This window comes from Chaetodon trifascialis, chromosome 15 (genome assembly GCF_039877785.1).
Source record: "Chaetodon trifascialis isolate fChaTrf1 chromosome 15, fChaTrf1.hap1, whole genome shotgun sequence".
Lineage (NCBI taxonomy): Eukaryota > Metazoa > Chordata > Actinopteri > Chaetodontiformes > Chaetodontidae > Chaetodon > Chaetodon trifascialis.
In genome coordinates this window covers 15,111,618-15,183,706 of record NC_092070.1, presented here as the reverse complement: position 1 = coordinate 15,183,706, position 72,089 = coordinate 15,111,618, and the positions used below count along the sequence as shown (strand labels likewise).

General features: G+C 41.4%; 2 protein-coding genes and 1 long non-coding RNA gene across 3 annotated transcripts; all 3 read right to left on the bottom strand.

Annotated features, from left to right (window-relative positions):
• Positions 1–35,706: 35,706 nt before the first annotated feature.
• LOC139343665 (immunoglobulin lambda-1 light chain-like) lies at positions 35,707–41,296 on the bottom strand. Its single transcript, XM_070981419.1, has 4 exons — positions 41,257–41,296; positions 40,847–41,171; positions 36,513–36,547; positions 35,707–36,094 (listed from the first exon to the last, which is right to left on the bottom strand). The coding sequence occupies exons 1-4, from the start codon at positions 41,294–41,296 to the stop codon at positions 35,760–35,762; spliced, it is 735 nt and encodes a 244-aa protein (XP_070837520.1). The 3' UTR covers positions 35,707–35,759.
• A 9,439-nt stretch (positions 41,297–50,735) lies between these two features.
• Positions 50,736–60,916, bottom strand: LOC139343211 (nuclear GTPase SLIP-GC-like). Its single transcript, XM_070980704.1, has 17 exons — positions 60,877–60,916; positions 60,592–60,682; positions 57,110–57,326; positions 56,732–56,992; positions 55,320–55,526; positions 55,021–55,196; positions 54,083–54,137; positions 53,904–53,991; positions 53,629–53,750; positions 53,169–53,342; positions 52,920–53,077; positions 52,610–52,727; positions 52,386–52,494; positions 52,164–52,297; positions 51,724–51,805; positions 51,514–51,591; positions 50,736–51,403 (listed from the first exon to the last, which is right to left on the bottom strand). Exons 1-16 carry the CDS (start codon positions 60,914–60,916, stop codon positions 51,518–51,520), a joined length of 2,106 nt encoding a protein of 701 aa, XP_070836805.1. The 3' UTR covers positions 50,736–51,403; positions 51,514–51,517.
• A 2,814-nt stretch (positions 60,917–63,730) lies between these two features.
• Positions 63,731–65,538, bottom strand: LOC139343963 (uncharacterized). The gene is made up of 3 exons (XR_011603124.1): positions 65,487–65,538; positions 64,430–64,511; positions 63,731–63,835 (listed from the first exon to the last, which is right to left on the bottom strand). It is a non-coding gene; the product is annotated as an uncharacterized lncRNA (long non-coding RNA).
• Positions 65,539–72,089: the final 6,551 nt, after the last annotated feature.

Genomic DNA, 72,089 nt, shown 5'->3' with positions numbered 1-72,089 from the left:
AAAGATGAGGCCTGCGGTAGAGCCAACATGCTGACCTGCTCTGAACAAAACTGTAAGACACAGGAGGAAAACAGACGCACTGAGGAATGTCATTACCGTGCAGAAACCTGCTAACGTATCCTAATCGGCTCCAAGATATTAGTCAACACCTATCAATTGCAAGTGCACAGATACTGTACAGATGGGCCTGCACACACAGACGAATACACTGGGTTGGAGAGGACATTTCAATAAATTACTCATTAGAAAAGTATGGGGAGGAAATATTAATTGTGTCTGATTTACTGATTGAATTCAGATGGTAGACATGTGCAGACATGTTGTTGGTTAAGCTCTCTGCTAACAGACATAAACATTGCACATCGCCTGCTGAGGGCTTAGCTAATAGAAGAAAGGTGTTGTCCCTCATGTGTCTCTTTGGAAGAATATTGAAAAAAAAAAAAAAAAACAACATCAAAAAACACATAATTAGCAGAAAAATGAGTTTTGTGACTGTCATGACTCACTTGAAAAATGTATTTCTTTTGGAAAAAGGAAATCCTCCAAGAAACACAAGACATGACCAAACCTTAGGGTCTATTTTGATGGATAGGCTTGGCAGAGCTTCCTCAGCGCATTCCCGTTTTGGATGCAGCCAGCCATGAGACCGCCATGCATGTGCTTTAGTGTATGACAAGGTTTTGACAGTTTCCAATGCACCTATTAGCCCTGCAATCAAAATAAACAGACACATAAAGCAAACACATACCTGCTTAGGCTGAGTCTCAGGGCTGCAGAATTATTCAGTTCATTCAAAATTAAAACACTATTCAGGTCTTTGCTGACACTTGGGAATGGATGAGATGTGGCAAAAGCTGGTCTGGTTTTTCACCAGAGAGATTGCAGGGGCAGAGGTATGATGGGAGTGCGTGTGATGGAGTAGCAGTGAGCTGTGACGAACACAGAAAGACGGCCTGAAAAGGGAGAAAGACGAGAAGAAGAGGGAATGTGATGTGTGCGATAACATCCACGGCGGAGACAAGATCCATAAGTGTGTAACAAATCGAACGAAGGGGAGAAGGATGGAGACAAGGAAGGATGCAAGAGAGTGAGAGGATGGAGGGAAGGTGGAAAAAAGTTTAAAGAAAAATTTAAAGCATGAGCATTTAAGGAGAGAGATCATGTGCGTCTCCCAGGTTGTTTTTAGGGTTGTGGTACGCTTTAGTTTATGATCAGCATGTCCCAGTGTCTCAGCCGGTCTGTTCTGAGTAAGAATTGTTTACAGCTGTCCTGATAACATCAGCAAAACACATCTCTGGACTCACGCTACAGCCTTGAGCCACCTCTCCACTCATGGTTAACGTCTCTCTCCCCCTCTCTCTCTCTCTGTGTCATCACACAAGTACAAAAGTGCTGCCGTAGACATTACATAAGCCTGTCGTCGATGAGTGCTGGTAGTGCATCATACTGCAAAAATGGGATTGATGTTGTTTTGTGATGACAGCACATGGGGAGGCTGAAAGGTCTCCTTGTTCTTGATGTGAGTGGACTCGAAAATATACTGAAAAATTATCAAGAATTTCAGCATTATACTTAAGTACCTGTACTGAGGTACTTACAGTTGAGTATTTCAACTCCACTATCATCCAAAGGGGAAATATTGCACTTTTTTACACCAAAACATTAATCTGAGTTACCATTTACTTAACAGATCGAGATATTACATATAAAATACACGATAAGCTTATAAAATATAATGCACATTATACATAATACAGTGTTATTATTATATTTTTACACTTAAAGAAAGTAGCTGAATAATATTTCAGAAGCATTTGAGAGGGATCATGTTTAAGGGTTCATGAGTTATATTCTGCATTAATAGGATTATATATTTTAGGTTGGAGTGTGGCACAGTGCAGGGATTGGTTATGTATTTAAGAGCATGTAAAGAAACTTTAGGCGTGCCCTCGTTTCCAGTGCCTTGTCATTCCTTCTTCACATTCAAACCATTTGTTTTCTTCTGTATCAGGACAGATTGATGTGCTCATTAATCTCCAACAAACCCTGGGCTTTCCTTACCCAATATGTTCTGCTGTCATGGCTCCTTGGCTACACTTTTTTTCATCTTCTTCTCATCCTGTCTCCACTCGCTTTCCATCCAGGTATGACATCTTCGCAGGCTCTATATCTGTCTGCACGCTGTCTGCGGGCTGAGGATGACTTGGGGAACTACCCCTCCACGCTTTTATTACCTGAACAATTTTCATGTGTGCTGGCTGTGTCTTCTGAGCTGCAGATGAAAGAGACGCACTAGGTGTGTGGGATCAGCATGCAGCTTAAGTGTGTGTTTTTCATTTGACTTGGACGTGATCCAGGTCTGTCTTCTGTCATCATGTCCTTCTTTTTTCTGTATTTGATATGTTAGCCTGTATTTCTATTTCATATCTCGTCTGCTGTCTCTCATATACTTTTATTGGTCCCTCTCTTTCTCATCTCTGCGCCTGTCTCTCTTCATCCTCCTAACTCTTCTCTTTTTTCTGGTCATAATCAGTTGTGGGTGTTCCTCCTTTCTCTTCTCTAAACTACACTTCCACAACTATCTGAGCTTTTATATGCTGCGATTTCTCCTTAACTTGTCAACCTGTTTCCATTTTCACACTCCCACCCTGCATCATATTTTCTGCCCACAGTTCCTTGTTTCTGTCCTCCCACCTTAAGCTCAGTGCGGTATCACTTCTCTCTCTCTCCCCCTCTTTGTCTTCCTCCCTCTACATTTTCCTCTTTTCCTCCATGTCTTTATGAGCTGTAATGATTATCTGTTGGTAGGCTGAGCCATAGGCCTGGGCAGAAAGAAAGGCAGGCCAGAGGCAGTAAAGCCTGTTATTCTTTCCTCCCCTCTGTCTGGCATGTGTGGAGAATGGAGAGAGATTTGGGGCCTGCACTGCTGTAATTTCAACCCTTCCATCTGAGTCAGTCGGTGGAGGTGGGAAGGTGAGCCTGTTTCTATGATAAGGGGAAGGATAGGGGTGAGAAGGGGCATTCACTACCTTTTGTTCATCTGACGGACCACCTTGCTAATCCTTAATTTCACCCCACCCTGCCGACATGCACAGGATGTGGTTTGCCCTGAGGAAGGTATGAAAAATGGGCAGCGTGCAGAGTGCATCAGGTGTGGATCCATGCACATTCATTACACAATACTTACAAATTCTACAATATTTCTTTGGCGAGGATTTGTCACGTGGCTGCTCATTAATGTGTCCAGTCTGAGCACCTGAACCTGAACCTGTAAATTAGAAATCTTCAATTAGAGTAGGAATCTTCAAGGTCCTTCCCCAGAAAAAGGGGAAACTTTTGTAGCTCAGAAATCTCCCACTTTATATTAGGGGAAATACTGTATGTTTTTTTAGAGATTTGATTTTATGTTATGGTTATAGTTATGGTTGAATATTGTCTGCTTCACCCAAGGTGCATACATTCACACAAAAACACTAAATCCACAGTGCACATTAATTTAGAGATCATAACGATGAAAGCAACCTACCAACATCGTAATAGCTGTATTTTCAAACATAATACATAGCAAGCAGCATGACTACAGATGGGACTGTGCTGGCATTAGAGTTCAGACTGAGCAGCAGCAATGTATTTTCCAAACGGCTCAGCCTCCTTGAGGATCCATCATCATTACTACTCCAAGTATGTATAACCTTTAACCACACCTACACACTCTTATATGACTAAAGAGAGAGGTGGAGAACAATAATAGCCAAGTGTAGGATTTTCATGCCCACCTCAACGTCTGTCTGCAACACACCAGAAGAAATCCCTAACTCCAAAAATTCACTTCCTGGGTCATGTCCATTCCCACATGAATGGACATGATGCCTCTGCTCTTGTCCAACATTTCTTCTTGTAGTCAAACTTCCTGCCTATCCCGGCGTTTTCTCGCATCACTGATAAAGGTTTTAACCAGTGGTCAAGCATTCTTGATTTCCCCTTGCACGCATTGCAATTTGTGAAGGTTTTACACTGACATTTTGATTTATAGCACTATAGCATCAAAGAGCTGTGAAAGGATTCGCTGTCTTGCATCCATGCTTTTCAAAAGATGGCGTCAGGTGCGTGTGACCAAAATCAAGTCCTGTACTTTACAGTTACAATATGGTTATTGATAAGAGGCAAAAGGTGTGTTAATCACTCAGTGGAGCACAGAAAACAAGTTAAAGACAATTCCTCATTCTGAAAATCAGGATGCTTTTTAACAAGTGTTCTTTTTGAAAGAACCTGGTACCTGGTGACACACACAAAGAACTCTTTGGTGGATCTGTGGTGATCCAGCTGCCCACCATCCATCCACTAGATGCTTTAGCATGCATGGTCAAAATAAAGTACTTCAAAACTAAATACATTTATGTTTTATTCATGCAGTTTTGTCTGTTATGGTTTCTAAATCAAGCTCAACTTCAGTGTTTTGCCAACCTTAGTATCGCTCACAGAATCAAGCTGCCATCTGTGATGTCAGCGAGTTCACAACATGAATGCACAGTATGTTTATGAATATAGATGTATGTGCATGTGTGCATTTGTGTTTAACCATTAGTAAATGTGTGTGTGTTTTGTGTGCTGCACCTGAACGTGAGAGAAAACCTCAGATTTTGTTGGATCAAACAGCAGAACAACTCTGGGGTTCCTGGGGTTCAGACTGGCAGCCGAGAGAGAGGCCCAGACCCAGGCACAGGTGTGTGTACTCTGAGGAGAGGGGCTGTGTGTGAGACGGGTGGTGGTGGTAGCGGTGAGGTGGGTGGAGGGGGTTAGGCTTTGGATAGTTGCCAGGTTCACCCGCCAACCCCCCATCTGGACCTGGATTCCTCCAGTCAGCAGCAGGGTTTGCATGCCTGCTGCAGAAAGCAGAGAGAGGACGCATGTTGCAGAATAGACCGGATTTACTGTCGAAATGACCGCAAGGACCTTTATGCGGGTGAACAGGATTGACTGAATGACCATCAAAGATAGCTGTAATGTTAAGTTGAGGGTGAGGGATTGACAAAGTTTTGTGCTGTTGAAGATATGCTTCATAAATCAGGGACTCATTTGGTATGGTTGGGCAAAATTTGACTGAAAATATATACCTTATAGTGTTGATACTGTATACTGATTAAACTGTGTTTTATAGGAACTGATTTACATTTCCCAGGGCTGTAAAAAGTCCCACTCAAAGAGGGGCACTGCATCTGCAGGACCTGGAATGTGTGTTTGGCAGGATGCCTGAATTCAGGAAAACATCAAATAGCTGCTTCAAGGTGATCAGCCTCTCCACCTTCTCATCACACTAGCTGAGCTGTCGAGGATTTTCATCATTAGGAAATCAAACAAAGGACGAGAAATGCCCAGCAGTCATTTTAAGCCCTGCCTGGACAAGTACAGTTCTGCTCTCTGCAACACCTCACTGATCCCTCCTGCGTTTACTTTTCCAGGTTTAAAAGAGTGGTACAAAGTTACAAATGCATACACCGAGGGGTATTGTAAGGCAATACCTTGCTGGGTTTTCCCCTTTTCACAAGTTCTGCAGTGGAACATAAAAAAAAAACAAAAAAAAAAAAACACAGACAACACACCCTTGGCGAAAAAAAAAAAAAAGTTTAAAAAAAGTGTCTGAAAGCTGCATTGTGTAAGGTATTCTTCAGGGAGTTCAGTCTAATAATCATGGGGCTGGGTGGGTTTATTTTCTAAATAAAACATCAAGGAGCCGTGTATTAATCACCTATGTAACCCTGTCGGACTTCCCCCCAGTGGAAAAACATCACTGTGGTCAGAAAGAGTTTTATCCCACCACGTCCGGCTCTCATGCCTCAGGAACCCCAGCTCGCCCCCCTTATACCCATGTACAGTACACGTACATGCATGAGCACATAAACACATGCTTATATATTTAGGGCATACTCGAGGAGCAGCGGAGTACAGTAGACACAGGTAGGGCTGTTCTGAGAGGGCCGAGGACTCAAGTGTTACCTAATGGCTGGATATGTGCTGCTGTGAAAGGAGCTTTGTGAGGATCCTCTTTAGCCTTCATAGCGCTTTGGTACTTAACTCGTTGCACATGCCGTCATCTCTTAGTCCGGGGGATTTCTAGGTGGTGCACCCAGTGTGGAACTACACTGGTTTCCTATCAGTGCAACGATTCTGCAGAGGGAGCTTATAAACGGCTGAATTTCTCAGAATTTCAACAAATGAATGAAGCAATAACGGGTTTTCTTTTGTGTGGTTCCACTCCGCTGCCACCAAAGCATGACGCTGTATCACGCTGCATTGAGGCCTCTTGACTTTGTTTATTGTTAAGCCATGACGTTTCCTCAGTGCTGCAGCCAGACATCTCAGCTTGGCCAGGGCCTGGCTTGCCACAGGCTCCACTGCTGGACAAGAGGCCTGCAATTATAGCTCACTTCAAAGATGCCAGTCAGTCAAAGACGGCATTCATGCATTTATTTTGGCAAACCCCAGTCCACTCCCCCTTTCTTGCCTCCTCACCTTCCCACCTCCCGCCCCCTTTGCCCTTCTTCCTCCTTTCCCACCAACCCTCAAGCTTGTTTAGATGAGCGATTAAGGAGAGAAACAAGTGCAAATGGAGTTTGGTTTGGCACAGATCACTATTGACACACAGTTTACTGAAATATCTCGCTGCATAGTTTTCCCCTCACCTAAATTTGGACGAGGTGGATGTCGGCAAAGATGAGGGGAGGAGTGGGTCTCATGCGCCCAAACAGGGAGGCTTTAGTCCTGGGCACAGAGACCATCCTCTGGCTCCTTCTCACCCCTCCTCCTGCAGCTGATCCAGAAATAAAACCCAAAGAGTGGGGGCCGGAGGACATGTTTCACCTTAGGCCATCTGCTCTACGCCAGCTATTAGATGTTCAATTAACATGGTAAACTGATAGTTTGCCATGTCAACAGAGCACTGTATTACCAAGCATCAAGTTCTACCCCCCTAAATCTGAATCCCCCCTTTAAACCGCAAAGTAGGCCAGCTTTAACTGTCAATGACAAATTTAGAGAAGTGTTTATTCACTGGCCATTTCATTTTCTGCCAAGGTTTATTTGATCATGAGAATGCTGTGTATGTAAGGGACTAATAATACTACTTCCTAAAGCTTGTTATTGCATGGGGGCTTTAAAGTGGCCAAGTCAGAGATTTGAATTGAGAGGAACAGCTGGTATATCTCTCCATATATTTCACTTTATTAGAAGGGCATTATCTGGCATATAAGTGATCATATTTCACACAAATCCGGTTGTCTACCATCTGCTGGGTGAGACCTCGTCTTGTAAACCTCCTGATCCAGTCTGAGACCCAGGTTTGGCCGTGATTGGCCCTGTAACTTCATCACAGTTGCAGTTACAAGACACAGGAGCCTTGGGTGTGAGGTGCATGTGTTGTGTGCATGTTTTCATGTGTGAAAGCATGTGTTATTTTGCTCATCTGTCTGATTTTGGGGTTGTGTGTGAGTATTGTCCAACACTGAGTGGTATGTGCAGGAGTGTCTGTAAATGTTTGTTGTTAAAGCAAACCAGACACCTCAGCCCCACTGGGCCATGAGCTCCACCATCACACCCCCTGGAATTTGAAACCTGATGCTGGAAGTTGGGCAGCCAGAGTGATTAGGGGGACCCACCACGCTGGCGGTGTTACAGTTTGGCTCAGGTGTCCCATTCGTCACACCATTGATCGGCTCCAGCCTGCACCAGCCTGGACCGACACCCCGGTCGCAGCACCGTCTCTAGGGAGGAGTCAGGGGGCCGGGGGACCTCTCTATAGGAGCCTGTATGGCTCCCATGGGTCCAACTTATCCATCCGTCTGCGCAGGCTCCTCTAACTCGTTAAAAAGCACAGACCTGCGGTGCTAAATCATCAGGCTGTCACACACATCGCACACACCTGGTGGGACTTGTATCCCTGTAGAACAATAACTGTCACATACTGGATATTGTGTGGACACTGAGAAGTGGACTGAACATTTTAGGCTGCTGAACTAAGAGAGATCAAATCAGATATACTGCACCATATGGCAGATACACACACAAACACACACTCCATCTTGGTATGACAGCAGAGGTAGTTACGGGTCAAAACCACAGTGAGTGGGTCCACATAATGGCAGCTTTGTTAAGATGCACCGTGCTCCAAATACCATCCAGCTCAGCCACAAAACGTTACAGGAGACATGGCGAGGAGGGAGAGGACTGAGGTATGATCATAGATATAGAGGTGGGATTTGCTGCTGCTTACCTAGAAGGGAAGTTTTTAACAGGTATATATGTATTCAAAGAGCTGCACACTTTACACAATCTGTGTACGCACACACATAAACACACACATACTCAAACAGTCCCTCAGGGCCTTTGGTGCTTGGCAAGCCCCCTCATTCTCATCAAAGTGCGATCATGAAGTTCCCTTTCATATCTGCCCCTTCGCCAATGCCATACCTGACAACTTGCAGAAAGGTGCAGATCATAACTCACACAGTCAAATACAATCACTCACAGTCTTGTCATTGTCTTCTCCCCACAGTTTTGGCTGGCATCCACGCAGGGCTCAACATGAAAAAGGTCTACAATTTATAGTTTGCTGTCCTTGACTCCACACTGTTTATATAAGGCAGGATAATTTTTTGTCACTGTGGGACTTGTTTTTGCTCTCCTATTGTCTCCAGGGTCAGGTTATGAGTGTTTTTTTTGTTTGTTTGTTTGTTTTTTTTGGGGGGGGGGGGGGTGTCGATGATTGAAAATGTGTTGACACTAACACATTTTCAAAGCCCTGGTTCTCTGCAATTATGAAGAGTACATTAGTAGTTGTGCTACTTATTCAGTGTAATCAATTAATACCATATAAACAACTTCAAATACTATAATATGGCATGATATCAATAATTAGCTGCTATTTGTAGCTCCAAATAGCCAACAGCCATGCACAAATTATGAGACAACAGCCTGCTGCAGACAGATATTTAAGAGGTGCCCCACCCCTCCTATGTGGAAGCAAGGAACCCAGACTGAGAGTGACGTAAAATGACGCAGAAGCGTTGTTTGTTGTTGTTTTGTGGTTCTTTTAGGTCTCTTGTTCTTCATCTCTCTGTTGACATTTGGATGTTATTGTGGTTCAATTGATTTTCCATCAAGAAATGTTAATAGTCACGATATACAGGGGTTCTGCTCCAAGGACTCGTCGACCCATACCTGGTGGGCCCATTCAGTTAACAAGCCAACCACCAATCACCTTCAGACTCTGGTAGGAGGGCACCAGCGTTGGCCAATCAGGCGCTGCTCCTGAGTGCCTTAAGAAGTGTGAGGGGAAAATATTGATAGCTAGCTGTGCTTACATTGCTTGAAGAGACATCAGAGTGGAGGGGAAAAGGGAAAGATAGATCCTTTTTAAGCAAAAATAACAATAATAATAATCAGAAACTTTTCTGTCAAGAAGTAAACAAATGACTTTGCCTCTGCAGCAGGTGACCTTCAACCCCCTCACACCGTCCCGTCACAGTCGTGCCTTGAGGCGGCGTTGTTAATGGCTCTCTCTGCTGGTATGCAGAGAGCGTGAGCAGAACAGAGAGGATTCTGCCAACCCAGCATGAAAAAACACCCCAGCCCCTGTGTGCATTAAGCCCTGCAAACACCTAGGTGGTCCTGGAAAAGATGGGAAGAGCGGGAGATGGAGAGACACGGGAGTACATGGGAGGGCAGGAGTTATGTGGGAGGGAGACTGTCAGGTTGTCTGTGTCAACAATAAGGAAATAATTGGCCTCTGTAGCCTGTGGGCCTTGCTGCGGCAGCCTAGGGGCCCGCTGGGGTTGGGTGGGGCATGGCCCTGGCATTACACACAATTAGGCCAACAAGGGGGTCAAATGGGGAGGCAGGGGAGGTCCCAGCCCTGTCATTCATGAGAAGGATGCCTTTGTGCCCCAGGGTAAGCCGAGGCAAAGCCTGGGTCACAGGAAAATGCACTGAACTAGGCCTCTGTCTGGAGATGAAAGCTTCAAGTGAGTGTCCTCCTGATCTGAGACCTGACGATGTATAATTACAGAGAAAGAGTTGAACATCAGTAGGTTAATGGTGGACTGAGGATGTTAACAGTTAGGTGTAAATAGGTGTTTGGTCTATGAGTGAGCATAAAACCTTAAGCACTTGGTATTGGAAATTTAAGAGGCTGCTTGTTCTTTCAAAACCCTCCACCTTTCTTCAGGCTGAGTTAATCACACACATGTTCCCCCTCCATGCTTTTAGAATCCACTAAATCCTACTCAACAGGTTTTCGTGTTTGTGGTCAGGCTCTGGACAGTATCATCAGCCAGACTGCTGGGTGGCAGCCCACTAGCCCCTCTCTGACTTGACTCCCTCCTTGACCTCTCCCTAATGTGATAAACATTCCCAATCAATAGAGGAAACAGGGTGGAAGTGGCCGGGGCCGTGAACATGACCTCCTGGTTGGCTTCAAACGACCAGCGATTCTCTGTTTACACCTAATCCTCACCTTGCTCTTCAGATTGGGGAAGCTCAGCCAGAGTTGGAGGGAGGTCAGCTAGTTCAAATCTGACAAGGCTGAAAAAACACACCCATCTTGTTGAATCTGTCTCTCAAAACTGCCAGAAACATCTGCTGGTCGGCTGAGATAATTCATCTCCTACTGTAAATCAACGTATTCTCTGGTGAATCTAATATCGCTTTTTATATTCGTTGCCAGGAAACTTTCACATACATATAAACACGTAAAGGTAGTAAAGTACCTGTACAAACATCGAAGCACACTGACATCTAAGCATATTTATTCAACTCTATAGTATATATATAGTTTTCTTATGTTATGTGTTTTATATGTTATGTTAAAAATTACACCTAACATATTTTTTCCCTTTAAGGCTGAAAATAACGATTATTTTCATTAAAGACCCAATTGATGCCATCAAATTGCTCATTTGTCCCAACCAACTACCCAAAGCCAAAAAATATTCTGAATAATAGTGAGTACTGAATAACCTTTATTTAAACAGGGAAAGCCTGTTTTTACAAGGACACCTGGATTACAGTACCATAAAAGCGCACAAAAGTTACAGCAAATCATCAATAATCAATTATCAGCAAATTAAACAACAAATAGTCCAATGGCATCAACATAAAGGATAACATCAATTCAGTTAAAACACACATTCACACTGCTCTATGTCAGTCAAAAGGGCTTTACACTGATCAAAAACAATGGCTTGTTTGATATTACAAACTTTTCCAGCTTCCCTATCTCAGAATTAACATGATAGTGGACCAAACAGTCTTGGGACCGAGTGCAATGTGAAATTGATCTCTAGTTAAAAAGACACGTACAATACACAGGAAGTTTGCCAAGAGGTGCCTTGTATATAAATATGATGCAGTGCTGTTCTGTTCTGTCACACCACTTTCTCTTGTAGTAAACAATGATGTGTTCAAAAGCCGTCTCCACTTATCAGCCTGAGGGCAGAATGAGCGAAAGAAAAGCTGCAAATCATCATCAGTGAGGAGCTTGAACTTGGAAAAGTTAAGCATTGTTGCTTCGAAAATTGCAGAAATTAATAAAATTGATTATAATTGTTATAATTCTAAATGCCGACGTGTTTGAGCCCCGTCTTTCACATTCTGCACCACATGTCTCATGTCCCATGTCCCTTTTGTGATGTTCCTATTGTTTCTGTTGACTTTTCATTTTTTCACATTAATACTATTCACAGTCTATATTTCAGTGTGCACTGTGCTGTATGATTATTATATTAATACAGTTCCTTTAAATAGTGACTCTTGCTGTCGTCTGCCTGATGGCATAATTTTTTCAATTTAGTATAATATTCCCGAATTAGCATTAGTTCACCTATACAAAAATAAACAAGAATCATATATGTTATAAATTTACTATGATATGCTTAGTATGAGCTGCAATGTTCACACATTTTATCCTATAACATTGCAGCCGCTTTCATGCAGATTGAATCCAACAGTGTACCCATTCTTGGATACAAAACATCCATCCATCCATCCATTATCTATACCGCCTATCCCTTTCGGGGTTGCGGGGGGCTGGAGCCTATCCCAGCTACAATGGGCGAGAGGCGGGGTACACCCTGAACCGGTCGCCAGCCGATTGCAGGGCCACATGCAAGGACAAACAACCATTCACACTCACACTCACACCTACGGACAATTTTAGAGTCATCAATTAACCTAATGAGCATGTTTTTGGTCTGTGGGAGGAAGCCGGAGTACCCGGAGAGAACCCACGCATGCACGGGAAGAACATGCAAACTTCACACAGAAAGGCCCCGCCTGACCCGGGGATCGAACCGGCAACCTTCTTGCTGTGAGGCACGCGCACTACCTGCTGCACCACCGTGCAGCCGGATACAAAACATATTTCTATATTTAATACAAAATAGAGTGCTAAATTAACTAACTCAATAAAGCATATATGATAACCACACTGACAGCAGATATGATTCATGAAGCAAACAGGTGTGGACTGATCTGTTAATAGAACGTAATGAGAAAAATGTTTGTTGACAGATTTTGTTGCTAAATCATGACAGTGATTAATGTGTATGAGAAAATCAAGAAACTGAGGTAAATTCTTTGGTCCAGACAGCTGATTATCAGTTTGTCTAAACAGAGTGTATGTGTTGCATAATACAGGCTTCCTTTACGGCTGCATCGTCAGACCTTCATTGGCTGCCAGTCAGGTCTTCACCTTGGCATGAAGGTGAAGACACAGGCTCTGCCAGGTGAGCTGCGTAGACACCCTAAAATTTGAAAACTTTATACATATCTGCAGTCAGCGTATAACCAGCATTTCACATTCTCTCCACAGAGGGCAGAGGGCTGGAGAGCGCTCTCACGTTCCACCAGAATGACTTCATGTAACAAGAGACGAGAGAGAGTAAAGGATCTGCACTCACAGGTCCATGTAACATGTTCTGTTCTCCTTGTTGACTCTCTTCTACAAGAGGAAGTGCCACAGCAATCTGACATCACAACAAACAGTAAAGCACACCTGTCGATTGTCTTTGTGTTCACCATCCACTCTGCCTTTGTTGAGCCGGTCGTCTTTATCACAATATCTGTGAAAGGTCATTTGTGAGTTTAACAGCCTGTTTTGCTCGGAGGAGTTGGTCCCCCATGAAACTCCATCTGTGACAGTTCATGCTGCATTACTTTACGGCTGCAGTACCTCCACCCACTAGACTCACTCCATCTTACCCTCTCCCAGTAACACCATGCCCTCCTCTGGCTGATGGACACACAGACAGTAATGCCGCATGCACCCCCGCAGGAATTCACGGCTGGATGTAACAAAATATATGTCAGAGCTCTCCATTTACTGAGGCCTTTCACTGCTTCCTCTTACAGTTTAGGACATGATCAAACAAGACGACACAGGAAAGTGGGATAGCATTTAAGTGTATGTGAGCTGGGGCAGTCAAAGAGTGTGTCTCTGGGGATGAGGAGGGGATGGGGGATTGTATCTGTATCTCTGATCCCCCCTGGCCCCCGGGGAGCAGGCAGGGCTGCTGCTGAGACTGAGTAGGGCTCAAGTTTTGTCAACCAGCATCAATCTCTCTTGTCTGTCAGCCCTATAACTCCCGACCTCTGACCCTGCCCCACCCTCTCATGGCCTGGGTTACAAAGCGTCCTGGATGGGGATTGGTTGTCAGGGAGGTCCAGCTGAGAGACAGTGGAGACAGTAATCTGGCCCGTGATGCCGCTGCGTCTCAGGAGGATGCAGCTCCTATTGCTTAACTTAATCCAAATTTCTGCTAGGTCTTTTCTGGTCCCCTCTCCTCTCTCCTCTGTCTTCTCTGATGTTGTCCCTTATCACTGTTTTACCCCTACACTATTAATAACATATCCTCCTCTATTATCTGCTATCTCTTGGTCATATCAGTCCGTTTCCCCTCCCTATCTCTTTAAGGTACAAAGTGTCTTCATCCATCTCTCTTCTAGTGACTGAACAGTCTGTCAGTGAGGTACCCCCGGAGTGAAGGATGGTGGTGTCGTCGAACAAAGAGGCTCACTTGTTCTCTACACATGCACTGACTCTGATCTAAGAGCTCAGAGTCGGGGATCCTCCAGTCAGGACTGTGGTGTGTGTGTGTGTGTGTGTGTGTGTGTGTGTGTGTGTGTGTGTGTGTGTGTGTGTGTGCGTGTAGGATAAAGATATGGTGGGAGCACTGAGAGAAACTGTAGAGAGAACATGACAAACCACTTGTGGCATGGTTGCCTCATTGCATCTCCCAGAACCATTAATTCTTGCACAGCCCTGCTTGGCTGCTGTCCTCTCTCAAAGCCTCTCTGTCAGTGAGCAGCCGAGGTCAACAATTCACGGAGCTCCCCCCTGCACGGCTGCATTCATCTTTTTCTTTCCGCGAGTACATTCTGGGGTGTTGGCCAGTAGACAGTGACATTTTTTTTCTTTTTTTCTGGGGGTGGGGTAAGAGGGCAAACAGAAGGCAAGCAAGGGTTATTGGGGTGATGGCTGGGGGTTTTGAGGTACTCCAGCTGTAGCGTGCTCTCCTTCATCTTTGTCACTCCTTGCCTCCCCTCTCACCATCACCCTCCATCACTCACTGTCCCTTGTCCATCAGCGTCCTGCAGGTTCTTGATTAAAGAGAATGTCTCTTTAATGCCCCTTCCAACTAGAACCCCCCCCCACACACACACGCTCTTCCCCTCTTACTCCATCTTCTTCTGTCCTCTCTTTCATATCTCCTCCCCTCCCGTGTGAGGCGACCTGGCTCACTTCCATCAACTTGCCTTTGGAATCTGTGAGCTGAGCCCCGGTATGCGCCCGGCGTGCTCAAACTAAATGCTTTTCCATTCTTCTTTATTTCTTTTCTCTCTTTATCCCCCTCGGATTTGGGAACTCTTGTCTTGAACATTGCTTTCCCACGAAACAGGTGGCAAGCTACGGTAGTCATGTGGGTCGTGCCTGGATTGAGTATTTAGCTCACTGACTGAAAGAAAAAAAAAGAAAGGAAAGCAGCTTTATTTTCTTTCTGCTTTTATCTACAGCTCCTCTGTTCTTCAGTAACATTTCAACCAAAATACCCAGTCAGCTCTTGCCTGTGTTTGCCATTAAAATCAGGACAATACACCTGCTTAACCCAACCTTTTGTCCCTGTAGCCCAATGATCAGTGAGATGCAGCTGACATCAGCGCCACCATGACACTTAATGAAAGACTCAAATCAAAGGCGGGGTGAACCTGTATGATGGTGCTTCTCACTCACACACAGCTCTCTGAAGCAGGAGGCCCTACCCTTATGCAGGGACCCTCAATCATCATCAAATCATCACTGGTGGCTTTGATGCTCCATTCAGTTGATGGCCCATTGTTGCTGCTCCCTATTCACCAGCACCTGGGCAGGCTGGCACAGTTAAACCCTTCTGCTGTGTTATCAAAACAAATGCATGACCTTACTTAGAAGACTGCAGATCGGGGGCGACTGTTTAAGAGAGCAGTGACGTGAACGTAGATGCCCTCTCTCTCAACAAGATGGGGGCAAGTGCAGAATACGAGGGAGTTTAGACAGAACCAGATCCTCAAACCATTACCAGCAGGCCATTTTTGCAATGCTCTCTCAATGTGCAATCATACACATCACAAACTGGATAACATTTTAATTTTAACCTTTTACTAAACATCATCTTAACCACATAGTGTGTGGCATCAAGCTTTAATCACATTTCCTATAGAAATAGAATAACCTTGAGTCCTGATTAGCAGAGACATCAATCCTGACATGAAGAGATAAAGATGGGAAATGCTGACCTGGCTAATCTGCAGTGGTTGTGGAGTCCTTCACAGCTGAGCAGGGTAGCTGTGGGCAGCAGCGGGCAAGACAGCCTGGCACCATCACCTTGAGAGCAGCCAACCCTGGTCTTGTCAGCTGTGTGAATGTGGCCTCAGACGCCAGCCAGCGTGTCCCCTGGGTGCCTCCTCACCTCTGTGGACATGAGTGGGGGTGCGGGGGACAGAGTCCTCCTTCATCACCTCAATGCGGGGATGGGACCAGCGCCCAGAGTGGCCATGCCCAGCCAAGTCCATCCTTAGCTGAGCCACAGCACTGGGCAGAGCAGCCAGGGGGCTCATGGACCCACTGGCTACAGTAAAACTGACAGAATATGACTCCCCGTGAACCAAACCAGCCTGGGTAAACACTTGGAGATCTATGAAAAGGTACATGCTGCTTGACAAAACACACATGCAAGTACCTGTGCATGTCTATGCGTGCACATCATATAGCAGAGCCTTTAAGGTTGTTTTGGCTTGGAAAATTGCTGTTTGGAAATGATAACAACAATAAAGGAGAGTTTGCTGTTTGCCCTCATGTTGGTCTTTCTGAAAATAGGGTATGAGTGTGAGAGGTGGAGAGAAGCAGAGACAAGGCTGGTGGTTCAACGTGGTGTCTTTGATGCACCGTTGTTCCGCTGGCCGCCCTCTCCTCTCTGTGTAGCCCCGTGGTTTGGCCTTGGCTCCACGACCCTCTTCACAGCCCTCTGGTCCAACTCTACCACCGCAGGCGCACTTCTTTAGCATGTGTCAATATTATTTTAGGATTATTTCTAGAAGTCCAGAAGGGTAAAATCCTTTTAGAGATTACAGAGCTGACACAACATAATGAGGAAGAATCTGAGGAACTGTGGAAGAACCATTAATGAATATTTATTATTTGCATAACACACACAGATGATTTAACTCAGGCATACTGTGGGCAGCTAAATTTGGATGAAGCCACATGGTGTCCTGGGTAACCTCAGCCCAGAATAGCCTGCGATGAAGACAGGAGTCACAGTGGTGTGTTAGGCTCCTCTGCTTACAGATGAGGATGGGAGGGATGAAAACAGAGTGAATAGAAGTAAGTCCTTCCACCCAAGGTTGATCCTCAGTATAAGGCTTCATGTCTGGGTCAGCGGTAACAGCCAGCTGGCATTTGGCATCTCTTTTCTGGACACAATGAACTGGGAAACCTGGGATCTGACTGGGTGGTCAGGTCACTCTCAGATGCGTCAAAGCCAAAAGATTTTACTCATTCTCTTTTTGCTATTTAATAGCAGACGACAGATGTAAGGGGGTGATGTAAAAAAATATGCTGTGTTTAAAAGGATGAGCTGTGTTTCCATGATCTCTGAATGATTCCCAGGTGGGATGTCCTCCTGGCAGGCCACAGGCTTGAGCAAGAGTTTCTGATTGTTTGAAGCAGTCAGCGATTAGTCACGCAGTTCTTAAAAATGGCTGATGGATAACAGCCATGTCGTCTTCGGGGGCCTGAACTATATCTTCTTCTTTTTTTTTAGTCGACTAGATGAGGCTATTCACCCTTTTCTCGGCCAGGCTGGATTGGATTAGATTAGACTGGGGCCTACCAAAGTAATTAAGGTTGAAATAAGCCCGTTTAGCCAAAGAACTACTTCAGCTCAAAGCTATGTGATCCCTTTAGAGCGTTATAGTTCCCTGTAGTTTCTAAAGAAATACTGTTTTACCTGCAGTGAAGGGGATTTCCCTTCATTTTACAACTCTGCGTGTGTGTGTGCGTGCATGTCTGCATGCACGCGTGTCAGCAGTGACCATAAACTAATGCTCTAGAGTGCTGCCTCTCCGCTTCAGCTTTGTTGAAGTTGAGTGCAAATTACTTTTAGCTATTTCAATGGTTTATCCACTACTGTTTAGAGTTTTTCATCATTTATGCATTACTCCTTACTATCATGATTTTTACTATCACTAATATCAACTCTTTTCACAGTTTATCCATTACTTTAAGCTGTATTTTAACCATTTATACTCTTCTTTTAGCTGACTATTTCAACCACTTATCCACTGATTTTAGCAATCTATTTTAATGCTTTATCTATTATTTTCAGTCTTTCAAACATTTATCCATTACTTTTAGATAAATAAAATTGCAATTTCTATTATTTCTATTAGCTGAGCCTCTTCGCATGCACCCCAAGTAGCCCTGAATGGGAATCACTGTTGCAGAGGAAATACCCTCCCACCACACATACACATAGCTGCCAGGATTTAGCACAGGCAGAAGAGGCGGCTGTCATTTTTCACAGACAAATGCTGCTTGTCCAGTGTTAACTTCTGCAACATGGGAGTCATTGATATCACATTAACACTGTGTTAAGTTTATCCATTCCCTGTATACCACACACAATATCACAGTTCACACTTTATCTTCATGTTTGTCTTGGAAATATATAACTCAGATTATTTGTAAATGTCTGATCCCTTGAAGTCTTGGCTGAGGATATCAAAGGGTTGAAATAGCTTCTGAGGCACTCTGTTTGTCAAGCTAATAAATGAATGAAGCAATCCAAGTGAGCTCGTCCAGGTAAGACGTTGCAGGTAAGGAATCTATCACTCCAGGGCTCTGCAAGTTCAAAAGTTCAGGTCCCACTTGACACCTGAACTGGGTGACCTGCAGAGCGACAGCTTTGTGTGGTGATTCAGCCGCAAATGTCTTCTTATCGCCATATGTTGGTCTGTTCAGATACACAGTGAAGTTATGTAACTTTTACAAAAGAATGGCATGTGCTTGTCTTGTTTTTGTCTGTACCACAGGGTGTGTAACATGATGACGCGCTGCTCGGAGCGCATTTATCTTTCATTAGGTGAATAATGTAAGTGACCATCATGTCTGAGTCGGACAACAGGAGAAGGTGGGAGTGAGTCACATGGAGAACCTGACTGAGTCATTTTTATGTGGAGTGTGTGTTTGAGTTTGTGTGTATTTGCGTGTGTGTGTATGTGCGTGTGTAAACAGTGTCATTAAAGAAGTCTGTTCGCACCACTCTCCCTTTACTCTCCTCCTCTGCTGTTCAAGAGAAGAGTGGAAAGTCCATAAGCAGAAGTTGGAAACTACAACCACAACCAGCCAATGCACAGGACACTTATTCATAGACTCACACACACACTTGGGGTGGGGAACAAGAGCAGCAGCAGTGGCAGTAGCAGTAAATTGGTACAGACATCCGTCAGAAGCCCCATGAGTCACCCACTGGAAAACGTACAGCTCTCCAAAGCCAGAGTAGATATCCATCAAAAGTGATTGCGGCTGGTGCGAGCTCCTGCAAAAACACATTTAGATATGCACACAGTTACGTCCATACACACACGAGCACGTGCTTATTCGCACACAACAACACACACGAAGTGCATACCCATGCATGCACCCACACATGCACAGAGTGGAGATTTTTGTGGTGTTAATGGTAAGGCGGTGGAGGGATAAAGAGCAGTATGTTGTCCAGAGGGGAGACAGCAAGCCTTGGGAAGCCATGCGTAACCACTGCAGAGCCTTCATGAGGCTTTTAATTGCAGCCAACTTTACTTGTGAGGTCACCTGACAATATTAATACTGACTTAGGAGTCAACCTCAAATCAGTCTCCTATTCTTTGATATTTTTTGTGAGTGCAAGCCACTAATTGAGAAGCCAAGCACTGCCACCTGTCAAAACCATGGGTATGGAGCATGGTGGAGAGTAACACAAATTGATACGTTTGGTCCACACACAAAAGAGCCTTAGGTAGCTGCAACCAGCTCCTGCCAGAAAACAGAGAACAGTCTGATACACAAAGGGTACTCATACCAGGCAATCAGGTGTATCATAGGTAAAGTGTGCGTTTGATGAGTCAGGAGGGCAGAGTTTGACGTTGGCGTAGGCTTTTCCTGAGTGAATCCTGTCCAACTTTCCCAGTTCCTCTGAACGGCATAACAGATCTCCCATATGGCTGGTATATGTTGCCCACATGTGCTACACACATTACACTTGCACTCGAATAATGTGGAACATGAGAGAACATAAGGAGAGGCCCTTGAAGAGCTATTCAGAGGATCTAAATAGCTCAGTATGGCACCGAACCTCTATGCTCTCCATGTTTTTTGGGAGATCTTTTTTTTTCACTTGTAATAAATCAAGCGTGTGTTGTTCCTGCCACCCAGCCTGCAGTGTGTGAGCTCTGCCCCTTCAGCCATCTTTCACAGCTTTGATATAGAGTACATCATGAAGTTATGAATATGAAAAAATGTTCCAAGTGATGCTCTAGGAAAATATATTCATTGCAATTAGATACAGGGATATGGCTATGCATCCACTTATTTGCAGGATTTATATTCAAAAGCATATCAGTATTATAGGAGTCGGAAAACAACTGAAACAGAGAACGCAGACACACAGCAGAGAGAAACGCACTGGAGAGTCAAACTTGCTATCAAAGCGGCTTATTATGAGCTGATGTTAGTGAGTCATTTCTCCCTTTTCTCCGTCTTTGCCCGATTCTTTACCCGGGCTCCTGCTCACCTTACAGAGGGCCCAACTGCTGTATTATGCTGCGTGGTCAGGCAGGGCGGTGCTACACAGATTCCTGAGACGTCGGACATTCTGGTGTTGGTGGGGCCAGTGGCTGCAGCCTGCGCCTCACACATGACCTCCTCAAGGTCAGCAGGTCAGATCCTGTGATAATCCTGTCCGCATAGCAACATGGCATGCATGCATTTATCCTCTCTTTAAACCAGAGAGGTTGAAGTTGTGTGCATGTTTACTTGCCTGTGTGTGTTTTCATGTTGAGGTTTTTGCTCTTCTGGATGGGCACTTAATTAGCCACCTGATGCTCAACAATGGTGTTTTACGTTTTGACCGAGAGGATTGAAAACACGCTCCATGCTTTATTTGGCAGATGGTTTTGTATCTCATTTCGCTGTGCACGTGCTAGAGCCCTTATGTGAATGTTTGAGCATGCACGTCTGCACAAGCATTTACACTCAGATCTTAGTGTGGACATGTGTGTGCGCAATTTGTCCCAGAGGGAGGTCAAAAAGCCCACACCTGCAGGAGATCTGCAGAGAGCATCACTGTCATCTGGAGAAGCGAGAACAGAGAGACAGAGGAGATGAAACAGAGAACAGAGGGGTCTCTCTCCGCCCCCAGACATTGTTATTTCAAGCTTTTCTCATCATATTGAGGAAGAGGGGAACAATGCACAGTACACACACGCACTTGGAGCGCTCAGTGAGAGCAGCACAGTCAGCTCTTTCAGCAAACAGAGGACAGAGAAAATCAAAGAGCAGAGAGGAGAAGGAGGGACGGGGTGAAAGATACAGACAGCAGGGGAGATAAAGTACCTTATCCACAGAGGCTTTGCTCTTCACTCCTCGTCTGCTACTTTTACACTGGTGTGATGCAATACATGCATCAACACCGCCCGAGCTAGAGGCAGCTTTAGCTCTTTGACTGTTTTTCCCTTCCACGTTTGCCAGCTATGTATCACAGAGCCTGAGAGAAGTGAGATAGGAAAATGAATGAAAAAACTGAATAATGTGGAAATCTTGTCCAGTATTGCAGAAAATTAAACAGACAGAAGAAATAGTTTTCATTCAGTCGGTCGGTTATTCCCAGTCTCACCCAAAATATATCCCTTTTCAAATGTATTAGACCTGAGACTTGACATTTTTGCCCTCATGTCTCAATCTCCCCCCTCCTCCTCCCCAAATACACACACACACACACACACACACACACACACACACACACACACACACACACACACACACACACACACACACACTACCCCCTTCTCCAGCTGTTAGGAAGGAATGCCTCTCCTGTAGATCTAATGGCAGTTGGGATGATTGATCAGGTGGGAGAGACAAGAGTCATGATAGAGTCTACAGTCTGTGCGAGCATGCATACATTTGTGCATGCATGTGCAGTATGCATGTCACATACGTGTGTGTGTGCCGCTGGCATTTCTGTATGTGCGTGTGTAAATTCCTTGAACATACATGTGTGTGCTGCTGTGGCTTTACAGCAATGGAGACACCAGGACACTTGGCACCACACTGACGTGACCCAACACTTGACCCTGCAGGACGCCAGTGACAGTCTGACATGAAAGATGAAGCACAGAAGAGAACATCAACAGGCGGAGAGAAAACTAAAACCCATGTCTGCTTATTGCTGCACTTGCTTCCCTGAAAACTCTATCTGCAATGTTGTTTTTACTCTGACAAACAGCCAAACTGAAATAAAGACACAGTACAGACAGAAAACATGCTCTTGTGCACAAATTCATTTTCAAAACAGCTAGACAACTTCAGGCACTTGCGTAACAAACTACAAGAAGAAACATATCTGTGTGCATTTCCCTCTTGGGAACTGTCCAATATCGAGGCATTTTGATGCTTCTGCTCTTACCGGCTGCAGAATGGTTCTGTGTGCGTGGTGCTTCTCCACTGGCCAGCCCTTGCTCCTCTGTTTTTCTCCTTTTTTCTTGTCTGTTTCTTTTCTCAAGGAAATATTTGTTGGCAGGGTTGAGTAAGAGCTTGAATAACTTTCAATAGGCTTGTGATATTGGCATGAAGCCACTGGGTTCATCTCGTGTTGGCATTTAACCCCCTCTACGGGAGAGCAAGATTTCATAGCTTTTCAAGGCTTTCATTCAAATATTTTCTGTCCAACAGGCACATGATCATGTTTGAGTAACAGGAGCTGCAGCACAGTTATGATATACTGGAACACCACTGGCCCATATAGTCATTTTTTACTTTTAATACATGGAAAATTCCCCTCTTATCATATGAGATGTGAAGTTCCCTGAGGCTATGTGGTGGTGGTACTTGGGGGTACGGTAGGCTATACTGAATAAATACTTTGATGCATGCCCTGCTGTGTCTACCCGCCCTCCCTCTTTCTCTTTCGTCTACAATTGCTCCATTCAGCCCTGTTATTTCTGATCCCTTGGGGAGTGCAGTTGGGTCAGCTAGCTGATCTAATGGCCAATCAGCTGAAGGGCTGGTAGTTACAGAGCAAAGCTTTATGACTCAGGTGCATCCCACCTACAAACACACCTGACAAGAGCCCATGGCTTTGGCTGGCCTGGGTGGGAGGCCTGTTAAGAGTTTTGCCTTCAGGACATTGTGACAGGCATGCAGTTAAATTTGGGCCGTCCCCAATTCGACTCCGGCTGATGACGTTTATTGCATGTCATCCCCCTCTTGTTCTCCAGTGTATCCTGCCAGACTGTTAGCTATCTTGAAGAGACAAAGATGCCAGAGAAGGATTTGGCCTTCAAAGCTGCAGGTCAATAAGGAAAAGAGAAGGCACATGGGGATGGGGAACATCGTATAAAATGAATCAATGTAAAATAACATGGCCAAAATATTAGATTTATATGTCTAAAATCCTGTTTTGGTATATTTATGACCTTAAGCAAATCTTTGATAATGCAGTTTTCCTTCCCAATGCACATGAAAACCTTGAAGGTAGTAAAAATGATAGAAGGGAGAAAGATTTTGGTGTGTCTCCCTGCCAAAAAATTTGACATTGTGCAGGTCAGTATTCCTGTGTGGCATGCTTACCTGTCTCCCCATGTCTCATATGCTAGCCAATTTGAGTTTTAAAGATAGCAGGGCCTGGAGTAAGCAGGCAGGCAGGCAGTCAGGCAGGCACAGGGAGGCAGCTCACCCACACAATAACAGGCAGAGAGGCCTGCACTGGTACAGCAAATATTGATACTGACCTGTGGGCGTTCTGGTGTGTTTTTCAGGACGTTGAGTGGTGAAATTTGGCTCAAGGAGGGTGATGGATTTCTACATGGGTGCAACTATTGAGGAGTCTTAAATGCTTGCCAACACCTCAACCGACTCTCCGCCCTTTAACTGTGCCATACCTTCCTCTGGCGCTGTCATGTTTAGTTTTCCAGTCAGTTCCCCGTGCACCTCCAGACTTCCCCTAACTCCCTCCAGGAAAAGGATGCGTGGAAACTGAATCAATCAGCTGCTCTTCCTCGAGGTTTCCTTCTGTTTGTGGAGGAACCGTGAGGAGGAACTCAGTGAAGCCAGTCAAGCCTCCACTAACACTGCTGCTGTATAGTCAAATAGTCAGAGAGGAGCTCCCACAGTCAGATATAGCTTGTATATGTTTGCACAGGGTAGATAAAAATCATTTGGCAGTTACTGAAGGTGTACAGACTATAGAGAGATGTGTGCAGTCTAGCCTATGGTACGATCAAAATGTATAATCATACTCAGATGGACAAAATAATGGAAACAGCACACACTGCACTTCTGTTTTCTGTTCATTACCTTTTCAGTAGAGCTGCAACTACCATCAATTATTCTATTGACTGTTTTACTTTGATTAACTGACCAATGGTTTGGTCTATATAATGCAATTTCCCAGTGCTCAGGGTGACATATTAAAATGTTTTGTCTGACCTACAGCCAACAATCTAAAAATATTCAGAAAACTCATATTCCTGATGCCAGAACCAGCATATTAGTGGCGTTCCTATTTCATAAAATGACTGAAACATTGAATCAATTATCAAAGTCGCAGGCAATGAATCGGCCGGCTATTGTAGGAAAATAGAAAGAGCGTCAATGTTTTTCTCACTGTGAGTCAACTTCCTTCACAGACACTGTAATGAGAGCAGCACACTTCCTCACACACGCATATACAAACAAATACAAGCCCAGGAATCACACATTCAGTCTCCGTAACACCTCGACAAAAAATCACATGGGTCAAAGCAGAGACATCGCTTTTAGACTGGTTATCTTGCGCCATCTGTAGGTCAAAGATGATTAGTCCCGGTTCATGTCGAGACACTTTCTTTCAGTCTCTTTAATGAAAGAATGTCAATTTATTTTCCTTCAACTCCATCTCTGTTGAAATAAGCCACTTTAGCTGAAAAAATAACTGTAGTATTGTGTGGTTTACCATTTTATGCACACTCTCACACACATACACTAAGTCGGTGCTCTATCACCAGTAGGAAGAAGCTGTGAATGGATGCAGATTTATAATAGGTGCATATACTGTACGTATCTTTCCACTTGTCTGTCAATATTATGTGTGAAAGAGAGAGACAGCATTCACGCCGGGTCCTCCTGGCCTTTGCACCACTCCCACCTCAATAGTTAGCAGCTTCACTGCAAGATTTATTTTTTCCTAAAACATTTACCAGGCAGATTGGAAAGTTTTAAACAAGCCCAAATGAATAGAAACGCAGTCTTGCCTATAAAACAAGGATTTCTCTGAGAACGCAGAAGCCAACACTTTGTCTTTTGTGCGCTCCATTCAGCAGTAAAGTTCCATATGCTTACATTTATGTTTTCCTACTCCTACTATAATTTTGGATTTGTTTTTTGTGTTAACGACAGAGGGAGGGAATGACAAGAGAGAAGCAGGAGAAAAGGTCAGGGTATGAATGGGCTCCTTACATTCTTTGCTTAGCTACACTGCTAATATTAAAAGTTGTTCTCTTACCTAAAAATATGTTTTGACTTTAGGTGATTTACCTCTTTTAATAGCCCTTAATAATGTGTCATATTCAGGCTGTTCATGAGGAAAATTGGGATCTCCCCCTCTCTTTTTGACTCCTTACCCCTCTCTCTCCATCTTGCCAATCCTTCCCTCCATCCATGTGCCAAAGTAAAAGCTTAATAAAACCATCACTCATGAGGACTCACTGAGGAGGCCAGCAGCTTGACAAATTCAGGGAACCTTTTCATTGTGAGGAGGAGGGCCTTGTGGATGAGCTGCATGGTGGGGACCATGAACCACAAACGCAAGTGAGGGCCTTGGGAAAAACTTATTGTGACCTTACTATTAGAGCTCAAACAATATGAAATTATAACCATTTTAATGATTTGCCAAGCTCTGACACTGACAGTATTTTCTCTGTTACTGAGCCTGCCATGGCGCTGGAAAACTTTGCACAATCGTCTAATGTTACTGCTAACAGAAATGGCCCAAATAAAGTTTATAACAGATACAGTGTCTGGTTCTCTCCACCTCTCTTCAACGCTATCCACAACAGAGACAAAGCCTCATCCAAGGACAGACCCAGTGGTATCTCTGAAGACTTTTTAACCAAAAGGCAACAAAGCCAATGCCAGCATGATCAGGAAGGATATGTCAAATTATTATCAGTCAGCTCTCTCTGCCTGTGACTCTTACAGTAAATTTTGGAATTTTCAGGTTACAGCATCTCTTAAGAGTTTATCACGGCCACACCTCCCATCTCCAACCGGAAAAGTATCTGATCGTGTATGATTGAATCTTTTAATTCCAATTTCCTCTCCTTTGGTCTGTAGACACAGATAGACAATTACCATATCTGTCCAGCAGAGGGAGTCCCCAAACCCTCAGCTGCCTGTGACTGCAAATTTTCGTTGAGTTTAGTAAACAGTGTAGATGTTTGCAAAGCTCTGCTTAGGTTAAAAGCATGGAAAAACACTGGTGCAGATAATTTTGACAAATTACCAACTATTGTCCAATACGAAACTCCACGTCTTTGCAAAAATCCTGGAATCATTGGTAAATTAAACTATGCTCCTTCATTGACTCACTAAACATCCTACAGCCACAGCAGTCTTGTTTTCTTCCAGGTCATAGCACAAGAACAGCGGCAGTGCCATTTGTTGATAGCATGGTCTCATCCATAGATATTGACTTCTCAAAAGCATTTGAACCATCGATTATAAAATTTAACTTCACAAACTACAGTCATTAGGTCAAGATGAAGCCATGCTTAAATGGTTCCACTCTTATCTTATAGAGGAAACTCAGACTTTTGTTGATATTTGAACTCAGTTAAGGCCTTTTACCATCAGAAATGAATTGCCACAGGGGTCTATCCTTGGCCCATTATTGTTTACAACAATATCTTCAGAACATAAAAACAAGGCAAGAAATAAAAAAACAGCAGTAAGAGGAGATAGTAGTAATAGTAGTTACATTAAAACACCTACAGGTTATGCCCATATGCACTTGGTATACCAGCCTGTGGTATTTCTATGTAAAGTCATCAAAGGTGAGAAGCAAGCAAAGAAGAAAAAACAAGAGTAACACTGCATGTTTTATAGGTGTACGCACAAGATGAAATTTACCGTAAAATATGTGTCAGATAACATGAACACAGCACAGTCAATCATGTCTATTTCCATAGCTGAGAGGAGGGAACTCTACCCCACTGCACCTGTTTCTCCCTCCCTGCTCCCGTCACACTCTCTTGAGCTCAGCTACAAATTAAAATTCCTCCTCAACAGATTTAGGGAATCAAAAACCCAAAGAGAAAAGGGATTTTGTATCCTGTCCTGACAGAGGGGAGGTAAGACAATAGTGGGTGAGGGGGAGAGGGGTCTGGCACGATTAGGCCCAGCTGTAGCATGGTTGTAGATGACTGATGTCAGGGTGAGCCACAAAAAGAGAGGAAGAGAAGGATGTGATGAAGCTATTCTCTGTTGCCTTATTAAATCAAAGCCTAATGCTCTTGTGTGAGCCTTGTCATGCATAAGTATGTGTGTACATATAAATAACAAAGAACTACATACTCAATATAAATCACAAACCTGTAATGCAGTGTGGGATGAGACATCATGCCAAATGCAGGAAGTATAGTGTCTGAACCTTATTCTCAAAATAATCCAGTGTTAATCCACTCCATTCATTCCCTCAACAACGGAGGAAGTTTGTTTTAATAGTGCGATACAGGCTTACAGTACAAACTTGACAGCCGATAACAAAATCTGAAAGCAGCAGGCGTGAGAGAACATTAAAACTTATCCTGGGATGGCCATAATTATGTGGTGTGGTACTGAGCCACATGCGTAGCCATGCTGGTGGGGTGAGAGAGGAGATCACAGGCGACAGAGGAGGATGTGGAAGTTGTCTCACCACGCCTGGCGGCAGATGAGCCTGCTGCCTGGTCTCTCACGCTGGGGAGACACGGCCGCAGACTGCGTTCAAGCCACACTGAGACACATGGCGCAGCAGCGAGAGCTTCGTACTTCCTCAGAGGACTGTCATCACCTTTTGTGCAACATGGCATCTGTAAATGTTAAATCAACAGTATCTTGTAAAAGAAATTCTCATAGCCAGGAGGCACAGACGGAGTGCAGATGTAGGTCTTTTGATTCTGGTCACACTGCAAGGCTGCAGAGACTGAATATTCTTGTAAGTAGGAGAAAGGATCAAACATGACGTACAACATATGGAAAAGCGAGGGCACTGTATATTCATGATGATGGAGAGGCAACCTGTGGTGGTGGGATGTGGGTTAGAGAGGGAGAGAAGGACTCATGTGGGAAGGAGAGAGGGAATGGAAGAAGAGCTGGAGGGAAAGGGGACGTTGTTAACTTTCCTGGAATCCCACAGTGTTGTGAGACAGCCTCGGCTCCATCAACATTTGTAAATGTGTGTGCAGATGTGTGCATGCCCTTGGCTGTGTGTTCAGCACTCGCTTTTCCAGTCGGTGACACACAGGCTGCCAACAGAGCAGCACTCAGCTCAGACAATCATGCCCAGTCAGATTTACTGGAGTGAAGAGGTGTTGATTCCTTATAGAAATGTAAAGGGAGGATGGCTCTATAAGACTGCATGTTTCCTGTTACTTGTAAAGTGCTATGTAAATACATCACACCTAACTGTACTCTGTTATATACTATGCCGTATTCCTAGCATGCTGTAACTGGAACTGAAGTGAAAAAGACAGTTTGGCTGTCGAGTAACAAATGTCTCTGAGGTAAAAGGGTTGCTATCAGAATAACTCTTGTTATGACATAGTATAAGGTAATTTAAACCTTATCTCTGTTCATTGGGGTGTTGATGGATTTTATTAGCCTAAGTACGGTTCTCTAAACGGTCTTTACTGATATAGGTGCTTTGACCGTCACATTTTCAAACTCTACATTTAATGTGCGCGGTAGTGTAGTTGCTAAACTTGATGTCTGGTTTTCATGAGAGGAAAAAGTACATAGTGTTAGTGAGTTTTATCTCTCGCATGAAGAATGGGGCTGATTTTAGATGCACTGTCAGGAACATGGGCCTCCTGGTGCCTTTGGTCTGGTTGCTAAGGAGCAGTTTGTTGAAGACCATAAAAATACAGCAGCGTTACTAGGTCTGGATCTGAGGACAGGGAGTGGGGAGGTGCGCTGGCAGGCAGGATGTGGTGTTTTTGCTCAGCAGGAGATGTGGTTCCCCCTGTGCTGTCATCTGTGAATGGAGTTGAATGGAGAAACTGCAGGAGCTCTGCAGCGTGGCACCACTGCTCCCCGTTCAGTCAGAGGCTCCGCTGCCATCCATCACACAACATCCCTGCCTTTTATGGGCTGAAACAGAGGGTGGGTGAGACGGAGAGAGGGAAAGAAAGAACGAAAGAAGGCCAATGGAGACTCATCTTTCCTCTGTTTGTCCTCTTTCTCAAATGTATCCCTTGCGTGTGACTGGCTGTGTTTGGTTACCAGGTAACAACCTGTGTTACTCTGACAGATGGGAATGTTCTGAACCTCCCACATAATCAAGATCTAATTTGGAGCTTCCTAAATCAGACTGATCCCCTCACTTTGTGGAAGCATCATTCCACACATGCCTCAGTCACACACTGCTGTCCTCTGCAGTGCTTCTTTAGAAGAGATCCCAGGTCCTCTGAGATGGTGCCAGTCATCTTGGCTCCTTGGAGTTATACACACCAAGTTAATCCAGCCACTTTACATTGGGCAGAGGCCTGTCCTTCCTCCAATTACCATGCACACTATCACTGCAACCACCGTTTTTTCCTGGCCAGTGGCAGTGTTTACCCATTGCCAGAATACTGACAAACTCCATGTGCTTGTACACAGACAAGCACACAGATAAGCATAAAGACGCACACATACATAGAGAGACTGAGGAGATATGTTTGACAACAAAGATGGTGGAGAGGGGCCAGGGTTTTATGGAAGAAGAGAGTGATGATAACGAAGCAGAAGAATATGAAAAAAGGAAGGGAGGGGGAACATATTGACTTTGTTCCTGATAAAAAAATATTCAGTAGCACTTATATGACAATTTGATTCCACATGGGATGTTGCTGCATATCATCCCATGCCAGCAGCCACAGCTGTATGCTAACATTTGCTGGTGAGCAACAAACACAAAGTACAGCTGAGGCCGATGGGATTGTCATTAGTGCAATTAGTGCATTAGTCAAATACCAGAACCAAAGTATATGTCATGATGATAAATGCAGTAGCATTAGTTATGGTGAGATGGTTCTTAGAACGTCTAAGGGCGTAAAAGTTGAGAATTATGAAAGGGTTCAAATAGATAAGAATCAACTGCAAAAGCCAGGTTTATTTTCTTACTGCTTACACTCTTAATGACCATGCCCTGAAAATGACCGTTTCTGGGCAGAGGACGTGGCTGTACATGCCATGAAGACACACGTAAATATCTGCACTCAGGAAAGAGCAAATGAAACTGTCCTGCAGTTTGACCATTTGCCTATTTACGGTTGAAGTCCACAAGTGCACCAACAGAAACGTTTATTTGCACCTCTCACCGCTCATGAGGTCTTAGTTTTTATTGTCTATTAATTCTCTCATCCACAGTTTTGTCCACCAATCTGTTTTTCTGGATTTCCTGATGTTCGAGAATTAACCTGTCAACAGGAAAATCCCCCACCTGCTCAGCATCACTACAAATATAGACGAGGGAAATGAGGGGAAATGAGGTAAACTGAGGTAAACAAGTGGTAAATAGAAGAGCAGTTGTGCCAGGGTGAGCAGGGCACACCTGGGTGGCTGGTTCTGAGTCAGGTCCTGCTCAAGACCTGGTCTGACTGCCTGTTTGTTTTAAGGGACTTGTCTTGAAGGAACCGTTGTTTGGCCCCTTCTGGTATGGTGTGTTGTTCAGTGCGGACTGGGTGCAGCTGTCACCGCTGAGCAGGGTCATGGAAAGGTCTGGTCAGCTGGGTTTGGCACTGGAGGCAGCTGAACAGGGGCGCTCATTTGCAGAGTCACCTAAACACACACTGAGTTGCCAGTATATTTCTTACAGCTACATCCGCTGGAGTCTAATACAGTAACTTTGAAGTAAATCCTACCTTTATGATCCTTATTATTGACAAGGTGTCTAAGAGTTGTCGATTATTATAGAAGATTATTAATTGTGATGCACTGAAGCTGCAATTTAATGTTGGAGCTGGTCCAGGAGGATGCTAACTTTATACTTAAACTGTCGTTATAAATGACAAAACGTATAAATGATAAACTGTTGGGATAGTTCAATCTGTAAAAATGCTTCATTTTATAAATTAATCATTACTTTTTTATGTAAAATGTTAATATGCTAAGTAACATGTAACTAGAGCTGCTACATAAATGTAGAGTATAGAAAGTGTAATTTATGCCGTTGAAATGTTGTGGAATAAAAACAAAGTACCAGAAAATAGAGAAGTACCTCAAAACTGTGCTGACTGTAAAAACATATTCGGATCTTTTACTGAAAATACTTCATTATTAAAGTAAATGTGCGAGCTACCTTTAAATCTTACTGAGCTAAAAGCAGAGAAATGTAAAAATATTTTTAAAAGCAGATGTTCTCATCATGCAGATCGGCGCCTTTCAAAGACTCCCATTTTTACACAATTATGATATTGTTGCATGATTATTAAAGCACAAATATGTAATCAGCATTTTTCTCCCCAATATTGTTTTGATAATCCATTGATTGTTGAAGTCCATTATCCTTATCTTTTTTATTTATTTATTTTGCAGTTTTCTGATACAATTTTTCTGAAACCAGTTTTTTAAAAAAAACCTGTTCAAAACTCCATAAGAAAAATGGCACATTTTAGAACTAGTTAGATAGAAGGTGAAGGTGTATGCTCTTGTAGCTCGGTTGTATTTATTTGTTTGCATATACAAATGTTAAGATAAGACTGTGTGTGTGTCAGGGTTTCAGGTGTCAACATTCAGACTCTGAATACTTCTGCTCAGGGTATGCAAAAATACATACAACCATAAGAACTCTGAATTTCATAATAACTCTGAATTTCAGTCATTATGCTTGTATGCATTTTTGCTCCACAGATGTGACGACGTTTATAGGGAGGGGAAATCCTGACACCTGGTGGACAGATGATACTATTGCAGCTTGTCTAATCACCTGTTCTTTGTGTGTTTGTGTCTCCAAAATAACGATGTCCCAGTGGTGAGGCTCTCTGACAGATTCACCCAACACATCACTGCACAATGAAACACAGACAGCTGACAGCAGACGGTGTGTTTGTTTTTGTTTACAGGGCAAGAGGAAAATATAGCGGAGGAATGCACCCACCAGGGCACATCACAGGTGTGATGCAGCCCCGTCACCTGTAGATGGTTCAGGTGCAGCTGAAACACACAAGTTCAAGTGACTATGTCTGTGTGACACAAGTCATCTGCCTCAAGTGTATCACCTGGATGGATGCTTCAGGAACACTGATCCCATAAAGCTGTACACAAATCAATAACAGTAGGGCTCGGGGCTTCACCCCATGGCCCTAATTACTATAGGCTCCACCTTGAGCTGCTGCAGAACTTAAGGAGGTTCTGGGCCAGATCTGGGCCACATGATTTTTGCTGGGGATTGCTGGGATCTGGGAGTGTTCACAAAGTGGAGTCTTTGGAGAAAACCCCTTTCATACCCAATCATGATACTATCAGCTGTTACCAAAGAACCTGTTTGCCTGTTTATGTATTGTCCATATAACACCCATCCATCCATTGTCTATACCCGACTATCCCTTTTCGGGGTTGCGGGGGGGCTGGAGCCTATCCCAGCTGTCAATGGGCGAGAGGCAGGGTACACCCCGAACCGGTCACCAGCCGATCGCAGGGCAACATATATATAGACAGACAACCATTCACGCTATCAATCACCAATTAACCTAATGAGCATGTTTTTGGTCTGTGGGAGGAAGCCGGAGCGCCCAGACAGAACCCACGCATGCACGGGAAGAACATGCAAACTTCGCACAGAAAGGCCCCGTCCGACCCAACAAAGCCTCATGGTCACTTTTAAAAGATGTGTGTGACGGTGAGGCGTTGCATCAGCTTTGCAACAGCTGTATTTGTCAAGACTTATTCAATAAAATAAATACATAAAATAAATTGTGTGAATAAAACAGTACTCGTATATATTTATTTTCTTGAAAACATAAAAAAATATGTTCAACATAATGTTTTAACCTTCACTAGATTTTGTTTTTCTTCAACTCACTGACGAGGGTAGTTAGGAGAACAACACTTCAGTGTGTCTTTCTTCAGAAAACTACATTGTTATTGGGAGTGAATTTGCAATAAAAGCACAGTAGAGAGATTAATATTACTTTGGTTTTTTTTTGGTTTTAGTTGCTCGCAGTCTTGAAGACATTTGAAAAATCAGGTATAATGAGCAGATGAAACCGAGTATTTATCCTCAATCAGTGAAGCATCACCTCTGTTCCTCCCTCTCTTCCTTCCCAGGATGCACCTGCAGGCCTCCTCTGCTTATTTATAGCTGCATGTAAATGAAGAGTTCTCCTCTATGTGAAATCAGAAGGAACTGAATTCAAGCGCCTTTATTAGAAGTCAGCAAAGAAGCAAATCAATGACAAAAAGTGCAGGAAGTCTTTTTCAAATCATCATGTTGTCATATTTTTTGCTTGGGGGGAGTCATTGTCTACAGAGACAATAATGGAGACAGAAAATACTTTTTCCATCACAGAAGATAAGAGAGCAACAAATGTCACTCTGAGTTTCAGTGTTGTCTTAAATTGCTCCTCCAGCACCTCCTCTCCTCATCCTCCAAACCCTCGAATCTGTCAGCAGGAAGCTCACTTTCCAAGTTCCAAGGCCATTCTCAGCACACACTGACAACATGCTGGGGACCCTCTGCACTCTCATCACTGCTCTAACATGTAAGGAGGCTGACTTACTGCAGCTTTGAGCTCATGTTGGATTCATCAGTCTGTGTGTTTCTCTTGACTTCATGTCATCTTGTTGTCTCCAGGTGTGAGTGGTGTGACGGTGGTGACACAGAAGCCTCCCGTTGTGACGCTGAGGACAGGAGAGACAGCCACCATGGACTGTAACCTGGGCACTGTTAATAACAGTGCTGCTTGGTGGTATAAACAGATTCTGAGTTCCTCAGTTTATTTTAGGGTTGCAGGGTTGATGAGTTGATGGGCTGCAGGTGAGCGGCTTGCAGCAGGTGTGTCAGCTGAACAGCAATCAGGAACTCAGAGGAACGCTATGGCCAAAACACATCCACAGAGAAACAAAGAGGGGAGCACAGGAGACACGAGGAATAACTAAACTTCATGTGCAATGGCTGCAGAGGCTGGGGTCCTTGATCAGACAAGATAAGATAAAACCTTACTGGTCCCAAACCGGTGAAATTACGTTGTTACACACACCAAGAAATGACCAATACCAAGAATAAAAAGGAGAATTAAAAAAGAACAAATAGACAATAAAAAAAAGATACAAAATACAAAAATGCCTTGAGGAAGATGGCTCAGTTTCTCAATGGAAAATTTTGATTTGCACATCAGAAAGACATTGATAATAATGTTTTTGTACTATTGCACAGTAGAAAAATAAATAACAGCAACAATTATATTAGCACAGAAAGAAATTTGATAGTGCACAAAATATTTGCACTGAAACAATACTGGAGTCAAACAGTCTGACAGCCGCTGGAATGAAGGACCTATGCAGTGTTCCTTCTTATACAGTGGATGCAGCGTCTGTTGCCGAAGGAGCTGTTTAAAGCTGCCACCTCCTCGATGGTGTCCAGAGAGCGTGAGTTTGTTTAGTTTTTCGATCCGTCTTGGAGCTTCCACGGCCCCTGCAGAACACCTCATAGAAAGTTGCAGATGACACCACAGTGTCATAAAATGTTTTGAACTGTGTCCTGCACACTCCAGAGGACCTCAGTCTTCTCAGCAGATGAAGAGGACTTTGGCCCTTCTTGTACAGGGCATTTGTGTTGTTAGTCCGGTCCAGTTTGTGGTTGATGTGAACACCCAGGTATTTGTACTCAACCATGATCTCGATGTCCAAACCCTGGATGTTCACCATCTCCTTTGTCTTGCTGCCGTTTATGTACATCCCACCGAAGCAACTGTCAGTTACACCATTCAAATGTACCAGTGTATGAAACTGCCTGCAGGCAGAGCCAGAGTGACACACCTGCATAAAAGTGATATGCACTTTAAATGCTACATGTAATACTTTATATAGACATCTGTACATGTCTGCCAATTCTGGTAAATGTTTTAGTGTAACCATACGATATGCCAAGCAAATTAAGCTTTTTAATGATTTTAAAGAGAGCTGACACTTAAACTCTTCATTTACATGCTGCTATATAAACAAGGAGAGGAGGCCTGCAGGTGCATCCTGGGAAAGAAGAGAGGGCGGGGTAGAGGTGATGCTTCACTGACGGAGCATGAAAACTTTGTTTTATTTACTGATTTCAACAGATATTTCTAACATACTGTGAGAAACTAAAACCAGATTAATACATATTAGCTTAGTATAGTTTGGCTCTATTGTGCTTTAGCACACTTAAAGATAATTTTCTCAATTTACATCAATACTTAATGAAATATCTTTTATGCAAATCTTTGTGCTAAAAAATATTTTGAGAGAAAGCAGTCTTGAAATGTTTCCTTTGTGTCTTCTTAACTGCCACTCTCACTGACAAAAATTACTAAAGCAATAGATGTTTTGATATAATGCGTTTTTATTGAACAGGTCTTAATACATTTGCAAAGCTGATACAACACCTCACTGTCACAACATTTATTACAAGCATGCAGACACATCTTTTCGAACATGTGAACCTTGTCATGAGCAAAGAGCACAAAGAGTAAAGAAGCAGCTTTGAAATGCTCATTCTGCTCCTCTGCTATTCTTGAGTGGGACAGTGGGACTTGTTGATGTTTTTCTCTGAAGTCTGGGAGCCCAAAGACACTTTACATGTGTAAACCTTATCCATGTCCCAGTCTGACATCTGGATGGCCAGAGAGCTGCTGATTCGGAAAGTCTGGTCTGCTTGCTGAACAGCGGTGCTGGTGGAGATCCCGCTGCTCACTGGACTCCCACCAGACAACCAGCTCACATCTGCAAAACCCTTAGACTCATGGGGCAAAATGGACAGACAGACCAGAGTGGCATCGTTGGACTGGAGCTCAGCACTGGACGGAGGGAAGACTGTGAGGACAGGAGGAGGGAGGCTGGAGCCTGAAAATACATGAAGTATCTTTATCAAATCAAATCACTGATTCAAAGCATGGCAGCACAAGTTTATTAAATTAGTTACAATTTAAAGCATTTCAGACCAACGAAAATATTTTGAAGTCATCACCCAAAATATGAGCAGTGTTCTGCTTTAAAACAAAATGTTAATGTCTCAGCTACACTTTCAAAAATGTTTTGGTTGATTCACTTTAATGTTTCCGTTGCAAACAAATTCATGAAGTCACTTTCTGTGTGTCACAGGTTGGTACTGGTATCAAAGCAGATGTACGAAATTAAATCAAAATAATTCCCTGAACAGTTAAATATTCGTAACAGCATCGTATAAAATGTTTAATTTCTCTTCATTTGTATCAGAAACAGAGAATCTGTCTTGTTTTGTGATCAGTTAAAAAGTACTTACTTGTCACAATCAGCTTGGTGCCTTGTCCGAATACCACAGCGATTCAGTTTGTACACATGGCCGTACAAAAACCTCCTGACTCTCACTGATGAGGGGAGTGGAACTGAAACATCCTGTCGAGACCAACTTTCACTGTCAACATCTCATTCACTTCATCAGTCTGCTTCTGCTCACAGACACTGCTGGACTTGAGGACTGATTCTCAGTCTTCTGCTGCATCCTTTTGTTTTCACGCTGGACATGTTCAAAGTCCAGATATCATCAGTCAATTCAGTCCAATGTTAATGAGGAAAATCTTCTCCTTCAGGAAAGCATCATTCAGACAATGCAGCTAAACTTGCATGGGTGTTATTGACTTCATGTTTAACTTGCTGCAGCCAAATGTCATCTTCGCACAATCAAAATTAATCAAAGCAGTTGTTCTAATATTGGAGACGTAATTATTCTGAAAAATAGTAAATGCTATCGTGGACTCCTCAGCCTGTATATTTTGTCTATAACAGTATTAACCCTGTGTTATGTTGACATTGTTAGAGGTCCTATTGTGCTCATTCCACTATGTGTAAATACATTAAAAAAAAATTCTTCTTTTCTTATGAGTTAATTAACCCAATATGTAGAAGAGTATTAAAGTGGTACCCCTTCACTTTGCCACAAACTGGGATTGAACATTTAAAAGTATAATGTGGAAGAACAGACACAGCACACAATATAATATATAATATTGCACAAGATATTTGCACCAATGCAATGGATATTAGCAAAAGTCAAACATTAATGGTGTTGTGCAAAAAGAAGGTTTGTGATGTTGTGATGTGAAACAACAGTTAAACAGTCTGACAGCTGCTGGAATGAAGGGCCTGTGCCAGTGTTCGTTCTTATACAGTGGATGCAGTGGTCTGAAGGCTGAAGGAGCTGCTTAAAGCCCCCACCGTCTCATGCAGGAGGTGAGTGGGGTTGTCCATGATTGATGTCAGCTTGGCTAACTTCCTCCTCTCAGCCACCTCCTCAGTGGTGTCCAGAGGACAGTTCAGGACAGAGCCAGCTCTCCTGATGAGTTTGTTTAGTTTTTTTTTGTCCATCTTGGAGCTTCCACAGCCCCAGCAGAACACTGCATAGAAAATTGCAGATGACACCACAGTGTCATAAAATGTTTTAAACTGTGTCCTGATGAAGAGGACTTTGGCCCTTCTTGTACAGGGCATCTGTGTTGTTAGTCCAGTCCAGTTTGTGGTTGAGGTGAACATCGAGGTATTTGTACTCAACCACGATCTCGATGTCCAAACCCTGGATGTTCACCATTTCCTTTGTCTTGCTGCAGCTTATGTGCAGGTGGTTCAGTTCACACCCTTTGACAAGTTGGTGATGACCTCCCTGTGTTCCACTTGGTTCTGCAGTGATCCATCTAACGATGGCTATATCATCGGAGAACTTCTGGATATGACAGCTGTCAGTGTTGTGTCTGAAGTCCGATGTGTATGGAGTGAAGAGGAAAGCAGAGAGCACTCTACCCTGCAGAGCCCCCGTGCTGCAACAGACCAACTATCTAAAGCTAAATCAGGGTGTAGAGTCTTGCTTCAGTGATCAAGATCTTGTCCAGGTATTTCCACAACATTCAAGAATCTCCTGGCAGCTTCCAACTCAATCTTAATTCTTTCTGACTGCATTTCAACAGCGGAATTAACAACCATGGCAATAAATCGTAAAAATCATTTCCTGCCCATGCAAATATTCTGATCAGCTCCATTCTGTTTCTTCTCCAGTTCCTGTCGCACTACCACCAGTCCATCATTTCTCTCTATCCCTTCAACTGCTTCAGTGTATGAAAAACCCTTTTCTGCTCTGATCTTATTCACATTTATTTCCTAACTTGTTTTTGGACAATTTGCTGTCCCACCATGATGACTCTCCTCACAGTGCCGGCACATTGGTTGCTATTGATCCTCTGGCCTGATCTTAGACATTGTATCTTTAAGGAATGACCATAAAGCTTTGTATATAATTGATGACATGTTTCCAGTAGCGGGGTTGGGGACTAGGGAGTAATTGTTGTGTATGTTGTTTCACAACATACACACAAAAATAAAGAAATGCTTCATGTTTGATGTTACATGGGATACAAATGAATCCTTGTTCCTTGTTTGCTAAAAAAAATCTTTCAAAGAAATGTATAGTATGTTATGCTGCATATTGACATTTCTTATGTTCTGAGATTAATTAAACCCCCAAACCCCCCAAAATCCAATAACATAAACTTATGCAGGCCTATGTGGTATTAGGGAGGCATGGTGCTGCATAAAACTTGCTGACAGCAACATGTAAAAATTGTATTGTATGATCCACTGCTGGGGGATGAGGGTGGTGTTGAGCGTGAGTGGCTGGAGAAATGCAGGGATAGCAGGAAGACAAGCAGATGAGGACGTGATACTGAGGCACACACAGAAAGAACAGATTAGACACACTAATATAATAATACGAGCAGCAAAAATACATATGGCATGAATATAGCTATCATTGCTGTTGTAAAAACGACCAAGCTACGAGCGAAAGTGGAGCTGGGCTTGAAATACTGCCAGGCTGACGAGCTGATGGACAGCAGGTGTGGGCAGGTTCAGCAGGTGTGCCTCATCAGCAGGGATCCAGGAGGCCAGAGAGTGAGAGAGGGATTGACACGACAACACCAGAGACAGACAGGAGCACAGGAGACAGAGGGGAGAGGAAAACATCAGGAAACACAACTTTTTTTTAACTAAAAAAAAGTTTTTTTTAACAGGAGAATCCTGGTCCAAAGTGGGGTGAACTTTCACCGTGTTTAAATTTGAGAACATTCTCAGGAGGTTCATCAGAAACCTGTTTATACCAAAAGACATGTTTATTATCATATCTCTCAATGTTGCAGCTGAGAACAACCTCTTGTCCGGTAGAAACTGTGTGGACAGCAGGCGTCTGGGTCAGCACTTTCACTGCTTCAGCATCTGTCAACAAACAGAGAAAAATCCATGAGTGAAAGGTTTGTGTGTGAAAATATGAGCTATAAAAGCAACGAGAAGAATATCTTACATGTTAGAGCAGCGATGAGAGTGCAGAGAGTCCCCAGCATGTTGTCAGTGTGTGCTGTAAACGTCCCTTACTGTCCAGCTGAGAGGTGAGCAGGGTTGGAGTGTGAGGAGAAGAGAGACTGAAGCTTATAAAGACACTTAGGAGAGGAGAGGAGGAGGAGGAGGAGGAGGAGGAGGGGGAGGGGGAGGGGGAGTTTCAGCATTAATCTGCATCATGTATGTGAGTTTCTTTTCCTAAATTTTGATTTTCTCCCAAAAAGTTACTTTTTAATAGTTTCTGTCATTCACAAACACTTTTCTTCACTTTCATTACACTTTTGCATTAAAGCAATTTTATAAAATCAAAGGATGTTGAATATTCAGCCAGTTTGTTTAAATTAATCTTTCGGAAATGTTATAAATCTCAGAATCGACATGATCCTTCGGGTCACTGTAGTAAGAGCCACTGTAATACTGACATACCTGCATAAAAGTGATATACAGTTTAAACTCTTTACTTAAAGGAATCATCTGTACATGCCTGCCAATTCTGACAAATGTTGTAGTATAACGATATGATATGCCAAGCGCAAATTAAGCTGTTTAGTGATTTTAAAGAGAGCTGACACTTAAACTCTTCATTTACATGCTGCTATAAAAACAAGGAGAGGAGGCCTGCAGGTGCATCCTGGGAAAGAAGAGAGGGCGGGGTAGAGGTGATGCTTCACTGACGGAGCATGAAAACTTTGTTTTATTTACTGATTTTAACAAATATTTCTAACATATTGCAAGCAACTAAAACCAGATTATTGGATATTAGTGTAGTTTGGCTGTGTTGTTCTTTGATGCACTTAAAAATATTTTTCTCAATTTACATCAATACTTAATGAAATATATATGTTTTGTATGCAAATCTTCATGATAACAAAAGTTTGACTGAAAGCATAGTTTTGAAATGTTTCCTCTGTGTGGTCTCAACTGCCACTCTCACTGACAAAAAATACAAAACCAATAGATGTGGACACAATGCTTTTTTTACTGAATGGAGCTTAATATATTTGCAAAGCTGATACAACACTTCCACCTGACTCCCACAACAATTATAAGAAGCTACGAGTGAAAGTGGAGCTGGGACTTTGATATTAAACTGATCTATTATGTAAGATTGAGGTAGATTGAGTAATTGTTTTGAAAGTCTCATGTAAGGTAGTTACAGAGAGCATTAGCTGATATGTCTGAGTCAAAAAGCAGAAGTAGTGAGGAGGTTTTTGTCTCCGTGTGAATCACTGTGATACCCAGTTTCCAGCATATCTGTCCCATGTAGCACAGTAATAGACAGCAGCGTCTCCTGCCTCTGCCCTCTTAATGATGAACTGGTAATCTGTGTTTGATGAGGCTTTAGAGTTGAATCTGTCTGAGGAGAATCCTGTTCCAAAGCTGAGTGAACTTTCACCGTGGTTGAATTTGAGAACATTCTCAGGAGGTTCATCAGAAACCTGTTTATACCAAAAGACATGTTTATTATCATATCTCTCAATGTTGCAGCTGAGAACAACCTCTTGTCCGGTAGAAACTGTGTGGACAGCAGGCGTCTGGGTCAGCACTTTCACTGCTTCAGCATCTGTCAACAAACAGAGAAAAATCCATGAGTGAAAGGTTTGTGTGTGAAAATATGAGCTATAAAAGCAATGAGAAGAATATCTTACATGTTAGAGCAGCGATGAGAGTGCAGAGAGTCCCCAGCATGTTGTCAGTGTGTGCTGTAAACGTCCCTTACTGTCCAGCTGAGAGGTGAGCAGGGTTGGAGTGTGAGGAGAAGAGAGACTGAAGCTTATAAAGACACTTAGGAGAGGAGAGGAGAGGAGGAGGAGGAGGAGGGGGAGGGGGAGTTTCAGCATTAATCTGCATCATGTATGTGAGTTTCTTTTCCTAAATTTTGATTTTCTCCCAAAAAGTTACTTTTTAATAGTTTCTGTCATTCACAAACACTTTTCTTCACTTTCATTACACTTTTGCATTAAAGCAATTTTATAAAATCAAAGGATGTTGAATATTCAGCCAGTTTGTTTAAATTAATCTTTCGGAAATGTTATAAATCTCAGAATCGACATGATCCTTCGGGTCACTGTAGTAAGAGCCACTGTAATACTGACATACCTGCATAAAAGTGATATACAGTTTAAACTCTTTACTTAAAGGAATCATCTGTACATGCCTGCCAATTCTGACAAATGTTGTAGTATAACGATATGATATGCCAAGCGCAAATTAAGCTGTTTAGTGATTTTAAAGAGAGCTGACACTTAAACTCTTCATTTACATGCTGCTATAAAAACAAGGAGAGGAGGCCTGCAGGTGCATCCTGGGAAAGAAGAGAGGGCGGGGTAGAGGTGATGCTTCACTGACGGAGCATGAAAACTTTGTTTTATTTACTGATTTTAACAAATATTTCTAACATATTGCAAGCAACTAAAACCAGATTATTGGATATTAGTGTAGTTTGGCTGTGTTGTTCTTTGATGCACTTAAAAATATTTTTCTCAATTTACATCAATACTTAATGAAATATATATGTTTTGTATGCAAATCTTCATGATAACAAAAGTTTGACTGAAAGCATAGTTTTGAAATGTTTCCTCTGTGTGGTCTCAACTGCCACTCTCACTGACAAAAAATACAAAACCAATAGATGTGGACACAATGCTTTTTTTACTGAATGGAGCTTAATATATTTGCAAAGCTGATACAACACTTCCACCTGACTCCCACAACAATTATAAGAAGCTACGAGTGAAAGTGGAGCTGGGACTTTGATATTAAACTGATCTATTATGTAAGATTGAGGTAGATTGAGTAATTGTTTTGAAAGTCTCATGTAAGGTAGTTACAGAGAGCATTAGCTGATATGTCTGAGTCAAAAAGCAGAAGTAGTGAGGAGGTTTTTGTCTCCGTGTGAATCACTGTGATACCCAGTTTCCAGCATATCTGTCCCATGTAGCACAGTAATAGACAGCAGCGTCTCCTGCCTCTGCCCTCTTAATGATGAACTGGTAATCTGTGTTTGATGAGGCTTTAGAGTTGAATCTGTCTGAGGAGAATCCTGGTCCAAAGCTGAGTGAACTTTCACCGTGGTTGAATTTGAGAACATTCTCAGGAGGTTCATCAGAAACCTGTTTATACCAAAAGACATGTTTATTATCATATCTCTCAATGTTGCAGCTGAGAACAACCTCTTGTCCGGTAGAAACTGTGTGGACAGCAGGCGTCTGGGTCAGCACTTTCACTGCTTCAGCATCTGTCAACAAACAGAGAAAAATCCATGAGTGAAAGGTTTGTGTGTGAAAATATGAGCTATAAAAGCAATGAGAAGAATATCTTACATGTTAGAGCAGCGATGAGAGTGCAGAGGGTCCCCAGCATGTTGTCAGTGTGTGCTGTAAACGTCCCTTACTGTCCAGCTGAGAGGTGAGCAGGGTTGGAGTGTGAGGAGAAGAGAGACTGAAGCTTATAAAGACACTTAGGAGAGGAGAGGAGGAGGAGGAGGAGGAGGAGGAGGAGGAGGAGGAGGAGGAGGAGGAGGAGGAGGAGGAGGAGGAGTTTTAACACTCAACACAGAAATCATCTACAGCATGTCTGTAGTTTCACAGTTTATGAGCCTATTATCTATTAGCATAAAAGTTAAGTGAGATTCAACATGTTTCATTTTTAATAACCTGCTCACTTTTAATGATATATCAACATGAGATATTGTGTATATCTGCAGTCACATCTCTTTTCCGAAAAGTAACTTCGAGCATGATCATGAATCATCAAAAGGAGCAGACGGGATGATCACTCGAACATCAGTTCTTGCTGCTGACAAAACAGAAATCATTTAATTGACCCAGTCAGTTATCTTTCTTTATCTATCTTTATCAATTTAATTCAGTTCAGTAATTTTAAAAACATATGCTTTAACAAATTAAATTGTAATTTTAATCATGTAAAACCATAAAACTCTAAGTGATGAGCAGTATAATCAACTGTTGCAGCTGTGTTATTGGGTGGAATATGGATGCCAACTTATGGGCACGAGTCGCAAAATGAAAACTCCTTTTATAATGTGAAAACTATCACACAACAGGATTGAAGAAGCTGAAGACAGCTGTGAACAGGGGCGAGTGTTTGTGTTAGTAAAAATATACAATTATGGAGAGGATTACCTTTACAGCTGTTGTTACGCCTGGCCTAGGGGTGCACAGGCACAACAGGAAAAGAGTCCCCCCATCTTCCCCAAGTCCCAAGTAGCCACAGATCCAGCGCAAGTGTCACCAGTGATTATAATATTTATTTATAACAGAAAATGGATTAACAGAAGGTTCCAAACAATAATGGCTTCAGGATGGACCAAGGCCAAAACAACAAACAAAACAACTCTTACTTGAGGAGGATATAACTTACCTATCAAAATAAAAGAACCAAAAGCCATGAAACTTACCTCCCTAACTACACAACACAGGAGAAAACAATCAGGTAACAAAGATGGCAGCCCACCCCTACTAGGAAAACATGTGGCCGGTTGGGAGAATAGGGAGATGCTGGATGCCTGCTACTGTCCCACCGCCGGCCGCCATCTTGGATCCTTTTATAGCTGGCACTTCCGGAAACAGCCAATCCACCAGCCAAGACCGGAAACCATTGACCAATCACATCTTCGCCATGATACACTCCAATCTGCATAAAGGGAACACAGACAAGGAAACACAAGAACTAACAGAAATTACAACTGTAGTCGTAACACTGTGCAGAATTCAGCAGAGACACACCAGAGAAATAATAATAGCCACAAATTTGCCCCTATATGACAGACATGTTGCACATTTGTCACTGAAAAGCCACAGATTTGGTTTAATTCTACTGCAGCATCAGAAAGCAGAAATGAGCAGTGAGGAGGTTTTTGTCACAGTGTAAATCACTGTGATACCCACTCACTTACAGCATTGTCAGTAATAGACTGCGGAGTCTGGAATCTGTTTATGCCAGAGAGCTTCATCGTCATCAGTCACAGTGCCCAGGTTACAGTCCATGGTGGCTGTCTCTCCTGTCCTCAGAGTCACAACAGGAGGTTCTGAGTCACCACCGTGACACAACATGAGGATTTGAAAAAGACTTCCTGCTCTTTTATTGTCATAGATTTGTTTCTTCTGCTCACTTCCTAATAAAGGGGATTGAATTCAGTTCCCTCTGATTTCACAGAGAGCTGACACTTGAACTCTTCATATACATGCAGCTATAAATAAGGAGAGGAGGCCTGCAGGTGCATCCTGGGAAGGAAGAGAGGGAGGAGCAGAGAGGTGATGCTTCACTGGTTGAGGACAAACACTCAGTTTCACTTGCTCATTTTATGATTTTTCTAATGTCTTCAAGACTGCAAGCAACTAAAACCAGACAAAGTGATGTTAAACTCTTTATTGAAAAGGAACACCTCATAACAATCTAGCTTTCTGAATTTAAAATACATATTCAAACAAAAAAAATCTGAAATATGTCCATTATCTCTGTGTCCTGGATTACCTGCAACTATCAGTGAGATGAACATCTGGAGAAAAATAAAATTTAGTGATGATTTTGTTCAACATTTTTGTTTTAAATGATGTCTTCAACAAAGCAAATAAATACAAACACTTTTGTTATCCACAGTTTTTTGTCTGTTTAGTTTTTATTGAATGAGTCTCGACAAATGCAGCAGTTGCAAAGCTGATACAACACCTCCACCTCACCGTCACAACATTTATTACACCCATGCAGACACAGTTACAGTTAGCCTGAAACACCAACTATTGAATGGATTGATATGGACTTTCAGACACTCACGTTTCCGTCGAGGTGAACTGTAATAACTTAGTGACACACAAGGTAATGAGGCTTTCCAAAAGCATATAAACGACCTTTGAGGAATTGAGATGGAGGACCACTGAGGACTTATAGATAGTGATGGTCGTACCGTGCCGTGTCGAGAAATCCCGGAAGTGTTTGGTGAAGCGCGTATCGATGCTTGTGTCGTTTAGGGCGAATGACGTCACTGATGACGTTCGAAGTCTCGCTGGTTCAGGAATTGCTTCGAGTGTCGAGGATCGAGATTTATACCGCAATGGCGATTTGTTGGTTTGTGTGTGACATAGAGGTGCATTTTGATGGAGCCCGTGAGAAAGAGAAAGTTTTCCCCCTTGTGGGAACATCTTGATCTCTCTCTGAATCTCTCCCAATAAAGTAAGAACACTTTCAGTAACATTATTACACATGTTTTGTGTTTGTTATGCAATGTACTATATTTTTCACTGTCTTTTCTTTTTAATCCGCAAAAAACACTAGTGTTTTGTGCTGAAGAATTGGGGTTCAACAACAACACCCCGTCCATGCTGAGGCAGTCTTGTGCTTTGAATGAAAATAATGAGGGGAATGTGGCATGTTTTGTTTCTGAATAAAATTAATGAAGTCCTTAAGTTGCACAATCAAATTCACTGCCCTCTTCATGTTCACAAGCACGTCCAACACCCCTTACCTGGTTAAAACACTGCAACAGTTTGAAAACAGTCATTATGAGTTATTCAAACGTTGACAAAATTATTTAGTGATAAACATTTGACAAGTAATATTAGACTCCATTGTATTGTCATGTTACATACCCATGAATTAATTTACCAAACTTTGATCGAATTTGTAACTCTGTGTCAAACATACATCGATGGTACATTGTTATTCTGGAGACATAGAGAGAACAGGCAATTAGACAAGCTGCAATTGTGTCATCTGTCCACCAGGTGTCATGATTTTCCCTCCCTCTGTGACATCTGTGGAGCAAAAACATGTGGAGAATCTGCCACATGCAGGTATACAACCATAATATCTCTGAATGTTTCTGCTGAGGGTCACAGCGGTCAAGAGCATACAGCCTCACCTTCTAATTCTAAAATGTGCCATTTTTCTTATGGAGTTTTGAACTTTTTTTTTTTTTTTTTAATTATATCTTTTTCAAGACATCAGAAAATCGCAAAAATGATAAGGACAAGTGACTTTCACAGTCAATGGATTATCAAAACAGCTACCAGTTTATTTTATGTCCAACGACTAATTGATTAAATGTCTCAGTTCTTGTAATCATCTGTGGATGTTTTCTCTCTCATCATACTTTCAGGACTGTCATATGACAGCTTCACTACACTGAGCTCTCTTGAATTATTGCTTTTGAATTATGGCTAATTGACATTTTTTAAGTTCATTGATCAGCAGAGCCTCACAGTTGTGCTGAACAGCTCATTACAGTCAAAACACGTGAAGGGACAACAAAGTATCTGTATCAATACAGGTATTGATCTACTCCTAATGGCCTCACCTATACTTAGTAGCTTACCTGTCCCTCATTATAAGTGCCTGCCTGCAGCCTGATGATAGTACAGGTGACCTGGCTGCAAGATGTTGTCTTGATAGAGTGAAGATGGAGTAGGTGGAGGGTTGGGCGTGTTGGCCAACAGATCATAGATGGCCGCCTCGAGAGTGAAAACCACGTCTCCCCACTCCATCTCCTCTACAGCACAGTCTATCTCTGCTCTGTAATCCATTTTAGATCAGTTCCACAAGAAAGATGCTGTCTGTTTCAGTAGACTCGACTCCTGTCACACACATTGATAGAAAGCTTCTTGTCAGACACTTTTACGAACAGTAACATTATATACCACATATCATATTATTCACTACATTTTCTTTCTATTCTTTCACTATATTTATGTGACAGCTGTAGTTACTTTGCAGATATGGATTTTACTACTCAGCAACATATAAAGTTGTTATAATTGGCTCCAACTGGACCAGCTCCAACATTAAAATGCTGCTTAAATGCTTCTTCCATCAGTGCACCAGGGAGCCATCAGTGTTACTGTAGCAAAACATCGCTGTGTGGAAACAACTAACAACAAGCTTTAAAGAACATATTTAGCTAATGTTAGCTGTGTGTGATCGCTGAGAATGAAGAGGATCTATAGCCCTAACTTCGAGGGATGTATCTGTTCATGCATGCATGCATGCATGTGAAAGTATGGCGGTTAGTTTTGGCTAAACAGGTGTAGGGTTTTACAACTCCATTTCTCCTGAAGGAATACAGGTCAGTTCTGCAACATTAGTCTTCTACAGAGACAATACATGATCAGGCATTAGAAATATAATGTGTTCATTAGTCAGTATTTTGTTTATATATTTAAATATTTATATATAATAGCCTAATCATATATTGTCTCTTCAAATTATTAAAATAGTTGATTTACCACCACTATCTGCTTCTCTATCATATATTAGTGTGTGTGTGTGTGTGTGTGTGTGTGTGTGTGTGTGTGTGTGTGTGTGTGTGTGTGTGTGTTTACAGTCTAGGCTACATCAGAATATTCTATTACTGTTAATCCCATATGAATATTAAAATACACCAAACCACTTCTTTGCACTTGCCAAACAGCTCTGAGTGGGGCGGGTGACCTCTCTAAGACGGCGGCCCCACTGCTCGTCAGCGCTGTCTATCTCTATGGTCTGGTCCTATAGGACCGGTCCATCACTCAGGTCGAGTCCCCCTAGTGTCCTGGCGCACTTTCCATTTTGTGGAGTGAATTTGCAGCGTTTCTCTCTTGCAGTTGTTTTGGGGTTGTGTGTGTTTTGATATTTCGCATTTTTCTTTCGCATTTGTTTTGTGTGTTTGTAAGTTTTTGCTTCTGCTTCATTTCTGTGATTGCAGCATTTTTCTCTTGCAGCGTTTTTCTGTTGCATTTGTGTTTGTGTGTTTTTGGCTTTGCATTATTCCTGTGTTTGCAGCGTTTTGCCGTTTGCGGCGCGCTTGCCCTTGTCGGCCACCGTAGTAAGATATATGGTAACAAGGGTTCAGTCAGGAAGGGATGCAAACTCTTAGCAACAATTCATTATGTCAGCATTACATTCAGTGTATTTAACGTGTTCCTTTTCATCTTTCCAAGATTCACTTGAAAGTGAACAGACAGAATCTGCTTTTGTCCCACATGAATCTGAGAATGAAGGTCGGTATTAATATCATCATATTTACCATGTTTGTATAGAACCTTTGATAAAAGAATACAACTGAATGTGCTTCACACATCTACATTTAGTTTCTTAAATCAAAACCATTTTAAACCATAAATCTGTTTATTAAGGCTGTATTGTGTAAGTGTTATGCATTCGATTCTGTGGGTGTCTTTGAACACTCTGAATTTAAGAAAACAAGAAGGCCATCCTTAAGTACAGTGCGAGTAAAGTAAACTACAGTAGGATTAACTCCGCTCGAGCAAAAGATGCGATCTCTAAACTAAATGTGTTCTTTTTCATTCTCTTCAGAGTGACACCTTCAGAAACTGAAGAGGGTCTTATTGAAGGAGTTCCAAGCCTTTGGTGATGGGCTTTGGCTATGAGCGATGTCCTCACCAACTGAAATATCTCTCTCTCTCTCTCTCTCTCTCTCTCTCTCTCTCTCTCTCTCTCTCTCTCTCTCTCTCTCTCTCTCTCACACACACACACACACACACACACACACACACAAATGTATGCAGACAGATGGGTTACAGATTTGTTGAGTAATGTGCACTGTCCGAATTCAAAAGATAAATAAAATGAAAAAATGAAATGAATAAATCAGTTATTAAGCTCTATTGAAGAGTACTGACAGTTATCTTTGTCTTTCACCTGGAGAAAAGGGCTCTATTTCCATGTGGGCCAGGAGGTTTACAAGATGACCACTTGTTTTGTTTTGTTGGCACAAAGCAGCAGCCTGAGAAGACAACTTCATCGACGTGGCTGACCATGATGTATCTGTAAGAAAGGCTGAGTTTTTTTCAGCAGTGCTCCACACAGTGATCCTGATTTGGATTTTTCAATGTAGAAATCAGTACTTACTGCAAAAAGTTGATGGTATTCTTCTGATTTGACCTCTTTCATATGGAAATACTGCATTTTGTTGCAAATCACAAATCATAAAACTTTATTGTTCTTTTTTTTATAACTTGCTCACACCCAAAACTAACAAACCCTTGAAACAGAATACTCTCTGTTGATCCTGAATCAACCCTGAAGGCAGAGGCCAGCCTGTGTTTTACTGCAACATTATGTGGTTGAGTGATGTCATGCCACTGATATTAAAGGTTTTTTCCCTGTGATCCTGCTTTCCTTTAGGATTTTTTCTATCTCATGTCTTGACTTAAATTGTATTAACTTATTTCTTGCACAGTAATAAAGGAACTGATATGAGTGATGATAAACCTCTGCACCAACAAGCAGTAATAAAACCGGTCCTATTGATACGTGTCCATACATTTGGCCCTTATTCATGTCTGCATGTCCCATTTTCTTGCATCAGTAAGAGAAGCTTTGATAACAGGAACAAACAGAATACAACTGAAGCTGTTTGGACTTAAAGTGCGAACATTATCAGGACGACAGTAGGACAAACATCATTGCCTGTATGTAAAGTCTGGAAATGAACAGCAACAGGACTGTGGAGATCTTTTTCTCTCCAACATGAGAAACAAAGACAATACTCATGAATGACAGAGTTAATGCCATAACAGTTAACAGTGTCAAATGTGGTTTTGGGTGGCAAACCAACAATACATATCACAATTAGTGCTGTAAAGCAGTTAAATAATTAATCTTGTTAATTACATTCTTTGTGAATGCATGAATGGAAATTAACCACATATCATTCTTTTATCATCATTTATTACTTTTAGGCACAAATGTATTTCTGGATAGAAGCTGATAAGTTGTGTCAGCGGACCAGCCTGCAGTACTTTGTAATTCATTCAGCAACTGAGTTGGTTCATCTGTCACAGGTAGACTTACTGTTGGAGTGCTGACACTTTAATGCTGGCACTGAAAAAAGTTCAGGTGAAAAAATGATTTCATTTTGATATTTTTTTGCATGATGATGTGTTTTTAAAACGAAGATAATCACTCATTCTTTTTCTTCATGTCAGTTCTTTTTGCACTTTCTTCATTGACAGTGGTTTTCACTTTCAGCTCTCTGCCACCATTTTGACATGAAGGGTTGGGGTTTGAAGGAGGGTAAGAAAAGCATGATTTCCATATAATCTGCATGCTGAGGAGAGAACATCAGTCTTGAACCCGAGGTCCACTCTGAAGCCTCTGGCACTGCTGAATACACGTCACACTTTCACTCAAACATGAACTTGATTGAATTTTATTTGCCAGTAAATCATATCAAATACATTTCTACATTTAGAATCAGTGAAAATGAAAACAAAACAGTTGTTGACTAAATAACTGAATGACTTATTTTCCATCTAGTTTTTTCTTTTCTAATATTTGAACACACAGAGAAAGCATCTTTTTCAATAAGCAACAGTTTTGACTTTGAACATGAAAGAGAAAGTAATTGAAGCCATTTTTTGAAAAGCCTAAAGGCTGTGTCAAATCCAACCGACAGCATGTAATCAAGGCTCAATGTTTAATGCAGACACCCATAAAATCCCTGAACCATCCCTATCAACCAATACTAAAATCATTTAAAAAAAAATCAAAACATGGAGACAAAACATGAATATATTTGAGAAAAAAGTCATTAAAAACTAAAAGTCTCAGATTTTTAATCAATAAATGGTAAAAAATTTTCCCCCAAAATCAAATCAAATCTAATCTCTCTCTGCATTGAACAGCAAGGTTGAGACATTGACAAGTAATGACAGTTGACACATGATCCATTCTGTTATCTGTGTGAAGGCTTGGTTTGCATCAGTTGCTGTCACTAAAACACGCCTGTGCACATGTCATGGATGCAGTGCAGCTCCTGGGCCAGCTGCAGATTCAGGCCTAGCATCATGAAAAGTGCTGTTAGCATTATCAAGAACATCTTATAATCAGGCATTATGCAGAAATAATGCAATTGGGCCATTATGGAGACATTTTAACAAATGTTTTACCACATTAGTCTTCCTCATCTGGACTCCCGATCAGGTCCTTGTAGTGTTTCTTCACCTCTGCAAGCTCCACTGAAACATCTTAAAAAGAAAAATGCCTTGTTTATGAGTGCGCTATAAATTACGCTGCTGGGAGTTAGTCGACATGTTCAATACAATAATCACAGTATTTTAAGTGATTATCATGTTTTCATTTTGATGCCTTCCCTTTACCTGGGAGTGAGTCACCATCTGTCTTGAGTGACAGCTCGATTGATTTCTGCAGTGTGTCCTCAAGCGTCTTCAGGATGTACTCCTGCAAAATCATCATGAGTGACTCATACAGCCAAATACTGTGTTCAAGATCAGCTGAAAGCTGCAATTAACTGCGATTAACTGCTGAAATGGAGGTTCAGAGGGCTGCTCAGACAGGGAAAAACAGTTCATAGCCACATAAACTTTTGTATGTTTCTGTTTTAGCTGAATAATGATGTTGCATGTTTGTAACAGTGCCTGCAGTGTTTTAGTAGCAAAGCAGCTTTCAGGATGATACGTTTCACTAGAATAGAGAAAAGCCCTCATGTAAATGATGACATAGAACAGTGGATAAAGATGTGCAGCAAACATCTTTTACTTTGTCATCGCTGTATGACAAACTGCAAAACATGACAAACCTTCAAGCATTTCAGCTGGCTCAACATAACATCTTTGGCCTGCTCAAACATGGTGTCCTTTGAATAATGTACGTGCTTCTCAATAGTGCTCCTCATTTTTTCCAGTGAGCCTGTTCCTTTAAATCCTGCTGCATCTACAATAAAACAGAACATTTCTGCACAATCACAATGAATGTAAACATGTATTATTATGCTGTCAGGCTGCGTGTGTCATGATCTTACTCTGATAGCATTCTTTCATGGTTTTCCCAATTTTCACCTCCAGACCTCTGTAGATTGTCTTCTTATACTCTCGGATGGTTTTGTTGAGTATCATCTTGGTTTTTTCTTCCTAAAGAAGAAACACAGATAAACACATTTTGTAAATAAATTCAAGGTGATAGATATAAGCCTTTTTAGCTTGATAATGCACTCATGGACAGGACGCTATTAGTCTCGTCTTTTACCTCTGTCTGGAGAAATATCAGTTGCAGTTCGACATCTTTGTACTTTTCAATCAGCCTCTTTGTGCCAAGTGAAAATGTACTGATGACCCCGTTGAATGGTCCACATTCACGCTGATTCCTGAAACATGTTAACAAGTTGACATGTTTCAGAATGGCGGCACTGTATGTCAATAATGTCCTTTGTCTGTATGTATGATCTTACATAATTTGCATAAGTGTATAATGTAGAATCTATTGATTCCAGACACTCTGTGAAGTTTTAATCACTGGTCAACAAAGGGTTTTATGTTCTCAGGAAGTCATTTCTTACAGGAAGGTCTTCTTGAATTCCTCATCAATGCTGTCAGTCAAGTGTGAAGCCAGCTTCGCATTGAGGTTTATTTGTTTCCTGTTTTTTGGTTTGTGGGTGCCGCCATTCGCAACCACACACTTCAGTATCTTGTGAAAAGCACTACCTTTCATCCTTTTCTGAAACAGAACAGAAAACATGTGAAAACAGTTGTTATTCAGATTAAGAACCAAATCGTTGTTTTGATGTATTTCTAATTCAGATACGTACAGGATATAAGACAGACTTTACGTCTCTTTGACATGAGCTTTTTGATTTTTCAACCCCCTCACTGAGGCATTCTTCAAAGGCCTCATAAGCCTCTTCCATGGGTTTTCTGACTTTGTCCAGTTCACGCCTCATGTTTTCTTCAAGGTCTTTGCACACATCTACTTTTTTACCAGCCTGAAATGAAACAACACATTCAGCATTAAAAACATTGGAGATATAGTGCTGCCTACTTGTTGAAGACAGAATTTATTGGTTACTTATTCATGAAATTCTGTCACTCAAGTCTGAAAAAGTCTGAGAATCTACCTCGATGGCCAACATTTCTTTAAATGTGACAACACTACAAAATGTTTTTTCTTTTTAAATGCAGCATTCAGGCAGAGTTTGCTTAACCTCACTTATTTGTGATAAATATTATTTGTGTCTGTAAATATCAATGAACGAAGTGACTTAATCTCACCACGTCTCTGCAGCTGGCCCCTTGAATCAGAGAAAGAATCCCATGAGCTCCAGACACGTAGTTTAATGTCTCTGAGTGACTGTCATTGAGACCTTGAAGAAATTCCTGAAGTTTGGGTATTTCTGTAAAAAAGTTCAGTTTGCAGCTTACATATTTGAACATAAATATCATCACATTGGTCATTCCTATTTAAATTAAAGTGTTTAACATAAACTAAAACAAAATACGTTTTGAGTGTTATTTACAAAGAGCTGACATATGAAGACTTCACCCACCATTTTCTTTTGGTGTGAGTCGTTTTTTCTCTAGAAACTCTTTGGAGCTCACTGTGAACACTTTGAAACAGTCATCACTGAAATGTTTCTGAACAACAACAACAAAAAAAAGTTTTAACGAAGCATTTCAGTTGTAGACAGTATTTGTGTTTGATTTTCTGTCGATCTATAAAACTCACCTTAACCTTGGGCCTTTTACTGAATTCTTTTTTTACTTGTTCCTTGAGTCTGTTCCTTTAAAAATTAATGCACAAGTTACAATAGTTCCTTTCAGGGAAATTATATGAATCTTGGGGCACATAAATTAGGGGATTATCAGGAGTAACCAGGTCATAGAAAGAAACATTGCTGTTGTGTTTTTCACATGTATTTTTGGTCCTTTCAACCGAGTGCCATCTAGTTCCATCATATTTGAGAGAGGGCATTCATATCTACAGCTGATATCTAAAGAACTCGCAACTCTCACTAAAATAATCTCGATGGATAAAAAGCACTACAGGTGAGAAGAAAATAATTATTCTTGATTTTGGGTGAACTGTTACAGTAAGAATTTACTAATTTACAATAGTTGCTGTAAATGACAGAAATCTTATTTTCTAGGGCTGCACGGTGGCGCAGCAGGTAGTGCGCGTGCCTCACAGCAAGAAGGTTGCCGGTTCGATCCCCGGGTCAGGCGGGGCCTTTCTGTGTGAAGTTTGCATGTTCTTCCCGTGCATGCGTGGGTTCTCTCCGGGTACTCCGGCTTCCTCCCACAGACCAAAAACATGCTCATTAGGTTAATTGATGACTCTAAATTGTCCGTAGGTGTGAGTGTGAGTGTGAATGGTTGTTTGTCCTTTCATGTGGCCCTGCAATCGGCTGGCGACCGGTTCAGGGTGTACCCCGCCTCTCGCCCATTGTAGCTGGGATAGGCTCCAGCCCCCCGCAACCCCGAAAGGGATAGGCCATTATAGATAATGGATGGATGGATCTTATTTTCTAATGTTTCATTTTCTCTTTGTGTGTGATCCCAAAACTGAGGTCTATACTGAACTATGAATTACATCTCTAATAGTATTTGTGTGTTTGTGTTCACTCATGTTGTGTCGTGTCTATTCTGGCATCTTAAATCACTCACTGATCATGTGAATCTCGAAGACGCTCACACTTGGTGCAGATAAAGTGGATTTGCTGACACTCGCCACCATTTCCCATGAGGCTGCTGGCACTCTCCAAGATGTACCAGGGTTCTTTCTCTTCTGCCATTCGATTGATGTCAGTTACAACCCACACGGTAGAACAACGTCCAACAAACTGAAGGGGTATAACAATGAGGTAATCATAAATTAATTATCAGTGCTTTGTAATAACATGATGTAACAGTTTCCAGATGGCACAGTAAAGCAGAATAAACAGCAGTGAATATGAATGAATGACCTCTTTCCACATTTTATCTCTGCTCTTGTTCTGGTCCCCATTTCCAGGAAGATCCAAAAGTGTGACATGTTGGAGAAGATCATTACGAGGCACCCTGACAGTCACACACTTCACCAGCGGCCAATACCACCTCTTTACTTCTTCACTATCACTGTCTTTTGAGTCACTTCTTGTGTATTTGGCCAGTTCTGCAGATAGCTCTTCAGCCTGCAACAAACATCAAAATAAAATCAAGGTAGAGGTGATTTTACTGATATGGACATTCAAGTCAAGTCAGTGTTCTGTAGTACATTTTTTTCTAGCAGATATGTGATGACTTGAGAAAAAGCTGTAACCAATAGTTGATTTTGCTGAAGTGTTAAGCTGAAGAAAACACATTGGAATCATGGGCACTAGGCTCATAGAGCATTCTTATCAGCACTCTTATCAGGGGCTTTCAGGGACTTTCCTATGACTCATATGCTGTGAATTTAACCCTGGTAATCTCATATGGCCTTACTGTCTCACAATAGCCTCTAAGCACGTATTCTCTTATAAGTCATGCTGATGTGTTTTACCATAACTACCATAACTAAATACCATAACATAACTGAACCAAGCTGAAATGTTGATTTTTGGTCCTTTGTGGCTTGGAACTTCCGTTTCAATACACCACAGTTCATGGTCATGTCACCCTTAACGCATACCTGTCAAAATTGTGATCTGAAAATAAGGGACTTGCTTTAAGATATCAGAGCAACAAGGACTGGGTTAACTAGTTTCAACATGAAGTGACTGCAGTTAGGTGGTCTGAATCAGATACCTGGTTGAAAGGGAAATGCTGTGAAGGCTGCGTTCTATACATGTAAACATAAAAGGGCTTATAAATTCAGCACTTTATTTATTTATTTACTTACTTACTTATGCTTCAGTTGTGATTTTGACAGATACGTCCAGCATGTGGGACAATTAGTAGGAGAGGGCGATTACAAAAACAGATGGGAAAGACAGTATAATATAACAACATTATATAAGAACATTGCTCTTCATTAAGTACGGCTAAAGCTTCTCCTCTTTGATGAGATACTTTTAAGCCTTTTTGGCAGGTGCTCCATCCCTCACACATTCAGCCGTCTTCTTGTTTTACTGGCACGTCCTGCTTGAGTGAATGACTCCTCGTCAGTAGTTACAGATAATAGTTAATGGTTAGCAAAGTTAACAGTTATGCCTACTGACAACATGAGAATCAACCCCCACCTCTCTCTACAGACAGACAGACAGACAGACAGATAGATAGATAGATAGATAGATAGATAGATAGATAGATAGATAGATAGATAGATAGATAGATAGATAGATAGATAGATAGATAGATAGATAGATAGATAGATAGATAGATAGATAGATAGATTTTCCATTTTCCTCTTACTTACTGATTCACATGTCAAAGTCTTCTTCTTGGAAGGAAGAAATTCAGGAACTTCTTTGAAATATTTGCTGTCCATGAGGTTTTCAGGAGATTTGTCTTTCCATTCTTCTCCATACACAGCTGAAAGCCTTTCAGTTGGATCAAAATTGCTGTCACCTTCCTGCTCATCTTCCTGCTCATTTTCCTGATCATCTTCCTGATCATTTTCTAGATCTGCATTATCGATGAAGAAATTAATCGAGGACCACAACTCCTCTCGCCAGTCCTGGAAAATAAAATAATAATTTTGTTTAACTTGGTATCATTAAACTGCACATAATGTATCCAGCAAGTGTAATACTGCAGCGATATCTTGAGTTTTCAAATAGCTTCAGCTCGTTACCTCTTTTGTAATGAACTCAATTTCTGCCTCATACTTCGGGCTGTGCATGTTAGCCTCCACTTTGATTATGACTGAGGTACATGCTCTGATGTCTCCAGAGGGCAGAAGATTCTCCTCTCCAATGATGGCATTTATCAACGAGCTTTTTCCAGCCCCAGTTTTACCAAAGACACCAACCAGCTCCCTCTTGTTTGTCTCCAAATCATCGATTTTGTCCCTGTTGTAAAAGAGTTTAAATAGGGGTTAAATGATCGATTTTGGAAATATACAAACACTGAAAGGAGGTGTCAAAATCAGGAAAAGGAGTCTACAAACAGACTACTTAAGCACATTTAAAGAAGATTTTATCAATATTTTTACATTAGCAATGGTTCTAATAACTATTTGTATGTGAAAGGGCTCATTGATGAGCTTGTAATGATGCCACACAGAATTATCTCTTGATTAGCAGCTGTTAGCAGTACAGCTGGTGAACATGGTGAATTTAGTTTGATAAGTGGGTTCAGGAACAAAGACCGCGCCCCACACACATCCCACTTCTGCACAAGTATTTAATATCACCCCATTCATTCATGTCCCCTTTGACTCTGTCTTTGCACCCCTCCCCCCAAACCCCATTTTTCTTTATCTCTCCTTGTCTCTTGCTTGAATACAGGAACTGGGGACTTTGACTGAAATCTGAGAACATATGAACAGGGTGGCTGCGCCACCCTGAGCCTCAACTCCATCCATCCATCCACCCCCCAATCCATCATCTCTCTACCCTCATCCCTCCATCATTCTATCATTCACTCCTTCATCCCTCTCTCCCCTCATCCCTTCATTCCCTCCATCACTTACCCCTCATGCCTTCATCCACCTCTACCCTCATCCCTTCTTCCCTCCTTTCCTACACCCTGCCTTCCCCTCATCCCTCGACCCTCATCCTAATGTATTATCATTCATCAGCTTTGCTCTCTTCCATCCATAACATGCATTAAACCTTATCAGCCAATCTTATCGGCTGATAATGTATCAATAATTAAAATTTGCTCTCCCCACCAAGTAATTATTGTGTTGCCTTTGGGCAACTCTGTGCCATAAGGGCAGTAAAACACCAAGGAACATCTGACTGTGTCAGAATATTTATTAAGTTCACATTTGGTTTTGTGTACAGTTTCAGTCAATGTATTGACCCAAACTCTTTGATATGGTTTCTTTCACCAGAGAATACCCCTGTGTCACTTTCAGTATGAAGGCTGATAAAAAAAAACATTGAGGAAAACTAGTGTTGTTTTTGGCGGCCTGTTTTAATTTTGGTCTTAGTCTAGTCTTTGTGTCAAGCTGTCATTTTAGTTTTTATTAGTTTTAGTCACGTTCATTCTCTTTTTAGTCAAGTTTCAGTCGACTAAAAGTCTGAGCATTTTAATCCTATTTTAGTCAGAATTATCCGTGACTATTTTGGTCCAGTTTTAGTCAAACGAAACATTTTAGTCTAGTTTTACTCAATGAAAATTTTAGTCCCTTTTTAGTAATGCAATTCTATTTAACCCAGTCAATATAGAATCTAGTAGACTACTCGATTTTTAAATTTTGGTTTCAAAATTGGAAACCAAAATTTCTCTCTTAGTCAAACCAATTTCACAATTCAAACAAGGTTGTCTTATTATTATATTGTTACCTTATAGACTCAAGAATACATCCATTCTAGACACGAAGACGCTCTGATTTGAGTTTACAACATATTTATTTTACCAACCAAAGCTGGCTGGCCGGCCATCGGTCCCGTTCTCTGTGTCAGCTGTCTGTCATTAACGCTAACCTACCGCAGCTACGCGACGAAACGCGACGAAATAACGTTAGAGCATTTCGTCTCGTTTCGTCAACGGGCGAGTTAAGTGTTTATTTGTGTTTTGTGTCCGTGTCTTATTTTGTAATTGTGTCTTATGTCAGTTTATTTGCGTTGTTGATTCATTTTAAATTTTCTTCAACAAAAATGAAGAAATTCTTGTGTTATTGGTGTGTACAGAATGGTCAGGATTTTTTTTTTGTGTGTGTGTGTGTGTGTGTGTGTGTGTGTGTGTGTGTGTGTGTGTGTGTGTGTGTGTGTGTGTGTGTGTGTGTGTGTGAGAGAGAGAGAGAGAGAGAGAGAGAGAGAGAGAGAGAGAGAGAGATCATAACTGCATCTCTGCCGTTTGTAACAAACCAAACCGTGTGAAAATCGGGTAAAAATTCAGGGAGTTATGATGATTATAGTAGCTGGGCATACACCTTCCTCCGTAGAAATGAATGCATTGGCTGCACAGCATCAGTGGAGATGATTACTATTAGACTATTGTGGTTTGATTGATTGTTTAGGATGTTTAGTTTTTAAAGTCGGATGAATGATCATTTATTTCATATGCAGCAGTATCAGCCAATATAAATGGCCATTTAAAGAACAAATCACACTAATGGATTAACAGTTAATAAATAAATATTGTTGAGAGAAAATGTTTATTTTTAAAATATATATACATTTCCTAGACTAAAAATGTTTGTAGAGCTTTCTGTGTAATCTATGTCAAAATGTTTATATTTTTGAGGAATTCAGTGTTCAGTGATCATTACATAAATTCTTTTATTAGTGTGGTTTAACTGTTTGGATGACATCTGATCTATCTCATTAACTAGGTTAATTGATTGTGCAATAACTAAGTTGTGTGCATATGGCACTTTGTTATAAATTTTCCTCGTTGTATGTTGAATAGGGATGCATGTAATTATGGCTTTATGTAGCCTAATTAACAGCACTTTATATGCAACAATGTTGCACAATAAAGAATGTGTTCACTGGTAATAAAGCATTTCAAGCTTTAAGTATGACTAATTGCTGTCTTGATCAGCCCTTTACTAAAAACAGTGGCACAAAATAAAACATACCACTGCTGCGGGTGACCCACCCCACAGGAGTCTGGCTGTGGTGGTCATGGCCCCAAGGAGCTGTGGTGGGCGTCCCTTATTTTCTTTTCTGAAAGGTGGCAACTCTAGTTGCGTCTTGTCTCATTTTCGTCATGTGATAAAGGTTTGTTGACGACGATATTTAGTCATAATTTTCGTTGATGAAAGCAACTATAAGCAAGACCTTCATTTTACATCATTTCACAAGTCCTCACTCCTGATCTGCAGTAAAGCTGCTTTTTTAGTCTTTATTCTAAATGTATTTCAGAAGATGCTAAAGAATGAAATTTATGATAAATGAAATTTACTTCACTTTACTTCACCTCTCAGCCCTGATACATCATACCCACCCATGTACCTCATTGTATTGTTGTCATGTGTAGGAATGAAAAAAAAAATGCTGAGGGTGGAGTGAGACACAAAATCTCATCTTTGACGAAAATTAAGACTGACTCAACACTACAGAGCAGTCTAAAATCTCTTAGTGAGTCTGGCCTCTGGTCAGGAGTGGAACCACGTCAACAACAACAACGATTATGGAATATAGAAAACTTAACACTTACTTCAGGAACTTCTTGAGCTTGTTGTCTTGTTTAGGTAGTTCCCTTTGAACATCACTCATGATGGTTTTCACATCAGGCAGGATGGTTCCTTCTGTCAAGAGTAAAAGTAAAAACCTGATGAGCAGAAACCATAAACCAGATTATTCACTCAGTAGTGATGCGCAATCAGGTGTCTTCTTACACAACAAAGGAGAAAAATAATGTGCAGCATGAGAGGAACTTATCTGCCACGTTAATGAAGGATGCCTCAGAGTGCATCTTCAGGCTTACATTATGGCCACTGACCAAAGGTATGCCTGTGAATATTCTCATTCATCCAGGTCATTGTAAGCTTCAGGGCATTCAATCGTTCACAACTGGACTTTGTCAGTTTGTCTTGGAAGACGATTCACCTCTCATCCGAGCAGGCTTCATCAGTTCATGCACATCAGAGTAGATAGGACAGCTCTAGTCTAATGAAATGGTGTTAGATTCAAGTATTTATCCTCTAAGTCAGGCCAACCCCAAAACCAAGGACGGTATCACTATTGTGAGGCAAACGATCCTGTCCTGGCGCAGCAGGTAGTGCGCGTGCCTCACAGCAAGAAGGTTGCAGGTTCGATTCCCAGGTCGGGCCTTTCTGTGTGAAGATTGCATGTTCTTCCCGTGCGTGTGTGGATTCTCCCCGGGTACTCCGGCTTCCTCCCACAGACCAAAACATGCTCATTAGGTTGATTGGTGAGGTATGAGTGTGAGTGTGAATGGTGTGTGTATGTGCCCTGCGATTGGCTGGCGACCGGTCCAAGGTGTACCCTGGCAGCCGAGATTGGCTCCAGCCCCCCTGCAACCCTGAAAGGGATAAGCGGCATAGAAAATGGATGGATGGATAGAGCTGTCCTATCTAGTCTGATGCACATGAACTGATGAAGCCTGCTCGGATGAGAGGCGAAACGTCTTCCAAGACAAACTGATTGACGATTGAATGCCCTGAAGCTTAGCAAAGGTAGTCTGGGTTTAAACTATCATCTAGTTAAAGGCCATGGTTACACTTTTTACTGATGCCTCACTTCCAATGTGTGGTACGGCTTGGCTTGGCTCGGCTCACTGGGAACCTTTTATTTGTTTGTTTGACAGTCAGGCAAGAATCCCCCCAACATGAAGGGGGTACTATCATCAGCGAGTCCAGTCCAGTCCAGTCCAGCTGAGCCGAGCCATACCATGCAGTGGAAACGAGGCTTAGTGCCAGAGGTATACATGTTGTTGCTATGGATCCCTGCAGCTTACATACACATTGGTGACATACATAACATGCATGCTGTTGACAGTTTACAGACCCCAGCCAGCCGGCCATCCATCCATTTTCTATGCCGCTTATCCCTTTCGGGGTCGCGGGGGGCTGGAGCCTATCTTGGCTGTCAACGGGGGGGAGGCGGGGTGCACCCTGGACCGGTCGCCAGCCGATCGCAGGGCAACATATATACACAAACAACCACTCACACTCACACCTAGGGGCAATTTAGAGTCACCAATTAACCTAATGAGCATGTTTTTGGGAGGAAGCCAGAGTACCCGGAGAGAACCCACACATGCACGGGAAGAACATGCAAACTTCCGGACCGGCGACCTTCTTGCTGTGAGGCACGCGCACTACCTGCTGCGCCAGGCCACCGTGCTGCCCCCCAGCCAGCCAATAAATAAATATTTTCTATGGCCAAGATGAAGAAACAGACATTTCCTATACAAGTCAACATGTCATTAAATAAAAGTTTTAACGCCATATTAGGTTAAAATGGTTTAGAAAGTAATATAAATACCAGTGTATGACCCCAGTGTAGTGCCACGTCGTTGTTTTGTGGTTGATGATTGCCATCTGCTGGACTCACCCTGTAGATCCAACTTTCTCTTCCCTTGTTGGATTTTTTTTTTTTTTTTATAAATTGAAAAAGAGCCAAAAAGAAAGGTTTTAGTTTCTCTCAAACTGTGAAAAATTGTTCACAATATAGTTAATTAAACCAAAATATTAGTGCTTGGAACACATCAATGAACACTGCATATAATCAATAAGATACTCTGTATCTCACCTTTACCACTTGTGTTACTGGTGGATGGTGAAGCCTGAGGATGAACATGATTATTTAATTTTTATGAAAATGTATTTGATGAAGAAATGATATTCAGAGAACATCTGGATTGGAAACCCGAGTGATCGCTTCTTCTCCATCATTAAAAATCTCATTATTTGTACTTAACCACCCTGAGACCCTTCAAAAAGTTGCACTAAACTAATCTTGAGTTTTGAGCAAAAGACAAGCTGAAGTCTGGAAAAAAAAAAGGACAGTCAGTGGAAGATACAATTAACAATGTGCAGATGAACGTTAAAGACCGGGAGGCCGAGATAAAGTTACTTGTGTCCAAAACAGATGACTGAGAGTGGAGAATCAGACATAACAACTCCAGAATAACAAGGAAAGGTTTCATGCTCGGGTTGATGCATAGTGCACTTCTTGTATGCATTTAATGAATAAAGGCCTGAACAAACATCTTTACAGTTCACATGATATTTGAATTTGTGTTTTCATGCAATCTGGGATGAGACTTTCAAACCTCTGAGGACTGGAGCAAATTAAAGGGCTAATAAGTGATCACAGCAGCATCCAGCAACAACACTGTGAACCAATGAGACACTTCTTCAGTCAAAGATGACTTTGTCTCAGGACACTTCAGTGCCTCAAGTGTGTCTGCATGAAGAATAGAGGAATGTTCACTGATTACATGCCTGAGAAATTCAGTGTCATCCTTACCTGAGCAGAGCCAGATGCTTCTCCATGCTCCTGCTGATACTGCAGATAAAATAGTCTTAAGCGTGAGATCATGTGAACTTTTGAGCAGATATTGAAAATATAATACGACTGTAACAAATGCCTTAAATATTATCTATTTTTCTGAAGCTTTATTCAGCTTACTTGAGGAGATAAAGTAACTGTTTCCTGATTTGTCATGTTTTGCCCTTCCTGGTGACCAAAGAAAACACAATATTATATTAAAACCTGATGCTCCTGCAAATTATGAAAGTGTGTGTGTGTAAATAAGCCAGTTTTTTTTAGACCAAATACAATATTTGTTTAAAGTATCATCACCATGCAAAACATTACCTTTAATTTCTTGAGTCTCTTCTGGAATTTTGCCCTTGGTCCCACTCTTGGCATCAACTCAGCAATGTGATCATCATCAAGGCAGAGAAAACCTTCCTCGTCAATGCCTTCATCTGTTATTTAAAAATATTCAGGTGAATCTTGGTCATGCAAAAATGAGAATTAATTTCAAATTGCCGCAGGAATTTATCTGATAAGGAGTGAAAGAGGTGTGGGCTCCGCTGCTTATTTGACTTTTTTAAGAGCATGACAGCCTCACACAGCTGATAACTTTATGAGCTGAGTGCATATTGATTTGACTGTATTTCATCTCTTGGTTACTTTTCAGTCTTGAGTTCAGTGCTGCTTGTGCTGAGATCCTCATCTCAAAGCTAATGCTCAGTGAGCGTCTCACCTCAATTCTCAGTGTTCTCAGATGCTAATGAACACCAGTTACTCTCAAATGAATGAAGCGTTCCTTCTAACTGTGAAAATGTACAAGACTTCAGTTGTGAGTGCTCTTGTACTTTTTGAACACAGACAGCAATTGGCAGAATTTATCAGCACTGATCCCTCCCATCATGGATATGTCAGCACTCTACTACAGAAATATGTGGCAGCATTTTTTTTTTATATCTGGATTAGTAGATATTCATATTTCATTATTGCTAGGTCATATCAATATTGTATAATATCTATACCAACAGAGAAGCATGGTCATACTTTACCTTTAAATTTTTGTATGAACTCGGTGAGACCCCATTCAGTTAATTTGTTCCGAACAAAATCATCCATGACCAAATACAGCAACTGGAAGAGAAACAAATTATGATTGCCCTTTAATCATTTGACATTTAAGACAGTTCTCATGGATTACAGAAAGTCAATGGAAGCAGAGCAAACGAACACCATCTTTCTCATCAATGTATTATATTGATGCCCGCTGTAGACCTTGACTTTATGACAGTGGGTCACAAATGCAGCACTGGAATCACTTTATTTTCACCTGATACACAATGAAATATTATATTTGAAATATTAAGATATCAAATACACACACACACAGACACACACACACACACAGACACACCCACACCCACACACACACACACACACACACACACACATTCTCACCACTGACAGTAACAAGACAGTAGTGGGACATGGTAAGGCACTGATGGTTGACAAAAACGCCACCTTTGGGGCAGTCCACACTGAGAGGATTCGTCACAGACTATGACCACAGGGGGCGCTGGCACCCAGGCCCCCCAACTCCATGGAATAATTATGACTCACTACAAGCACAGCACAAATAACATAGTTGGTTTGAACATTTATGCTAATGTGGATCCATAATAACTGTTTGATATTAAGTAAAACTAAAGTCTGTGAGTTAGTTAAAAATGTTCTTGAACTGATAGCAATAGCATGTTAAACTATGTCCTCCTTGTATTTGCACTTCGTCCCACCCAAACACTTTCTCTTTCGTCAGAACGAAAGAAAGAGAAAGAGGTACTTTGTGGATTAAAAAAACATGTACAAATGAAGAATCATAATTAGCTGGCAGAAGTGCTCTTTAGAGATATATAAAAAGTTGGAATATATAAATATACACTGAATAAATAATACATCTATGTCATACAGCATGACCGAGTTATAAATCCCAAACAGTGTGAAATAAAAAATACATAGTACAGTAACTTTCTCCATGATCTTACTGTTTAACTTAGTGTCTCTGTAATATGATCAGTTGTCAATTTAACGCACTGATTCAAGTGTACTTACGTTTAGTTCCTCTTCAATGCCCAAACATGTGGCGTTTGATCTAACTTGATCAAACTTGATCTTTTATATTGTCTCCACCTCTCTGCCCAGGAAGCACGTTAAGCAGAATCAGTTCAAATCTAAGTATGTTGCATAATCTGATGTCATGTCGCAACAAACACACCTCGCAGTCTTTAAAAGATGGTGATGGAAGAATTACTCACTTAACTTATTATTAAAAAATATTAAATATAATATTTATATTAAATATATTAAATATTCAAAAATACTCTAGAAGTTAAAGCTGCATTCACAATCCTATTTAAGCAAAAGTGTAAAAGTATTATCAGCAAAATGTCCCAACTTTTTTTGGATCAGGGTTGTGTTGTATCAGTCACAGGAGCAGTTTATCTTTGGAGCAAATTTCAGTTTTGATTCAGTTACTTCTGATGCATTGAGGTACATGTTTCGACTTGAGTTGGATTTTAAATGCAGGACTTTACTTGTGATGGAGTATTTTTACATTGTATTGGTAGTTTCACTTCATGATTATTTATTAGATTAAACATCTCTCCATGATCAGTGAAAGAAAGATGGAGAATACACCTGGAGAAAAGGGCTCTATTTCCATGTGGGCCAGGAGGTTTACAAGATGACTCTGACCACTTGCTATAAGAGTTTTTGTTTTGTTGGCACAAAGCAGCAGCCTGAGAAGACAACTTCATCGATGGATCAGATCATTATCTATCTGCAAGAAAGGTTGAGTTTTCTTTTTTTATCACCACTGATTTGAATTTTTCAATGAAGAAATCAATACTTATTGTAAAAAGTTGATGGTATTCTTATGATTTGACCTCATATGGAATTACTCACAAAATTTTACAGTTGTTCTCTTTTTTTTCCAGGGAAGCTTGTTTGTTGGCATTGTTCCTGTGGTGTGTAAACATCACTTATAACTTGCTCACACCCAAAACAGACAAACCCAGCAAAAACGAAAACTCTCTGTTGATCCTGAATTAACCCTGAAGGCAGAGGCCAGCCTGTTGCAATAACACAGGGTGTTTTACATCAACTGTTTTACTGGTTGAGTGATGTCATGCAACTAATATTAAAGTTTTTTTTTTCCCCTGTGATCCTACTTTTCTTTGGGTTTTATTCTATCTTATGTGTTGACTTAAATTTTATTAATTTGTTTCTTGCACAATAATAAAGGAACTGATATGCGTGATGATAAACCTCTGCACCAACAAGCAGTAATAAAACCGGTCCTACTGATACGTGTCCATACATTTGGCCCTTATTCATGTCTGCAAGAGGAACTTAAATAACATGAACAAACAGAATACAACTGCACCTGTCATTACCATTAATCATAAATGAATAACACCACATCTCGACTGAAGCTGTTTGGACATAAAGAGCGATCATTATCAGGACAACAGAACAAACATCGTTGCCTGTATGTCACAAAGTTTGGAAATGAACAGCATCAGGACTGTGTGGAGGTCTTTTTTTCTCGCACATGAGGAATAAAGACAACAATACTTGTGAATGACAGTGTTAACGCCATAACAGTTAATATGCATAAATGAGGTTTTGGGTGGCAAGCAACAATGCATATCACAATTAGTGCTGTCAAGGGGAATATACTGATGACAAAAAGCAGCAGAAAGAGAATCTATCCAGATGTGGACAAGATGTTCAGTATATAATCTGTGTGAATTAAAGGCTCAATTAATGCTGGCACTGAAAAAAGTTCAGGTGAAAAATACAACAGGCATTAAAAATGATTTCATTTTGATACTTCTTCCATGATGTGTTTTTCAAAGACAATTTCTCATTCTTTTCAATCTTCTCCAATCTTTTCCTTCATGTAATTTTTTCCATCATCATTCTTTTTGCAAATTTTCTTCAGCGACAGTCATTTAGTTCATTGTGTTGAGTTTAAAAGCAGTTGCTGATTTCTAAAGGAATTTCCATGGAGTAACTCTTGCAGTTAAAGTCAAGCTGCCTTTCATAAATTATTTTTCACTTTTCATTTTTGTTCCATATGTGTTGAAAAGTGTTTATTTCGTGGAACTGCAAACGACTCAGACACATTTTTTAAAGGTCTCAATCCAAAAAGGTTGTGAACAACTGGTTTAACCTTTAATATTAATAATTATTTAATAGGATTATCAAAGGCTTGTTTAAATGTGAAATCTTATTAAGGAGCAGGTATATCAATCAAACAAATGTAGTGAAGCAAAGTACAATAATTTCCTCTGAAATGTAGTATACTGGAAATATAAAGTAAAGTATCAAGTGTCCAAAAACGGAAATACTCAAAGAAAAGACAAGTATTTCACATTTGTCCTTAGGTACAGGACTGATGTAAATGGAATTATCAGGTATTCAGTTTAGCAAAGCATGCAGACACACAGATAGGCCATAAATATAGGAATCATAAGGATTTTTTTAATACTGATTTTCAGTCCTATAACTACTCTTTTTACTTTCTGTTTTTTCACTGTGGCTGACCTCATATGCCATCAGGTCTGCTTCCTCTTCAGGACGAATGGTTTGCATGGCATGCAAGTTGGGCTCATCAAGCCATGTGATCTCTGTCAGCACAGGGAGGGGACAGCTATAAAAGAGCTATGAAAAATATCCAGAGCAGTGGATTCACTCGACATCAAAAGTGTGGGGGAAAAAAACGTAAGTACATCTAACTGAGCAAATACTATATTGTTGCCATTGATACATTATGTTAAATATTCTACTGCACCAATCAGAAATGATGGTTGGTGATTTTTGTTTTATAACAACAGAGCTAGTTATTAAAATTCAATTGGGTCATCTTTCTTATTCAAGGCAACAAGTACACAGAAACACAATCTGAAGGTTTATGGTCTTTGTAGTCTTTGTAGTGCCAAAGAGAAGTCTCTCTGTGTTTCCAGTATAGGCGTGGTTCTTCTGAGTAACAAGTCAGACTTGTTTTTAATCACAGTTCTGTCAAATGGAAAGATTCCATTGAATGATAGACAAATGAAACTGATACAGAGAGACAGAGTCATTTAAGTGTTCATAAGGAAAACAGAATTGAGTTAGGTGGGCACATATAAAGGCAGATGAATAATTTAGTCTTTTGACAAATCAGTTTTAATTGCTGTAAAAAAAAAAAAAAAATGCTGTTTTTACAGTGAATCAACATGGAGACATCAGATTTTGTCCGGGACAAATTAACTGAATGGGGCTTCAGTGAGTTCATGCAGAGATTTGAAGGTACTGTATTAGTCTTCAACTTCAGTTAAGTCAATGTTAAGTCTGCAAATAATGACACTGAAATTGCATCATAACGACATCATCCTTTTTTGTATATGTAGGTAACTTGTGAATATGTAACAGCTTTATACTCATATCTTCAGCGTCCAGAGTTTTTGTCTTTGTTCAGTGCACAGTTGATCTACAATAAGATGTAAAGTACTAGGCACATGTAGATGATTGATGGTTACTTTGTAACTGTGGTCATAGATGGAGATGAGGTATGATTGGGCTGTAGCCAAGTCTCATGGGGTTCATCGACTGATCTCTGCAGCTTCATACACTGAAATATAAAATTTATGTTCAGTCTAACACAATGTCACGTTGACTCATCACAGTGTACTAACAATGAAAGACTTTTTCTTTATGGAAACAAGGTCCAGTTTGTTATCATCAAGGTTAATTAGTGTCTTTTTTTTCTTTTTCCATTTTGGATAAAGGCATTGACAAGGAGACTTTTCTAAGTCTTGGAGATTTGGGCAACATCAGTAACTTCATTCCTAAAATTGGACCAAGAGCAAAATTCAGAAAGAGACTCAAAAAATACCTACAGGTAATGTTCTCTACTAATACTGTCATTTTTTCCATGGTCACAGCAGCTTAGGTCTTAGATAAAGTCATCATACATAGAAATGCAGTATAACATATAATAACCTGTAGTTATGGGATCAAAAACCCTTTCCATTTGTACAAGCAAGCAAAGAAAGCTCAGCTGTGTTTATTGTTTATTTCACATATATTATACTGTATATACATCCTAATAATTTTTTATTAAATATCAATAATACACTAAAATTGATTTAAGAAAAATAATTATGATTTATTAAATATCAATAATACACTAAAATTGGTTTAAGAAAATAATTGTCTATTTCCCACATCTGCAGTTGAATTCCATGGAGACATGTGATTTTGTCCAGGATAAACTAAATGAATGGAATCTCAGTGAGTTGATTCAGAGATTTGAAGGTAAGATACTAGAACAGTTTTACTTATGGGCCCATACTGTGTATTGACATGAGTTCAGCTTTGACAAACAACTGTAGCACCATAATACGATATCTTTGATGTTGTCTGTGTGTGATTATTCATAGAAAACCAGAACAAGTTTCATTTCAGTGTTTTGTTTTTTCTTTTTTTTTTCCAGATGAAAGCATTGACAAGGAAACTTTCCTAAGTCTTGAGGAGTCAGGACACTTAAATGACTTGATTCCTAAAATTGGACCAAGAGCAAAATTCAGGAAGAGACTCAGAGAATACTTACAGGTCATGTGCTACACTAGAAACAACTAGATATAACTATTCAACAATTATCTTTGAGCAAGTTACACACAAAAAGACAAATACATAAAAAAAGCTATGATCACATACAGAAGAGATGAGGGGTAAAATTGACAAAACTGATAATGAATGATTTGATGTCAAACTCAGAATTGGAGTGTAAAACGTATTAAAGCAGTAGATCACACTTGTTTCAGTTTTTTGCTTGTCAAATACGTCTTGAATTTAAGCATGTGTCCCCACTGCAGGCCCTGAAAAGACACACTGATGCCCCTGAAATGATGATGGACACTGAAACAAACACAAACTCAAACCAAGAGGACGGCCCAGAAATGGTCAGTGCTGTGATCACACAAGCACACTGGATGGGCTCACACTTCAGTGATGCTCTTTCAAAAGGAGGCTACAGGTTCTAATTAGCTGTTCTCACTGTATGCACAGGACTCCAGTATTTTTCCATGGCCTCCTGAGTCAACTTCAACATCTGACGTTGGTGATGATCCAATGGTAAAAAGTTACACTGTGTAGTCCTATTCCGATTGGATTTACTTCTCGAGGGGAGGTGGGTGGGTGGGTGGTATTTTAACATTAGCTGCACTGGTCAGTAATTTTAATCCCATCTGGAGCGCATAGGTTGATATTTTTTCCTTCCTCTGCTTTACCTCTCCCGTGCCTCTATGTGGGAGCTATTAGCTTTGTCCAGCTGAATGTCTATTAAGCCTGTAATTCGCTCGAATCCCCTGATAAATAAAATGCCATCTGCAATGATGAGTTCAGGTACTGAGGAATATTCAATTCCCAATCTCCCCCCTGTAATGTTAATCTCGTGTGAATGGGGCTGTTTCTTAAGACGCACACTTTTCTTCAAATCATTGTGTAATGCATATGAAAACATTTGTTGTGTCTTTGCAGAGTGAGGAACCATCATCCAGCAGTAACTTGAGTACAGGCCTATTGGCTGTGATGCTCTTCATTCTGCGTCACCATGTAACTGCAGCTATGGGTGACTTAATGACTCTACTGAATTTCCTCAGTCCTAACCTGGTTGATGCATCTAAGTGTCCCTTCGATAAGATTCCTACCTTGTCTACCATGTTTTACTGTCACGTTTGTGAAAACTTTATTGGAGAAAGTCCTGGTGATGCTTGTCTGCATTGTGGTACCATATTCAACATAAAAAATGCACTCGAGTGTGGATACTTCTTTTTGTCTTCATCATTGAAAGACCTTCTTAAAGACGTCCTTAAGACTCACGGCACCCAGTTGTTACCTAAAACAGTCAACCATGGGAATGACATTAAAGATGTGATGGATGGGAAGATGTACCAGAATCTGCTTAAACAAGGAACACTGGCAGCTGATGACCTTACACTGTCATGGAATTGTGATGGTGTACCAATTTATAACTCAGCCATAAACTCAATTTGGCTCCTTCAGTTTACTATAAATGAACTTCCTTACACACAAAGAAAGGAAAATGTAATAGTAGCAGGACTTTGGTTTGGCAAAGAGCAACCTAAGATGAACATATTTCTAAAGCCTTTCACAGATGAATGCCATGATTTAGCCCAAAATCCCTTTCAGTGGAGGGACAGCAATGGCACAGTTCACTCCTCAAAAGTCTTCTCCTTGGTTTGCTCCTCCGATGCCGTGGCGAGGCCACTCCTTCGTAATTGCAAGCAATTCAATGGAGAATATGGGTGTGACTGGTGTTTACACCCTGGCATGATGGTCAAAAAAGGCAGTGGATCCATGAGGTCCTACCCATATGATGAAGACAAACAAGAAGCAAGGTCAAACGAAATGTTTCAGGAGAACGCAACACAGGCTGAACACTCTGGCAGCCCAAAAAAAGGAGTGAAAGGACTGTCCTTGCTTTCCAGACTTCCCTCGTTTGACATTGTTTTTGGATTTGTACCCGAGTACTTGCACTCAGTTCTTGTTGGTGTGTCCAGACAACTTATGTCTCTGTGGTTGGACCCAGTGAACTCTGAGAAACCTTGGTATGCAGGTGAACAGATTTCACAAATGGACTTCCGT

What these genes read in the sequence shown, in the direction of transcription:
- LOC139343665 (XM_070981419.1), bottom strand. Translation starts at nt 41,296, where the DNA reads ATGCTGGGGACTCTCTGCACTCTCATCGCTGCTCTAACAT. An exon ending in GACAGATATGCTGGAAACTG is followed by an intron (nt 36,548 to 40,846) that starts GGTATCACAGTG and finishes CTGAATCGCTGT; the next exon opens with GGTATTCGGACAAGGCACCA. An exon ending in CACCAAGCTGATTGTGACAA is followed by an intron (nt 36,095 to 36,512) that starts GTAAGTACTTTT and finishes ATGTATTTTCAG; the next exon opens with GCTCCAGCCTCCCTCCTCCT.
- LOC139343211 (XM_070980704.1), bottom strand. Translation starts at nt 60,916, where the DNA reads ATGACCTGGATGAATGAGAATATTCACAGGCATACCTTTG. An exon ending in CTTCGAGATTCACATGATCA is followed by an intron (nt 54,138 to 55,020) that starts GTGAGTGATTTA and finishes TAATTTTTAAAG; the next exon opens with GAACAGACTCAAGGAACAAG. An exon ending in TAAAGTCTGTCTTATATCCT is followed by an intron (nt 53,078 to 53,168) that starts GTACGTATCTGA and finishes GTTCTGTTTCAG; the next exon opens with AAAAGGATGAAAGGTAGTGC.